Source organism: Scyliorhinus canicula, chromosome 6 (assembly GCF_902713615.1).
Source record: "Scyliorhinus canicula chromosome 6, sScyCan1.1, whole genome shotgun sequence".
Lineage (NCBI taxonomy): Eukaryota > Metazoa > Chordata > Chondrichthyes > Carcharhiniformes > Scyliorhinidae > Scyliorhinus > Scyliorhinus canicula.
In genome coordinates, this window is record NC_052151.1 from 26,050,275 (window position 1) to 26,122,363 (window position 72,089).

The following is a 72,089-nucleotide window of genomic DNA, read 5'->3' on the forward strand; positions in this document are numbered from 1 at the left end:
AAATCATGAAGCCTGGCAAACGTCACCTTCACTTCAAGTGACTGACAATGGCAGTTGTGATGTAGAGAAGTTCACACAAACAGCAGTGAGATAATGACCATGGTTGTGGGTGAAATGTTGGCGAGGAGCCCCTTGTCTCCTGGGATAGAACTTCCATCCTCCATCTGAGGGGGTAATCAGGACTGAGGTTTTGGCATCTCATTTGAAAGATGGCACCTTGACAATGCAGCACTCCCTCAGTGGCACACAAGTCCTGAAGTGGGGTTTGAACTTACAACCTTCTGTTCGTGTAGGCGAGCGTGCCACTGCTTCGCACGGCTGAGGTTCTGCCCCTCCGTTTTGATCTGTGTGGGCACCCCTGGCTTGAATGGGATGCTGCGATGGAAAGAAGGCCCTCTGTTTTGGTTAGGAATTCTCCACAAACGTCGCCAGACTGTTATAACGGAGAGGTGTCACATGTAGCTTTGTTCATCAGGTAACGCAGATTGTCATCCTTGATCTCCTTAAGATTCATAGACGTTTGCAGCACAGGAGGCCATTCGGCCCGTTGTGACCACACTGGTCAACAAAGATCTGACTACATTAATCCCAGCACTTGACCCATAGCCCTGGAGGTCGCAGCAGCACAAAGGAATATCTAAACACGTCCTAAACATTCTGAGAGTTTCTGACTGAACCCAGACTCCCACCGCCTTCTCGGTAAAAGTGTTTCTCCTAACTCTCCCCTTAGCCTTCTACCTCTTACCTTAAATCAATGACCCCTGGTTATGGACTCATCTACCAAATGGAAAAAAAAGTGCCTTTCCTATCCTAATCCTAATTCCTATCCTTTTTCCTAATGGTAAAATTCTTGGTAGTGTGGATGAGCAGAGGGATCTCGGTGTCCATGTACATAGTTCCCTGAAAGTTGCCACCCAGGTTGATAGGGTTGTGAAGAAGGCCTATGGTGTGATGGCCTTTATTGGTAGAGGGATTGAGTTCCAGAGCCATGAGGTCATGTTGCAGTTGCACAAAACTCTAGTACGGCCGCATTTGGAGTATTGCGTACAAGTTCTGGTCGCCTCATTATAGGAAGGACGTGGAAGCTTTGGAACGGGTGCAGAGGAGATTTACCAGGATGTTGCCTGGAATGGAGGGAAAATCTTATGAGGAAAGGCTGATGGACTTGAGGTTGTTTTCGTTAGAGAGAAGAAGGTTAAGAGGTGACCTAATAGAGGCATACAAAATGATCAGAGGGTTAGATAGGGTGGACAGCGAGAGCCTTCTCCCGCGGATGGAGGTGGCTAGCACGAGGGGACATAGCCTTAAATTGAGGGGTAATAGATATAGGACAGAGGTCAGAGGTGGGTTTTTTTACGCAAAGAGTGGTGAGGCCGTGGAATGCCCTACCTGCAACAGTAGTGAACTCGCCAACATTGAGGGCATTTAAAAGTTTATTGGATAAGCATATGGATGATAAGGGCATAGTGTAGGTTAGATGGCCTTTAGTTTTTTCCATGTCGGTGTAACATCGAGGGCCGAAGGGCCTGTACTGCGCTGTATCGTTCTATGTTCTATGTTCTATGCACCCCATCTATACCCCTCACAATCATATACGCCTCTATCAGAACCACCCTCAATCATTGCTCCAAGGAAAACATCTCCAGCCTATTCAATCTTTCCTCATAGCTCAGAACTCCCAGCCCAGGCAGCATCCTGGTGAATCTCCTCTGCACCTTCTCTCCAGTGCAATCACATCCTTCCTATAATGTGATGACCAGAACTGCATACAGCACTCCGCTTGTGCCCTAACCAGCATTTCATACAGTTCCAGTATGATCATCCTGCTCTTGAATTCTGTGCCTCGTCTAATAAAGGCAAGTATCCCATATGCCTTCTTAAATCACCTTATCTACCTGCCCTGCCAATAATATATTGCTCATGAGGCCAGTTATCACAGCAAGTGTTCCATAGCAAATGAACTGTAACCAGTAAAATGTTTAGTGGTTGTAAATTATTATTCATGATGGACAGTATACTGATGAGTCAGTTATTGATGCAGCGTTTAAGAGTGTCAAGTCATGTGAACTGGGTGAGACAGGACAGCATTGAAAATAGTGAGAATGGGCACAAGACTGAACTTATATGTTGGGTATGTGAACAGTGTCACGATCGGGAGATGTTAGAACTGTGGGTTCAGAAATGGGGGGCCTAAAAAGTGAAGCAGTCTGACTGTCAGCAGAATGGAAAGCTTTGCAGAGGCAAAGGGGTCCGCCCATACCTAGCTGAGTCACAGGCTCCCATTCAAACCTAACCTCATTCAGGAACGCATAGCACGATTCAGCACAGACCCATTATTCCTCAGGACATTCCTGTAGGATTAATAGAGTCGGAGGACCTAATGATAATCTAGTTGCATATGAATGACCTAGCTCCGGCCTTTTGCGTAGACGGGAATGGGCTATCAGCCAAAGAATGGGAATAGATTCGGATTTGACCACCTCAAGGAGGAAGCTGTGTGTGAAGGGCTGGGCGGAGGTTAGAGAGTAAGGGGGGGGGCGGAAAGAGAGAGCGAAGGGTGGCACGGTGGCGCAGTGGTCGGCACTGCTGCCTATAACCCTGAGGACTTGGGTTCGATCCCTGTATTGGGTCACTGGCCTTGGAGTTTGCACATTCTCCCTGTGTCTGCGTGGGTTTCACCCTCACAACCCAAAGATGTGTTGGTTAGGTGGATTTGCCTCGGTAAATTGCCCCTTAAATGAAAAAAAATAATTGGGTCCTCTAAATTTATTTATTTATTTTAAAAGAGAGCAAGAGCAAGAGAGAATTCATTTTGGGAACAAAGGCAAGCAGTGAAGAAGGTGGGCAGCCAGTGGAAGAGGTCATGACAAAGAGCCACAGAAAGAGGTGATGAACAGGCAGTCGTAAAACAGTTACAGTGAAGCATGTAAGGAGGCCAGGAAACCTGCAAGCTTAAAGTTACAAGCAGCCATGGAACGGATCATGGGAAAAGTCAGAGAGAGAGAAAGCTTTGACAAAGGATTATGAAAGATGTCCCCAGCAGAGGAAGATTGCTTCTCCAATCAAAGTGCTGCCTTTGCCTGGATGAGCAAGTGGAACATTGAGCTGAGCAGAGTTTAAACCCAAGTTTTGTTTGATGGGGATTTGTGTTAAAGTTGAATTGTATATAATCTGTTAGTGTTAGATCTGTGAAGTCTGAAAGTTAAATTGCGTTTTCTTTTCCTTTGTTTCAATAAAGTTTATTTAGAAAAATAACAACGCCCAATTTCTTATATTATCCTGGAATGAATCTATCTTTTCTGCATAGTCTTGAAACTTGTGTCTGGTTCAGTATATTAACTTTTCATAGAATTTAAAGTGCAGAAGGAGGCCATTCAGCCCATCGACTCTGCACTGGCCCTTGGAAAGAGTACCCCACACATATCCATGTCTCCACCCGTAACCCCAGCTAACCACTTGGACACGAAGGGGCAATTTAGTGTGACCAATCCACCTAACCTGCGCATCATTGGACTGTAAAGGAAACCAGAGCACCCGGAGGAAACCCACGCAGACACAGGGAGAACGTGCAAACTCCGCACAGACAGTCACTCGTGGCCGGAATTGAAGCCGAGACCCTGGAGTTGTGAGGCAGCAGTGCTAACCTCACCTGTGCCACCCTTAGTCGTCTGTAACAAATTGGGGGCTCGTAACCGGGATGGATCGAACTTAAAGGTAGTGAGTGTGTGGACTGATTGCATTCTTTCCGGCTTTGAAATATTGAATGGGAGGCTGTGTCTCAGCTTGGTAAGGGCCTATCCCTTTGCCTTTGCTGTGGGCAGTTTTCCATTCTGCTTAATTTACAAAGAATCAAAGTGAAACTCAAAGCAGACAGAAACAGAGGCCCAGGTAGCGGAAATACTCTCTTACCCCCAAAACATAACAGGCGAATTTCTCCGCCTTGCGACGTTGCAAACATGACCGTGATCAGGCATCCATCCAAAATTGAGGTCAGCGCCTGGCGCAGGTTCACGTTCCAGTCTCTCGTTGATGTCGATAACGCCCCACGCCAACGGCAGCATGCAAAACCGGCATTTGCATGCATTTTAGTGTGATTAGTGGCTTGGACACTTCATGCTCTGCCCCTCTCAGGCTGAGATCTCACGAATGTGAATTACTACATGTACAAACGGGGACTGGGTGCCATGGTTGCAGAGGAGGAACAAGAGGCTAAAAAAGCACCGAAAAACCATAAACAGTGGGGCTTACTAGGGCATGGCTGCCCAGGATGTGGGCAGTAGTGGGTAGTGACTTGGTGCCATGTCCATGCAATTGGGGTGTCCCCCTCAGGATTGGGGTGGCCTGGCTCAGACCGCCATTGCTGCAGTCTGCCTTTTAAACGCACCCCTTTGGATCTACTTGCAGACTCCTGGCTGCTCACATTGCTGAGTGCTGTGTCCTTTAAATGCTCAGATGGCCTCTGGTTCTTTGGGGACCATCCAGGCCCACCCCATGTGGACATGCTCATATGCAGCTGTATCATCAAGGACCAAGCTCAATCAGGAGCTCACGCACACACAAGCATTTACTGGCCGCCTACAAGGTCCCCCCGCCCTGCAGTTGGCCCGATCCCAACCAGTCTGCAGCCGCCACGCGAGTATCCTGACCAGCTGGATCCACACTGTCAGGACTTAGCCAGTCAGGGGGCGGAGAATGGCGGAGCAGGCCTCTGGCAATAGACCCAGGTAGGTCCCAGGTGACGCAGCGTACTCCCCAGGTAGGCCGCTTTTCTGAGCCGCACCCAATTTAGTCCCGGCATCAACAAGTCTCCCACACAGAGAATTTCGCCCAGCATTTCCCATTTTCACAGGAACAGGACTAGATCCAGGTTGGGATTCATGCACACGCATTTTAGGGAGGCAGTTGGCCAAGTCAATCATCAGCTGCCTTCCCGAAGCGGGATTTTGGTAGGCCAGAAGTGTGAACCCTGATCAAATCTGCTAACGGACTGGAAAGAACTGGTCTGAATTTGGTGGGTTCATTAGAATTGGAAAGAAAAAAAAAAGCATACAAGATGATCAGAGGATTAGATAGGGTGGGCAGTGAGAGCCTTTCTCCTTGGATGGTGATGTCCAGCACGAGGGGACATAGCTTTAAATTGAGGGGAGATAGATATAGGACAGATGTCAGAGGTAGGTTCTTTACTCAGAGAGTAGTAAGGGCGTGGAATGCCCTGCCTGCAACAGTAGTTGACTCACCAACATTAAGGGCATTTAAATGGTCATTGGATAGATATATGGGCGATAAGGGAATAGTGTAAGATGGGCTTTAGAGTGGTTTCACAGGTCAGCGCAACATAGAGGGCCGAAGGGCCTGTACTGCGCTGTAATGTTCTATGTTCTAAAACACTGGACAATCTCAGCAGGTCTGACAGCATCTGTGAAAAGAGAATGGAGCCAACTTTTCCAGTCTAGACGACTCTGTCAGCTTTGAATTTAAACAAAACGGCTGCTGAGTTAAAAGAGTGCGGGTTATCATTTTAGGATTTGTGCTGCAATGATTGATTTTACAAATTAACAAGTGAGCAGTTGTTTGATCATTCCAAGTGGTTAAATGTCTGTTTTCGTAAGAAAATAGTTGAAGAAATTTCGATGGATTAAATGGTTTTATCATCATCCAGCAGGTGATTCTTCGAGACAGGATTTACTGCCATTCGGAAGCAAGTGGACATGTTAGTGAGAGGCAGCATGGTTTAGTGAAGGGGAGGTTGTGTCTCACTAACTTGATCGTGTTTTTCAAGGAAGTGACAATGATGATTGTTGAAGGGGCAGTGGATGTTGTCTACATGGACTTCAGCAAAGCCATTGACAAGGTCCTTCATGGCAGATTGGGACAGAAGGTGAAGTCAAACAGGATCAGAGGTGAGCTGGCAAGATGGATACAGAACTGACTCAGTCACAGAAGGCAGAGAGTAGCAATGGAGGGTGCTTTCTGAATGGAGGGCTGTGACTAGTGGTGTTCCACAGGGATCAGTGCTGCGACCTTTGCTGTTTGTAGTATATATAAATGATTTGGATAAAAATGTAACTGTTTAGTAAGTTTGCGGACGACAAAGTTGGTGGAATTGTGTATAGTGATAAGGATCGTCAGAGAATACAGATCGGTTGGAGACTTGGGCAGGAGAGATGGGAGATGAAGTTTATTCAGACAAATGTGAGCTCATGCATTTTGGAAGGTCTAATACAGATCGGAAATATACAGTAAATGCCAGAATCCTTAAGAGTATTGGCAGAGGGCAGCACGGTGGGCACAGTGGTTAGCATTGCTGCCTCACGGCGCCGAAACCCAGGTTCGATCCCAGCTCTGGGTCACTGTCCGTTTGGAGTCTGCACATTTTCTAAGTGTTTTGCGTGGGCTTCACCCCCACAACCCAAAGATGTGCAGAGTAGGTGGATTAGCCACACTAAATTGCCCCTTTATGGAAAAAATGAATTATACTCTAAATTTTTTTTATTTTTTTTAAAAAGGGCATTGACCAGGCAGAGGGATCTGGGTGTACAGTGAACAGGTCATTGAAGTGGCAACGCAGGTGGAGAAGGTATCAAGAAGGCGCACGGCATGCTTGCCTTCATCGGCCGGGGGATCGAGTATAAAATTGGCAAGTCATGCTGCAGCTATATAGCAGCTAAATATCCTTATTTAGGCCACACTTGGAATATAGTGTTAATCTGGTTGCCGTGCTACCAGAAGGATGTGGAGGCATTGGAGAGGGTGCAGGGAGGTTTACCAGGATGTTGCCTGGTATGGACGGCGAGGGACAAAGTTTAGAGGAGATGTGTGAGGGAAGTTTTTTAAAAACCCACAGGGTAGTGGATGCCTGGAACTTGCTGCGGGGAAGGTAGTGGAAATAGGTACGATAGTGACGTTTAAGGGGTGCCTGGACAAATGCATGGACAGGATGGGAATAGAGGGATACAGACGCCAGCAGTGTAGAAGGCTTTAGGTTAGAAGGGCAGCATGGTCAGCACAGGCTTCGAAGGCCGAAGGGCCTGTTCCTGTGCTGTACTTTTCTTTGTTCTTGGTTTTAATATCAAATTTAGAGTGCCCAATTATTTTTTCCAATTAGGGGCCAATCCACCTTCCCTGCACATCTTTTGTGTTGTGATCCACGCAGATGCGGGGAGAATATGCAAACTCCACCACGGTCAGTGACCTGGGGCCGGGATTGAACCCGGGTCCTCAGCATTGTGAGGCAGCAGTGCTAACCATTGTTCTTTATTACAGTATTTGTTTAAAATAGTGATGTAATTAAGAGATAACTTTATTTTACATCCACATGTTTTTTTTATAAATTTATAGTTCCCATTTTCTTTCACAATTAAGGGGCAATTAGTGTGGCCAATCCACCTAACCTGCGCATCTTTGGGTTGTGGGGGTGAAACTCACACAGACACAGGGAGAATGTGCAAACTCCACACGGACAGTGACCCGGGGCCGGGATTCGAACCCGGGTCCTCAGCGACATAGGCAGCAATGCTAACCACTGTTCCACGTGCCGCCCCTTCTACATGGTATTTAAAGTTTGTCCATGATGGACACTAGGTGAGCTGGCATAGAGGAGGCAAGAGAAAAGGGCGTTGAGGGGGGGGGGGGGGGGGGGGGGGGGGGGGGGGGGGGGGGGGGGGGGGGGGGGGGGTGGGGAAGGGCTGGTACGAGTTTACACTAAGCTGACATACAGGCTATAAATGTGTCAAAGGTTTATGGGGCAAAGGGATAGGAGGCACCATGAAGGATGGGTAGGGAGCAGGAGATGGCTTGAATGGGGCATGGAGACGGTGTGGCGGAAGGGGTGGGTGAGGGGGGGGGGGGAAATTGATGGCTGTTTTTTAAATTTTAGTTTTAATCTTTTTTTTATAAATTTTGAGTACCAAACTCATTTTTTCCAATTAAGGGGCAATTTAGTGAGGCCAATCCGCCTAGCCTGCACATCTTTGGGTTGTGGGGGCGAAACCCACGCAAACACAGGGAGAATGTGCAAACTCCACACAGACAGTGACCCAGAGTTGGGACCAAACCTGGGACCTCGGCGCTGTGAGGCAGCAGTGCTAACCACTGAGCCACCGTGCTGCCCTAGTTTTAATCTTTTTTTATTGAATTCAACAAAGTACCGGCGCACAGAGGCCAGCCTTCGCCAGTCCGCTTCACACGCCCCGCAGTCCTACACTCATTCCAGGGCCAGATTCTAGTCCAGCACCACCCCACCACGGAGAATTAAAATCAGAATTGCGGGTGAGCCATTTAAAAAAAGTCAGGCAGGGGCTTGTAAAGCAGAACAAGGCCAGCAGTGCGGGTCAATTCCCGTACCAGCCTCCCCGAACAGGTGCCGGAATGGTGGCGACTGGGGCCTTTTCACAGTAACTTCATTGAAGCCGACTTGTGACAATAAGTGATTATTATTATTCAGCGAGGCAGCGATTCTCCATCATGCCCCTATTTATAAAGCTTAAATATATAGACATCCTCACTACTTCTAAAACCCTAGTGATTCCCTTTGTCATAGGGTCCTGTATACCTGTCTTAACTTACATTTGGCACTTTTTAAAAATAAAATCGATCGTGCATATTAACGTCGGTGTCACATGTTTGCTGGAGCCTCGAGAAAGGAAAGAATTTGAGCAGATAATTCTCAACAGTCCTACCAAACTGTTCGCACGAGTCTAATAGATCTTTCTGGCAGGCAGATCACAGGCTTTTCTGAAGTGAATATGTCCCGGATGTGCGATATGCAGTAAGGGACTCTATCCTTAAATGGCTATTTTCGGACCTTTACTTCCTCTGTCCTCCTGGGTCTTATTAAAGGAAACCTAAGTTAGTCATTGAAAAGTCTCCAAACCCTACCCCACCCCCTCTCCCCTCCCAGTTCCCCCACCATTATCCAGGTTTGCAGGGAGGGTCAGGAATCTGCTCAGAATCCACCCTCACTGATTGTTGAATTTAAAAAGCATCTTGTTACAGCAGCCTGCTTATCATAAATCACTGGTCGCTAGGTTTCCAGTGTTAAGAGCAACAGACTCTGCCATTATTTGCACGATTTCACCATCAACGCCGTTACCTCATACCCTCCTCTTACCATCGTCTACCTGCCCTCACAACCTGCAGTGCAGAAGGAGGCATTTGGCCCATCGAGCCTACATCAACCCTCTGAAAGAGCCCCCTACCAAGCCTACCTTATCCCCACAACCCCACCTAACCTTTTGGCACCGAGAGGGCAATTTAGCACGGCCAAACCCTCCTCTTTGGACTGTGGGAGGAAACCGGAGCAAACCCACGCAGGCACAGGGAAATTGTGCAAACTCCACGCAGACAGTCACCCATGGTCGGAATTGAACCCAGGTCGTTGGTGCAGAGAGGCAGCAGTGCCAACCACTGTGCCACCCAAGAAGCATTACTGAAGGAGTGTGGTCTTTCGGAGGCCATGTCTGTACTCTCAGCTAGAAAAACGCCCCCCCCCCCCCTCAGATATCCTGGTCAATATTTATCCCTCAACATGATTAAACAAGATGATTCTGGTTTCATTATCCGCTTTGCTGTTTTGCGGGAGCCTTCTGTGCGCAAACTGGCCAGCACATTTCCAGCCTGACAATTTCAAGAACAGAAAATGTTTCTCGGCCACAGAAGCTGCCGACCTGCTGAGTTTTTCAGCATTTTCTATTTTGGCTTCAATAGTACTTCATTGGCTGAAAGGCACTTTGTCGATCTAGGTCATGGAAGATACTGGCCGGAATTCTCCGGAATTTGGGAATCTCTGTTCCGGCCGGCAATGCCCCCCACCTGCATGGGGTGGTTCAATGGGAAATCCCATTAACAGGTTCGGGAAGAAGAGATCCCGCTGCCAGGTGAACGGCGCCGGATCAAGAAACACGCGAGCTCCGGGAGAATCCAGCCCACCATATACATTCCAGTGGGGATGGTAGCAATATGGAAATGCCTGCTGGCCAGTGATAGAGGCCTGGCTGAATGCGCCAGGGCGGCAAACTCAAATCCCACCATGACAGCTGCAGGAATTTAAATAATTCAATAATAAATCCGGGAATAAACGCTACTCCATTAATTCTGGTCATGAAAATCCATCGGATGATGCCTCCGGGACAGGAAATCTGCCATCCCTACCTGGTCCTCCAGATCCACAGCAATGCAGTCAACTCTTAGCTTCCCTCTGAACTGGCATCTCAGTTTTATCAAGCCGCTGCAGCAAGGTGGGTGTATCTACACTGGTTGGACTGCAGACTCCCCACTACTTTCTTAAGGGAAATTAGGGACCTGGCAATAAATGCTAGCCTTTTCTGCAATGCTCATGTCAAGGACAATTGTTCTTTTTATAAAATGCCTTTTACCGGCCTTTGGAATCTGTACTAATGCAGTCTGTTAATCCTCTGGACTGTTGGCCAATGCGGAACTAGACTAAGCAGAACTTTCTTAACCCCAGTAGCTTTTTCTCAGTTCTATCACCCTCCTGAAGAGTGGAGCTCTGATGTTGTTGCCTATTTGTCGTACCGATCCTCAGAGCAGTGGGCCACGTGTAACAGGAGCTCTATACATCAGGCCTACCGCCATTCAGGGACCTCACGGTGATTATTTATTCACCATGGAAGTAGCACCCGCCAGGAGTTAGATCCCAGCCAACTTTTCACCAACCTGTTGCATTTCTCAAGTCCAGGCTGGGCCGGCTGCAGTCTTGGGCCTGCTGTGCTATTGCACCGGGGTCGCCTGGTCAACCGAGGTGCCAACACTAGCCAGTATGATCTGTCCCGAGGGCCTTCGGACCAAGGGGTGGAGTCTCTGGAGAGGGGAGGCACTAAAGGGCACAGGGCTCCCCGCAGTCGTACTTCTGTTCGGCCTGCTGTACGGGCTTGAAGGACATGCCACACAAGTCTTTGACCTCTTCGTCGCTAGAGGACGTACTGTCGCTGTAGCAACTGAGCCGGTTCACCTGAGACCACTTGCGCTTCTCCCCTCCAAATTCTCTGTTGATGCGCTCGAGCTCCTCCTCAGAGCTATCGCAGTCCAGCGGGTCAAATATTGTCCGTACTTTGCAGAGGTGCTCCTGATTGTGCAGGGCTGGGAGACGAAGGCGACAGGCAGCAATTCCTTTGACTTTCTGTGAAGAGTTTAGAAAAACAAGATGCCATTTTAGGAAGTACCCTTCTCAATTAACAAAGAAGCCATTGAATCAGACAGCACTGAAGGAGGTTATTCAGCCCCTCATTCCTGTGCCAGCTAAAGAAAGATTTGGATTCGGAGCGAGGTTGCTGCGTAATGCATACAGTTAACATTCCCCAGCACACACTTCACAGATTGAGAAAGATTTTGGCCAGACAATTCTCAAGAGTCCTAACAAACATTTGCACGTATCTAATGAGATGTTTCCGTCTAGTATGATTTTGCCTCTGCTGAATAAAAGCGGAGCTGAAAATTCATTCATTAAAAACCCAAACACATCACATTGGCTCCAACGTTAACTCATTCTGTTCACCACTTTTGTGGTTATATCTGCACTAGCAATCCAAATTAATGATCCAGGGGCATGATTCAAATCCCACCATGGCAGCTGAAGAATTAAATTTAGTTAACTAAATCAGGGATACAAAGCTGGTGCCAGTCAGTCATAGTGATCACAAGGCTGTTGTAAAAATGCATCGGATTCACTTAGCGAAGGAAATCCGCCATCCTTACCCGGTCTGGCCTACTGACTCTAGAGCCGTAGAACTCTGGTTGACTCTTAACTGCCTTCTGAAATGGCCTAGCTAGACATTAGATGTCAGTGGCATGGCTCACTACCACCCATGCTCAGGGGCAGTTAGGGGGCAATGAATGCTGGACTTGACACTGACACCCACACATCCCATGCTCAATTTTTTTTTTATTGAAGAGTCAATCACATTGCTGCGGATCTGATGTCACATGTAGGCCAGATCAGGTAAGGGCGACAGATTTCCTTCCCCAAAGGCCATTAGTGAACCGGATGGGTTTTTACAACAATCTACAATGGTTCCATGGTCATCATTATTCCAGATTTTATTTTTATTGAATTTAAATTTTTCCAACCTCCATGGCGGGATTTGAACCTGGTCTTTACCCTGGGTCTCTGGATTCCTAACCCAACGGCGGAACCAGTTTGCCACTGCCTCCCTTATCTCACTCTTCACCCAGCACTCTTGCATCTTTAAAACAGCTTAGTTTAGCATCAGTGGCACACTACTCCTCGATTGTCCTCATCATCTCTCCTACTCTTTCCAAATGTGGCAACAACTCTGTGCAAGATGCTTGGCGCCATCATCAATGTTACTCAAGTGCTGTCCAGCTCAGACATGTTGCAGTATTAGCAGTTGTACACATGCATTACACCTAGTGAAAAGGTCACAAGTTGCTCATATTTGGGACAACAAGGTGCTCCTGCTCATCAGAAGATCAACAACTTACCTTTACAAAGAGCCTTTAATATAGGAAACTCTACAGGAGTGTTAGCAAACAAAACTTGACGCTGAGTCACAGGAGGAGAGATAGATATCAAGGCACGTGACCAAAAGCTTGGTCAAAGATGTGGGTTTTCACGACGTGTATTAAAAGGAGGGGAGAGCAGCAGAGAGGTTTTTAAGGAGGGAATTGTACATCTTCGGGCCGAGGCAGCAGACAGCCAGCAACGGTGGAGCGAAGGAAAGAGAAGATTCATTAGAGGCCCAAAACTGTATAGGACGCTACAAGACAGCTTGAAACATTTGCATAAATAGCACGACAGAGGTGCAAGAGACCTGCGTCATGAGTAGGAACCCAAATAATTTTAGGAGTTTGGGCCTGAACTGGAATGGGAAATCAGGAAGAGGAAAAGGTGGTGGCCATTCAGCCCCTCAACTCTGTTCTAACATTCAATTAGATCATGGCGGACCCGTCTCTTAACTCCCTTTACCCACTTTTTTGGGTTCCGCAACTGTAAACACCCTTGCCTAACAAAAGAAAACACTCATTTTTGACATTTCCAATTAAATCCCTAGCCACAATAGCTTTATTGGAGAAGGGTCTTCCAGATTTCCACTATCTTTTGGTGACTTTGTGCTTCCTTCTTCACCCCTGGATGGTACAGCTCCGAGTCGAAGGTTCTGTCCCCTGATTCTAGACTTTCCCACCAGAGGAAATATCGGCCGGAATTCTCCGTCGGTTGGGATTCTGTGATCCTGCCGGGCAGCGCACCCCCACCTGTAGGTTTTCCGGTGACGTGGGGCGGTTTCAATGGGAAATTTCATCAATAAGCGGCGCGAGTGGAGAATCCAGCCGCCAGCAAACGGCACAGCTCCGAGAAACACGCGGTTAGGGGTACCGGAGAATCCCGCCCAGTTTCTCTCTGTCGAGCTAATAAAACTCATCGGCCACCTGGAACATGTCAATTAGATCACCTCTTAATCTTCAACACTCAAAAAAGCCCAGCAAGAGAGCAAATATTAAATTACAATTCTTGACTCGTTAACGGTTGAGTGGTCCTGGTTGGCTGACAAGGAATCTGGCCTGAAATGAAGAAAGGAACCAACTGACAAACACAAAGAGTTCGACCTAAATACAGCTCCACATCGCAAATTGTTGGTGCTCAAAACGTCTTGTAATTGTTCAAATTCTTGGTCCTTTGTGTCCTCAGCAGGGGGCTGCAGAAACTGATGCCCTAGGCAGGAATTTCCAGAACACTGATATCCTAAAGGCCCATGTGGCTGTACAACCATGTTTCCCAGGCTGACTCGCTCAAACGCAAATGTCTTGGAGCTAGAGGAAGGAAGGACTCGTGGAGGAAGGACTCCGAGAGTGCACGTTACAGGGAGTGATTATCCAGAGCTGGTGTTATAGAGAAGCAGTGAAGCGGAAGAGGGGAAGCATCCCAAGGAAAAAAAGAGAAAGGGGGAGAAAAAGTACTGAGGTTTAAGTGAGAGAATTCCAGAGTTTACAATCTAGTCGGCCAAAGGCATGACCACTAATGGCACAGTGAAGAAAATCAAGGACGCGCAAGAGGCCTGAACTGGAGGACCACAAGAGATATCGGAGGGTTGTAGGGCCATATCCAATTATTCCCCCCATCCTCCCACCTCAAATATTAAATGCCTTCCCACGCAAGCCTGAGAAATAGCCAGGGACTGAGGGGTGGTGCATTTGCAACCAGCTATTAGCAGTTGCTAAGTGGAAAGAGGTATTTGCTAAATTATAAAACAACAATTGTAACCTTGGTGGGGCAGTGCCAAATAAATAGCCGATGCGAACACGGAGGTATCAATATACCAAGCAGGTAGGCACGAAATATTCATCAACTTAAAAGAACGGACACGTATTCAACTGAAATGTAACCTAATCCCCGAAACTGTAAATGGGATCTCAACGTTCCCCAGGTTACTAAAGTTCCAATTCCCTAGTTACGGTAACACCACGACAGCCCATCAGTGCCAGGTGGGGTGTAATTATCTTGCGGTTACCTGTACACCAGCCGGGGGGGGGACGTTTAAAACTAATTCAGAAATAAAAAAGAGGGGGCGGACAGGGAGGAATTTAAAAAAATAACGTTCACATTTGATGACCAAAGAGTCCAATGGAAAGTGGTTTCGCGGGTGCAGACACTGATGCGCAAGGTCAACCAGTATGTCATTGACTGCCTTCCCGCCACTTCACAAGTTATAAGGTGACTAACCCATGCCCACAGAGGAAATGTTGAAATGTGGGAATAGGAGCTCCTGCAAGTGGAAGTTCCTAAAAAACAGCGATTTGCCGCAATTAGGGAGAGTGGGGTCTGGGGTCAAAGGGCAGCCTGGGTGAAAGGAGTCACTAAAGAGAAAGCAAACTTTCCACCAAATTCATTTTAAAATATGGTTTTAGATCATTTCCCGACAGTTTTAGTCTGCGCACAGTTTCAATTTTACTGAGCATGGTTAACAATGCAGGACTGACCAGGCCTTCAATGCCTACCTTGGTCGATCAGCGCCAATTCCTGATTCTCTCCTTCAGAGTTGTCGCTGTCATCCGCATCCCTCGGCGAGTAGGATATCTATGGAAAGAAGCCGGGAAGATGAAGCACGTTACTGAAGGGTTAAAAAGGAGCAGGTGACGTGATCGCGAGCAGCTCCCACCACACCACCATGTTTGGAGGCGTGGAGTGGCAGAGATAGCACTAGGGAATCTAGGGAAGAAGGAGGGAATGTGCAGGTTTCCAGTTCTGGGTTTGGATGCATGTTCTGGCGGTTTCATTGTCCAAACCTCCACCTGCCATCAAATACATCCGCCATCAATTGCTTAAGATGTTCATCCTCATCATTTATCAGCTTCCCCATTAATTCAATGGCAACTATCTCATCTTGACCTTATTGAGTGAGCGATGCAAGTCTAAGGTCAGGAATGATCTATTATATTCCAAAAAAAGATAAATGTATCTAATATATATTATATATCTAGAGGTGCATCATGATATGTGTGATTCATCTTAAGCTGACACCATGACACCCACTACCACACACAAAGGGACACACCAACACAGACACCAGGCCATTCGGTCCCCTGAGCCTGCTCCGCCATTCAATCGGATCATAGCTAAACTGACATTCTTCACGTCCACTTTCCTGCCTTTCTCCGTAATCCTTTATTCCCTTACTGATCAAGATTCTATCTATCTCAGCCATAATTATACACATGGGGCAGGATTCTCTGATCCTGAGGCTAAGCGTTGACACCATCGTAAATGCCGCCGCATTTCCCGACGACGTCAACATAGCCTCAGGAGCAGCAATTCTGACCTCCTACAGGGATCCCAGCATGGCACTGGAGGCGGCCCACGCTTGCTTCAGCTGCAGATCCCGAGCGTCAGACGGGCACCGCGGGTCTGCCCCTGCGCAGTTGGACGGCGCGATTTCACGCTATGCCACAGTGTCTCCCTTCTCCGGCCCCGGCCCAGACGCACCATGGGTAGGGCTACAGTGGGCGGCGCGGAACAAAGGAGGCCCCCAGCCGGAGAGGCCAGCCCGCCGATTGGTAGGGCCCCCGATCACAGGCCAGGCCACAGCGAGCCCACCCCCCCCCCCCCCCCCCCCCCCCCCCCCCCCCCCCCCCCCCCCCCCCCAACAGTCCGGACCCGGATCATTCCACGCCGAAGTCCCACTGGGTAAGACCAAGTTAGAACACCGCCGGCAGAAAGCAGGCTTTTTTGTACGGCCTCTCGCCCATCCCGGGCAGAGAATCGCCGAGGGGAGGGCGTGCACCGTAGAACGGCGCTGCGCCGACCGCGCCAGCACCAATGGCACCGATTCTCCGCTCTTCGGAGAATACTGGCGTCGGGGCAGTGTGGCACAATTCCCGCCGGACGTGTTGATTCTCCAGCCCGGCCCGAGAGAATCCCGCCCATGGACTCTGCCTCCACAGCTCTCTATGGCCAGAAGTTCCAAAGACTCAACCATCAGAGAGAAGAAATTCCTCCTCATCTCAGTCATAAATTGGCAGCCCTTTATTCCGAGGTGATGCCCTCTGGTCCTAGACTGTCCCATTCAGGGAAGCATCCTCTCAGCATTTACCCTGTCAGCCCTTTAAGAATCCTATGGGCCACACGATCCCAGAAAAGCAGCTCGCCGTGGTGCAGCGTGGCTGATAAAAGCCGGGAGACCCCACACCCGGGTTCTAACCGGCTCACAACACCGCGTGAGATCCAACGCGATCTCGCGAGACATTGCGATGTAAATCCTGCCCATTGTGGACAGGATCAGTTTTTGACAAATCTACATATTACAGCAAGACAGCTAGTCTCACTCTAATGTGCGGGTTCCTGAGGTACCAGAGGCTTTGGGATTCATCCCCTTCACCTCGGAGACCTCGGGCGAATGTCGTTCATGGAATTTCACTCGTGGTGGGAGATTGGAGGCTCCCAGCTGCATGCCCTTCAGACAGGGTGGTGTGCTGGCAGTGCCAGCCTGGCACAGGGAGGTCGGGAATTGCTTCAGTGGCCTCGGAGATCAAGACGCCGTTTAAAAATGACTCCCCAACTCTCACTACACTACAGCGCGTGGAACTCCCCAACGTACAAAACAGGGCAAGATGCGGCCTCGGCCACGGGTTTCCCAATGAGGCATCTGACACAATGCAGGTTGTGTTGCGTAGCCATGTGTTTTTCGACATTGCGAGCGCCAGGAAACATGCAGCTAAGCCTGTGGGACTTTGTTCCCATTTGTTGAATTGAATATATATTTCGATGAAATCACCTCTCATTCTTCCAAATTCCAGTGCTTAGAGTCTAAACCTGTTTAACCTTTGCTCATAAGACAATCTCTCCATGCCAGGGATCAGCCCCGTGAGCCTTCTCTGATCCACCTCCAATGAGGCCATTTCTTTCCTTAAATGAAGTTCACAGTCCTTCAGATGTGGTCTCACCAGTACCCTGTACAGTTGCAGCAAGACTTCCCGACTCTGATACTCCAACCCCGGTGGAATAAGGACCAACATTCTATTGACCTTCCTGTTTACCGGCCACACCTGTGTGCGAGCTTTCTGTGTTTCATACACAAGAACCCCCAAATCCCTTTGCGTTGCAGCTTTCTGCAGTTTTTCTCCATTTAAGTAATATTCTGTTCTTTTGTTCTCTCTTCCAAGATGAACAACTTCACATTTTCCCACATTATACTTCATTTGGCAACTTTTCGCTCACCTACTTAACCCATCACTATCTCTTTGCAAACTGTTTGTATCCCTCTCACAACCTGTCTCCCCGCTTATTCCACCTGGTCAATCTGGACTAAAACATTTCCTCTTGGTCATTTAACTCTGCAGTTATTTCCCCCACCCCGTCGGGCCAGGGGTCTCACTGGCAAGGCCAGCACTTACTGCCTACACCAAGTTACCATTGAGAAGGTTGCAGTAAGTCGCCTTCATCAACCACTGCAGATCGTACATTGACCATACACCCTCGGTGCCATTCCCATTCACTCGGCTCTTTCTGAACTTTGACCCAGGAAGATACTACCTGCCCGAGTCAGGACACATGACTGACTTGGAGGGGAACCCGGAGATGAGTGCTCTTCCTATCGGTCTGCAGCCCCCATCCTTTTGGAGGTTACCGTGCTGAGACGTGCTGGAGAGCATGACACAGAATCTGCCTAGGTAGCAACAGCCTCCACCTTCCAACAATCCACTGTGTGAAGTAGCTTGAAACATTTTAACAGCACTAATGCTTTGTATTCATGGAGATCAGCCAACAGGTTATTTCAAACACTTGAGTAAAGAAGGTCGGCCTCATGCCCAGTTTAAAATTTACCTCCACTACTTGTAATGCAGCTTATCAGTATTAACCTGGATATACTTTATCTATATATAAATACCATTTAGCATAATATACTGTAATGAGGTCCTATTTTAAACATGTAATTCCTCGACCTTGAGCCATACATTGGTTACAACCATTTGTCTTACATTGATACAAACACGTTTATTATATCCATCTCGAAACATTGCATCTCTCAAAGCACTGCACACACACAGAGTAGCTTTGAATACACCGACCCAATGTGGCGTACAGAAATGAAACTATTTTGCATATCCCACAAAGAACAGTGACATAACAAACATACAAATTAGGAGCCCCTTGAGCCTGTTCCACCATTCACTACGATCATGGCTGATCAGATTGTAACCTCAACCCACATTCCTGCCCACCCCCTGATCACCCCCTTGCTACCTACCTAACCCGGGTTCGAATCCCGGCCCCGATTCACTGTCCTTGTGGAGTTTGCACATTCTCCCTGTGTCTGCGTGGGTTTCACCACCACAATCCAAAGATGTGCAGGGTAGGTGGATAAGCCATGCTAAATTGCCCCTTAATTGGAAAAAAATAATTGGGTACTCTAAATTTATTTAAAAAGCTCTGCCTTAACAACACACAAAGACATCATCTTCCACTACCTTTAGAGTGAGAGAGTTCCAGTGACTCAAAGAAAATTCTCCTTCTTAAACGAGCAGCCCCTTATTTTAAAACGGTGACCCACTAGTCCTCGATTCTCCAACAAGAATTAAAATGGATGTTGGTTGAAGGATGAATTTTGACCAAAAGTTTATCCACATCAGTGGATAAGTTTATCCACATCAGTGGCCCTGGAGTCTCCAAAAATGTATATATTAATCATAGGGAAGACAGTGCAAAGTGGGAATGCTGCTGGGTGAAGAATCCAGAGGCCCAGCCTGAATGCTCCAGGGATCAAACCACAGTAGTTGGTGGAATTTAAATAAAATGAATAAAATATGGAATTGAAAAGCTAGTCTCAGTCACGGTGACCATCCATGAATCTCACCATCACCGATTTCCGTAAAAGTCGGTCTGATCCACGAATTCCCTTTAGGGAAGGAAATCCGCTGTCCTTACTCGGCCTGGCCTACGTGTGACTCCAGATCCACAGCAATGTGGTTGCCTCTTGACTACCCTCTGAAACGGCCTGGCAAGCAACTCCAATTCAAGGGCAATCTGGGATGGGCAGCAAATGCCGGCGCGGATTATATTGCCCACATCCCATGAAGGAACAAATTGAAAAACAAATCAAACCACGACCCAAGGATCTACGGGTTGAGAACCAGACGATTCAGGTCACTTTCAGGCAGAAAGTCACAACCCTGGGTAGACGACTCCCTCGAATTGAAGGACAGGCGGCAACTGTAAAAAACCTGGGAGAACAAAATCATGGGCGAGATTCTCTGATCCTGAGGCTAAGTGTTGACTCCGGCGTAAACGCCGTCGTGTTTCTCGACGGTGTCAACATGGTCTCAGAAGCAGCGATTTTGACCCCTACAGGGGGGCCAGCACGGCACTGGAGTGACCCACGCCCCTCCAGCTGCTGATCCCGGCATCAGATGGGCACCGCTGGTCTGCGCATGCGCAGTGGGACTGGCGGCAAATATGTGCATGTGCAGTGGCTCCCTTCGCTGCGCCAGCCCCAACACAGCAGCCCCCAACCGGCGCCGCACCGACGTGAATGGTGCCAATTCTCCGCTCTCCGGAGAATCGGCGGACCGGCGTCGAGCGATTCGCGCCCGTCCCTGCGATTCTCCAACCCGGCCTGGGCTGAGAGAATCACGCTCATGTCTACTTAAAAAAAAATGCATTTTGCCCACTTATTCATTACTTGTAGAAATATTAGAGGTGGAAAAAGTAAATGGTTGCTTGAGGGGGTAGGATAAATGGATGCGGGAGATTGTGCGGTAAAACCTTCGGAATGCATCTAATCAGATTTGGTAGATTGATCTAAAGACGTCATTCTCCCAGACTGGCTCCAGGAGTCTCTGCCAGAGGAGAGTACCTTTGACCAGCTATGTGTGGGATACAGCACAAGTGTTGAACAGGATAATCTATACAAAGTCAATGGTAGCAGAGACTCACTGTGGATCACTGCTGAGCAGAGGAAGTTAATGAAAGACTAGCACCTTACAACCAATGAAGTAACTTTGGATCTTAATCACTGTTGCAATTTTGGTTAAGACATTTGCCAATTTCCCATCTGTATTTTTTTTCTCTATTCACTCACAGGATGTGGGTGTCATTGGCAAAGAGTGGATCTGGAGTCACATGTCGGCCAGAACAGATAAGGACAGCATTTTCCTTCCCTAAAGGACATTAGTGAATCAGATAGTTTTTATGACACCCAACAAGGTTTCACAGTCATTAGACTTGTAATTCCAGATGTGAATTGAATTCCAATTTCACCATCTGCCCTTGTGGGATTCGAACCACCACCACTGCCTCTGATAGCACTATGATGTTGGCTGAGGGAAAAATATTGGACAGCATAGTAGCACCGTGGTTAGCACTGTGGCTTCACAGCGCCAGGGTCACTGTCTGTGCGGAGTCTGCACGTTCTCCCCGTGTCCGTGTGGGTTTCCTCCGGGTGCTCCGGTTTCCTCCCACAAGTCCCGAAAGACGTGCTGTTATTGGACATTCTGAATTCTCCCTCTGTGTACCCGAACAGGTGCCGGAGTGTGGCGACTAGGGGATTTTCACAGTAACTTCATTGCAGTGTTAATGTAAGCCTACTTGTGGCAATTGTAGCCACCGAAGTTGGCCACTGCCCGACACAAAATGGAGAATTGAAATGCATGCAGGGAAAACAGGACAATGTAAGGAAAACAGGCAGGCTGCAGAATCTCCCTGTGTATTCTGTCTGCAAAGAAACCAGACAGCACTGAAACTAACAGTTGCGCATATTGATTGAGCGATTCCCGGTGATTCCCGGGCACAATGGACACAATCGAGAATAACAAAGATCAAGCCAGACTCTTCGGCGCCAGCAGGAGTCCCGGACAATAAGTTACAAACAGCCCCAAGAACCGCCCAGCGATCGGGAAACAGCCCCAGTATTGGGGAATTCAAACCAATCGATTGGTATGAGGTCCAATCGATTGCAAGCAGGTATAGGGTCTGCCCAGATGGGCGCAAAGCCCCTGTGACCTATAAAGGACAGATCCCAAGTATAGTTCGCTCTCTTAGCCGGCCCTCCCAGCAGAACACCTTTGCAGCAGCTCTCTAAGAACTTGAACGTGAGAAGGAGAGGCCTGGCCAACAGCTACACCGACAAGTAAGTGTCCAACCAACGCTCGCTATGAGAGTAGACACTCCTGACCCCTTAGCCCGTACCAACTGGGAAGTCTGCAGTCTCAGGACAGAACAAGAGGCCATTGTTCCCTGATCCAGTGTGTTCCCTTATCGAAGATAAGTATTGGCTTATAGTGGTAGGAATAGTTTAGTCCGTTAGTATTAGTTGCATGAGTATCGATTTACTGTGTAATAATAAATGTGTTTAATAATAACTGGTGTATTGAGTCATTGATCTGAACTTGAACTTGAACCTCGTGGCGGTATCATAAGGATACCTGGCGACTCTAGAGCCAAGGAATAAAACTGAGCCAATTGAGTGTTAAGTACACTCACCCAGAACGAGGAACACAATAGAGATTTTTAAAACAAAATATTGGTCAAGGCACCAGAGAAAATAGTGCCACACAATCATTTACATCCACCCGACAGGGCGCACCGTGGCCTCGGTTTATCATCTCATCTGAAAGACGAGTAGCAAACTCCTTCCACACTGCACTGGAGCAGTGAATCAGTCTAGAATTCTGTGCTCCAGTTCTGGAGCAGGACTTAAACCCTCAACCTTCTGAATTAAGTGACTATTTAACAGATGTGTTCAAAATGTAAGGGTTTTGATAAAGTAAACAGGGAGAAACTCTGTTTGCACTGCAAAGAGGGTTGATAACGAAAGGATTCCAGATAGGTTGCAAAAACAAAAAGCAGATGGCTAGGTGGGGAATAAAATAAATACGTGAAGTGTGATGATCTGCAACACACTGCCTGAAAGGGGGAGGCAGATTCAATATTAACTTTTAAAAGGGAATTGCACATAAATACTGTGGCTACAAGAGCAGGTCGGAGGCTTGGATATTTGCAGTTAGTAACCTACCTCCTGCCCCCCCAAACTCTGTCCAACATCTTACAAGGTACAGGTAAGGAGTGTGATGGAATACTCTCCACTTGTCTGGATGAGCGTAGCTCCAACAACACTCAAGAAGCTCAACACCATCCAGGACAAAGCAACCAGTTTGATTTCTCTCCCACAAACATTCACTCCCTCCACCACCGACGCACAATGGCAGCCGTGTGGACCATCTACACAATGCACTGCTGGAACTCATCAAGGTTCCTCAGGCAGCATCTTCCAAACCCACAACCACTACCACCTGGAAGGATAAGGGTAGAAGATATATGGGAACAGCACCACATGGAAGCTCCCCCCCACAAGCCACTCCACTCACCATCCTGACTTGGAAATATATCACCGTTCCTTCACTGTCGCTGGGTCAAAATCCTGGAGTTCCCTCTCTAACAGCACTGTGGGACAGCACATTAGCATAGTGGTTAGTACAATTGCTTCACAGCTCCAGGATCCCAAGTTTGATTCCCGGCTTGGGTCACTGTCTGTGCGGAGTCTGCACATTCTTCCCATGTGTGCGTGGGTTTCCTCCGGGTGCTCCGGTTTCCTCCCACAGTCCAAAGATGTGCAGGTTAGGTGGATTGGCCACGCTAAATTGCCCTTTGTGTCCAAAATTGCCCTTATTGTTGGGTGGGGTTGCTGGGTTATGGGGATGGGGTGGAGGTGCGGGCTTGGATGGGATGCTCTTTCCGGAAGCCGGTGCGGACTCGATGGGCCGAGTGGCCTCCTTCTGCACTGCAAATTCAATGATTCTACACCTCGGACTGCAGCGGTTCAAGAAGGCGCCTCACCAACACCAGGGGCAATTGGTGATGGGCTATAAATGCTGGCCTAGCCAGTGACGCCCACACTCCTGGAATGAATGAAACCAAAGTGGATAAGTACTAAAGAGCAAAGCTATGAGGAAAAAAGCAGGATTAATAGAATGGCTAAAGTACTAACATAGGCACAATAGACAGAATGGACTCCATCTGTGTTTTTATGGAATTCTACAAATTTCCACTGAATCATAGGTTTCCTCCTCTCATCAGCTAATTGCAATCAGCCGGCTTCGATGAGCAATAGCAAGATTCAAATCCACCAACCTCAGCACTCTTCCCCAGAGACACCCACCATAGCCGGTGATGTCACAAGGGAGGTAGAAAAAGGGGGAAACAGGGCAGCACGGTGGCTAGCACTGCTGCCTCACGGCACCGATGATCCGGGTTCACTGGGTCACTGTCCATGTGGAGTTTGCACATTCTCCCCGTGTCCGAGTGGGTCTCACCCCCACAACCCAAAAAGGTGTGCAAGGTAGGTGGATTGGCCACGCTAAATTGCCCCATAATTGGGGAAAAAAGGATTGGGTACTCTACATTAAAGAAAAGGGAGAAACTATTCCTTCAGACAAGGCAACCCAGAAGATGGACCCTTAAAATTAGAGCTAACTGTTCAGGAGTGAAATCAGGAAGTGCATTTTCACACAAAGGGTGGTGAAAATTTGGAACACTCCCTCAAAGCTGTAAATGTTGGGGCATCAGATACATTTTCGGGACTGAAGGGGATAGCCCATTGCTGTTCCAATGTCCACCACTTCATAGCACAGAAACATTGAAAATAGGAGGAGTAAGCCATTCTGCTCTTCGAGGTTGCTGCGCCATTCAACATGATCATGGCTGATCCTCTATCTCAACATCATACACCCAACGCACCCCTCGACACCTTTAGAGTTTAGAAATCTATTTATTATCTTCTTAAATATATTCAGCAATTTGGCCTCCACAGCCATCTGAGAGAGAGAATTCCACAGGTTCGCCACAATCAAGATGTTTCTCCTCATCTCAGTCCGAAATAGTCCACCCAGTGTCCTGAGATAGTGACCCCTTGTTCTAGAACTCATCCCAGTACCATGTTAGTACTTTAAAAAGAGCCACACCCCAGCCAGAGTAAAGACCATCCCTGTATCCAATCTGCCCAGCCCCATAAGAAATGCATACGTTTCCATTAGATCCCCTCTCATTCTTCTAAATTCCAGCAAGTACAGGCCCAGTTGACCCAATCTCTCCTCATACGACAATGCTGCCATCCCAGGAATTAGTCTTCACTGCACTCCCTCTATGACGAGTACATTCTTTCTTAGAGGAGACGACCAAAACTTCACAGAATTCTCCAGTTGTGGTCTCATCTGGGCAGCTCAGATATGACATCCTTACTCCTATACTCAAGTCGTCTTGCAATAAAGGCCAACATACCATTTGCCATCTTAACTGTTTGCTGCACCTACAAGCATTGCTTTCAGTGATTTTCCCATTTCAACCCCATTTTTCCACCCTCAACTACACGACTGTCCAAAAGTCTATCCACCTCAGTCTTAAATATATTCAACAACTGAACACTTAATGGTCCTCCAGGTGAAAAAATTGCTCATCTCAGTCCTAAATGTCCACCTTCTGATGCCGCGATTATGAGGAAACCAGCATTGCTTTCAGTGATTTTCCCATTTCAACCCCATTTTTCCACCCTCAACTACACGACTGTCCAAAAGTCTATCCACCTCAGTCTTAAATATATTCAACAACTGAACACTTAATGGTCCTCCAGGTGAAAAAATTGCTCATCTCAGTCCTAAATGTCCACCTTCTGATGCCGCGATTATGAGGAAACCGGCCCTGGGTCACTGTTCATGTGCAGTTTGCACATTCTCCCAGTGTTTGCATGGGTTTCGCCCCCACAACCCAAAGATGTGCAGGGTAAGTGGATTTGCCATGTTAAATTGCCCCTTAATTGGAAAGAAAATGAATTGGGTACTCTAAATTTATTTTTTAAAAAGCTTTCAAAATTCCAAAGAATATGGGTCCAATCCAGTCCATCATCGGACAACCCTGTCATCCATGGAATAAGTGTATTGAACATTGAAGGATGTCCTTCTTAGCTTTCAGGGACCATGCACACGGTGCAGTAGTTGTGGAGCTTATACTCCAATGCCGTTGCAACAAAGGACAACATATTATTTGCCTTCCTAATTGCTGTGCAGTGTCTGCATGTTAACTTCCTAAGATTGTTATACAAGGACACAGAAATCCTTCTAAATATCAACATCAAATAGTCTCCACTTTTGTAAAAAAAAATACTTTCAGTTGCCAGTTATGGCCTACTTGGTACCATGTTTGAGTCAGAGGATTAGAGCCTCAAAGTTAGACTGACACTCTATTGCAGTACTGAGGGAATGCTGCATTCTAAGGGTGCCATCTTTTTGATTATTTGTCAAATTGAGGCCCCCTCAAATGATTACAGAAGATAACCAACTAATATTTATCCCTCAGTCAACATTGGGGAAAAAACATAATGGCGACACAGTGGTTAGCACGGCTGCCTCACAGCGCCAGTGTCCCAGGTTCAATTCCAGCCATTAGCCATTAGGGGATAGGGTGGAGGTGTTAACCTTGGGTAAGGTGCTCTTTCCAGGAGCCGGTGCAGACTCGATGGGCTGAATGGCCTCCTTCTGCACTGTAAATTCTATGATAGGTGACTGGAGTTTTCATGCTCTCCTCACGACTGCGTGGTTTTTCTGGGTGCTCTGATTTCCTCCTACAGTCCAAAGTGTGCAGTTTAGGTGGATTGGCCATGCTAAATTGCCCCTTAGCGTCCAAAAAGGTGGGGTCTCTGGATTATGGGGATAGGGTGGGGGCTTGAGCCTAGATAGGGAGGGTCCTCTTTCAGAGGGCCAGTGCAGACGAGGGACCGAGTGTCCTCTTTCTCTACTGTATGGATTCTATGATTTCCTCCATTATAACAAAGACCACACTGTTACACTGTGGGATGTCTTGTGGTAATTAATACCATAGTAATTAATCTCGCAGTGCCCCACATTATACTCCATCTGTCACCACTTTGCCCAATCAATTCATCTGTCTATATATTCCTTTGCAGTCTCTTCACACCCTTCTCATTGCTTACTTTCCTACCCCCGCCCCCCTATCATCAGCAAACTTGGATAAGTTACACTACAGGCTCTCACAATTCTAAATATAAAAGAAATTCCTCCACAATTCTTAATCTGACAGTGCAGAAGACGGAAAAGGAAGACACAGAAATAAGAGATACCGTCACTTATAACCCCAAGGTTCCCCTTTGTTTGGGGCCTGATTGGCTGGCGCATTTTAATTCATGCTCGGAGTGTGGCTGCAAGGCCAGCATTGAACACTCACCCCTAGAATAGGGTGACTTGCTCAGCAACTATAGAGAGCAGTTATGAATCATACTGGTGTGAAACTGGACCCACACATGAACCACATCGGGTAAGGAAGGCAAGTTTCCCGCCCCAAAAAAATACATTAGTGTATAAATTTAATTTTAATGCAACAATCTGACAGCTTCATGCTCACTTTTAATAATCCCAGCCTTTTGCTTTTTTTTTTTAAATTCCCAGATCTTTAAATTCTCAAATGGCCTTAGTAGAGTTGAACGCGTACTTACTGGAGTATGGAGTCTCCAGCTTTAAATTACTAGTCCAGTAACATCACCACATTGAAACGCTCCTCCTAGATCTAATGAGGAAAGGTCACGAGGATTACTGGAGAGTTCACAAAACAATCCCGGATACAGTCCGCTTCCTATACAGGTCCGATGTAAATCTGCTGTGCGAGAGGGAGAAAGCCGCTCTTCAGGGCTCCTGTCAATCGGCCGCATCTTGCTCTGCAGCAGCGCGGGCGACACAAAAGCCCCTTTATTCTTCTCAAATCGCAGGTCAGGTGAAGTCCGACCAACTCCTGCCACGAACGGGAGGAGAGTGGCCTATTCGCATCGTCTTCTTGATGTCCAACCTTAATCCTGCATTTTGTTTGGTGCTGGAACGGCAGCGAGACAATAGGCGGTCATGGAAGCGGCCATGTCCCAGAATGCACAGCGGGCGTGCAAGCCCTCTATCCTAGCTGGAGACTGGACATTTAATAGGGGGACTCCACTGCCGCGGGGAACGCTGGGACGTTCCACCTCCATGAACAGCTCTCTATTTCGCCTTATTTACAAACGGGAGATAACGCACAGAAATCCCGTAACCCACTTGCAAACACACTGACAAATATTCACACATGCACTAAAAATAAATAAACAGAAACAGACAACAAAAGGAGGGACCGAGAGGATTCAATTTTTAAAACCGCAGAAGAATGCATCCAACTATCAATCATGGAAATCTAAAATATAAACAAGAATTGCGGGAAGCACTTAGTGGAGGATCAAGGGGCATCTGTGGCGAGATCAGTGTTAAAAATTTCCTGTCACGATTGGAAACCCATTCTGGCAAAAGGTCATTGGAAAAGTTATCTTGCTACTGAGGCCTCCTCTTCCGCTTTTATGCATTGGGAATAAAACGTCACCGAATGCCAGTCAGATAGTGAAAGAGAACGGCAGTTTTCCCTCCTTAATCCAGCACTATATTTTTTTTAAAATAATTTTTATTCAAATTTTTACATAATATGAACAACAAAAAGACAGAATGTTTTTTTTTACGAAGAACAGTCCCCCCTCCACCCCCACGCATGCACAGCGGAAGAGATAAACTAACACCTATCATTCCCCCAAACATCTGCCCGTCCCTTCAATAGACAGGACAGAACCCCCCCCCCCCCCCCATACACAGAAGAGGAAATGAATTAATGCCCGACATTGGCACAGAACAACTATGCCCGTGTCTTTAGTACAAAACATCCCCCCCCCCCCCCCCCCCCCCCCCCCCGCTGCTGCTGGCCTGTTTCTATCGTTCTGCCAGGAAGTCCAGGAATGGCTGCCACCTCCTGAAAAACCCCTGCACTGATCCCCTTAGGGCAAATTTCACCTTCTCTAGCTTGAGAAACCATGTCGTTGACCCAGGCCTCCACGCTTGGGGGCCTCGCGTCCTTCCCCTGAAGAAGAATCCTCCGCCGGGCTACCAGGGACGCAAAGGCCAGAACACCGGCCTCTTTCACCTCCTGCACTCCCGGCTCCTCCGCAACCCCAAATACTGCGAGCCCCCAGCCCGGATTGACCCTGGATCCTACCACCCTCGACAACGTCCCTGCCACGCCCTTCCAAAATTCCCCCAATGCTGGACATGCCCAGAACATATGGGCATGATTTGCTGGGCTCCCAGAGCACCTAATACACCTGTCCTCACTCCCAAAGAACCGGCTGATCCTCGCCCCGGTCAGGTGAGCCCTGTGCTGCACCTTAAACTGTATGAGGCCAAGCCTCGCACAAGAGGAGGAGTTCACCCTCCCCAGGGCATCCGCCCACGTCCCCTCCTCAATCTCCTCACCCAGCTCCTCCTCCCATTTACATGTGAGCCCTGTGCAGCCCCTTAAACTGAATCCAGCACTACTCTTACCATATCATCATAAAGTCATACATCACAGAACAGGGCCATTTGGCGCATTGTGTTTGTGCTGGTACTTACTATCCAATTAACACCATTCACCCGCTCTCTCTCCCCCCCCCCCCCCCCCCCCGGGCAATATTTTAATTTCAAGTGTGCATCCAAATGTAGCACTATTACTGCTACACTGACCAAAACCAGCTCAAATTAGGAGCTAACCCTTGACTAACCTGAGCCAGCGGGTCACAATCAAGTTATTAAACTGCAGGATGACATAGACTGAGACCCGAGTATTGATGGGTATATGAGATTTAGGAAGGGCAGAAAAAGGTGGAAGGTGGCTCTTAATTAATGATGGCATGAGAACAATAGAGAGGGATGACTTAAATTCAGGAAGCCAGGCTGTAGAAGTAGTTTGGGTAGAGATGAGAAATAATAAAGGCAATAAATCACTTGTGGGTGTGAGGTACGAACCCCCTAAGAGTAACTGTACAGTAGGCAGAGTGTAAAGGGAGAGATAATGGGAGCTTGTCAGAAAGGGGAGGCATTAATCATGGAGGATTTTAATCTACATAGACAGGAAAAGGCAAACGTAGCCTCGATGAGAAGTTCATAGAATGTTTTCAGGATAGTTTCAGCATGTTCAGTAGCCAACCAGAGAGCAGGCTATACTAAGCTGGATATTGTGCATGGAGATAGGATTAATTGATGACCAGGAGATCTTGCGGCACAGGTTGCACCCTTACTGCTGGACCACAAACTTCAGGTTAGAGTCCAACGCCAGGACTTGTTGGCCATGGAAGGAGCATTCAACATGGTTCATTGGGCTGATAATCAGCTTGGAAATCCTTCCAACACTTCACTTCCCCTAATATTCTCCAAAGGGATAAAAAAATAGTATATGCATGTGAAGATACACAAACAACAATTGACGACCATAGAGTTAAGGCACTCCTAGGTAGCAACGATTGTAATATGATTGAATTTTACATTCAGTTTGAGGGAGAGAGAAATTGGTCAAATACTAGTATTTTAAACTTAAATAAGGATGATTAAGAGGTCATGAAAGCAGAGCTGGCTGAAGTGAACTGGCAAATTAGGTTGAGGGTCAATGGCAGAAATTGAAAGGGTTATTTTAGATACATAGAATAGATAAAATCCAACAAGAAAAAAAAACAAGGGGAGGACCCACCATCGGTAGTTAACAAAAAAGTTATATCAAACCTAAAGAAGAAACATAATTGGGCAAAGGTGGGTGGCAGGTCAGAAGATTGGACAGAATATACAAAGCAGCAAAGAATGACTAAAAGATTGAGTAGGGAGGAAAAATTAGAGTACGAGATAAATCTATTTGGAAACATAAAAATAGAAAATAAGAGTCTCTATAGATATTTTAAAAATAAAAGAGTTAACAAAGTGACCATTTGTCCTATAGAAAGCGAATCCGGAGAATTAATAAAGGGAAAATAAGGTGATGGCAGATAAATTACATCAATCTTCACTATAAAGGATGCAAGTAACATCACATCCCTGAAATAACTGGGAATCAGGAAATGGAAAATTACACTCACTAGGGAAGTGGTACTGAGCAAATGGTTGGCGCTGAGGGCCAACAGGTCCCCAGTACTGATGGGCCTAATCCTCGGTTCTTAAAAGCAGCTAGTGAGATAGCTGATGCATTGGTTTTAATTTTCCAAAGTTCTCTAGATTCAGCGAAGGTTGCATTAGATCAGAAAATAGTAAATGTAACTCCTTCATTCAAAAAGGTACCATATCAAAGGAAAATAAAACCTCGGTGTACAGAGTAGCATATTGACATGGATAGAAGATTAGTTAGCTAATATGAAACAGAGTAGGCATAAATGGGTCATTTTCTATTGGCTACAAAGAGATGTAGACAGGTTAAGTGAGTGGGCAAAGATCTGGCAAATGGAGTATAAAGAAACACATTAACTACATGGTGAGAGATTGCAGAGCTCTTGAGATACAGAGGGATCTGGGTGTCCGAGTGCATGATTCACTAAAGGTTAGTATACAGTCACAGCAAGTAATTGGGAAAGCTAGTAGAATGTTACCTTGTATTGGGAGGGGACTTCAACACAACAATAGGGAGATGTTGCTTCAGTTAAACAGGGCATTGATAAGACCACATCTGAAGTACCACGTACTGGTCTCCTTACGAAAAGAAAGATGTAAATGCATTGGAAGCAGAGAAGGTTCACTCGACTAATATCTGAAATGGGCAGGTTGTTTTAGGAGAAAACATTGGACAGGCTGAAATTGTGTCCGCTGGAGTTCAGTGACTTGATTGAAACAGAAACCCCAAGGGATCTCGACAGGGTGAATGTGGAGAGGATGTTTTACCTTGTAGGGTAATTTAGAACTAGGGGTCACTATTTAATACTAAGGAGTCTCCCAATAAAAGTAGAGATGAAGAGAAATCTTTTCTCTCACAGGGTTGAGTATCTTTGAATCATAGAACCATAGAATTTACAGTGCAGAAGGAGGTTATTTGGCCCATTGAGTCTGCACAGGCCCCTGGAAAGAGCACCTTACTTAAGCCCACACCTCCACCCTATCCCAGTAATCCCACCTATCCTTTTGGCTACTAAAGGGGCAATTTAGCACGGCCAATCCACCAAATCGTTGGACTGAGAGAGGAAACAAGGGCACCCAGACGAAACCCACGCAGACACAGGGAGAAAGTGCAAACTCCACACAGACAGTCAACCAAGGCCGGAATTGAACCTGGGACCCTGGAGCTGTGAGGCAGCAGTGCTAAACACTGTGCCACCATGCCTTTGAAACTCTCTTCTCCAAAATGCAGTGGAAGCAGAGTCTTTGAATATTTTTATCGGCAGAGCTAGATAGCTTCTTGTTTAACAAGGGGGTGACAGGTTGTCGGGGGTAGGCAGGAACATGGGGCTGCGGCTACAGCCGTGATCTTATTGAATTGTACAGAGCAGGCTCGAGGAACTGGGTGGCCTACGCCAGTTCTTAGTTTGTACGTTCATATGTAATAAAAATGACCTCTCACTGTCCTCACACATATCTGCTTTCAGGCTTTTAAGAATCATGAGGGAATGTGAATATATGATAGCGATGGCCTGTGGATTTAGTGTATAGTTACCCTGTTGGTACCATGATGTTCACAGCCTGTTAACAAGACACATTCTTACACTGACACACTATCCTGATTGCAGTTGATCTAACACAGTCAACCTTGATCATCCTGCCATCCTCCAATCCCAGCCAGTGCAAATATTACACTTCACACTCCCTCAGACAATCCCAATCCCTGTTACTGTGAAAGAGGCATGATTTGTGAAATCAATTAAGGTGCATTTCGGTGTACACAGGGGAGCTATTCACAGCAAATGGCTTTGGAGGAATGGCAAGACGAGGCCTCTTCCTTGGCCCAGACATGTGCCAGGAAGAACTCTAACAAGTGATAGCTGAATGTAATACCAGATCTGTATTCACAGTATGTGGCACGCAACATCAACAACTTGCATTTACATAATTCTCTTAACATCAAGAAACATTCCAAGATGACCAAAAACGAAATTAGACACGGAGCCACTTAAGGAAATATTAGATAATGGTGATTTTACAAAACATCTTGAAGAGGAGAAACAAGAGTCGAAGAGACAAAAATAGCCCTTAAAGGACATTTAAGAGCAGCAAACTTCAAAGGGGATTCTTTCATTCCACTACATCCTCCAATTTCAAAGTTATTGATTCCCTTCAATTCTCTCGAATCAGGCCAAATCCTGCGTGTTAACAGAAAATAGTCTGTTCCCTAGCATCTGGCCTTGCCAATCTAGCTGCTTCACACACTGGGTTAACTTGGCATCTGGCCTTCCCTCCCTCAGTGAAGAAACCAGCCAGCTTAGTTGAGCCTGGAAACTTAACTTCAGAAGATTTTTTGTTTTTAAAAAAACATATTTTCTCATTATTTTTCTCTGCACAACAAAACTGCTTTCTCGGCTAAGCAGCTATCGTCTCCGGCTACACTGCCATCTGCAGCAGGGCTGATCAATCATTTGCAGGTCATGAAAAGCACCAACCATTGTGATATACATGACCTAGTCATTTATTTAATTGTTCTTTGTGGGAGCGTGTTGTTGTACACACACTGCCTGCCCATGTTTCCAACATTACAACAGTCACTAGACTTCAAAAAGCTACTTAGTTGGCTGTAAAGCACTTTGGGACATGCAGAGGTCACAATCAGGTGCTATACAAATGCAAGTCATCGTTATGAACAAAATGGATTGAATATCCACATCCATTTACATTCGCAGGGAGGCATCACACACAACATAAGGAATGGGCATTTGGAGGACGGCATGGTGGCACAGTGGTTAGCACTGCTGCCTCATAGCGTCGAAGACCTGGGTTCGATCCCGGCCCTGGGTCACTGTGTGGAGTTTGCACATTCTCCCCGTGTCTGCGTGGGTTTCACCCCCACAATCCAAAAGATGTGCAGGGTAGGTGGATTGGCCATGCTAAATTGCCCCTCAATTGGAAAATAATAATTGAGTACTTTACATTTTTTTTTAAAAGAAATGGACATTTGGAATGTCAGGCACAACCTGTATTTATAAAGCTCCTTTAATATATAAGAGCATCCTCAGGATTACAATCGAACAAAGTTTGATGCTGTGCCACATATTAGAGTTGATCAAAAGCTTAATTAAAACAAAAATACTTTGAGGAGCGTCTTGAAGTGAGGGAAGAGAGACAGGAATTTAGGACGAGAATTCCAGAGTGCAGGAGCTAGGAAGTAGAAGGCACACCCAACTAATGTGGAGCAATTTAAAAAACAAAAAGAATTGGTGCAGGAGACCAGAATTGGAGGTGTAGAGACTGGGTCCTTAGGTATGTTCAAGGCCAAGACAGACAGATTTTTAATCAGTAAGGGAATGAAAGGTTATGGGACCAAGGCGGGAAAGCAGAGCAGATCCGATGGGCCAAATGGCCTACTCCTATGTCTTATGGAAACCTGGGTGGGTTGTGGAGCTGGAGGAGGTTACAGGAGGTAGGGAGGTGTGAGGCAACTACAGAGGGGTTTAAAAACAAGGACGGGCGTTTGAAAATTGTCTTTAGTCTGTGGGATTCCCCCCCACCCCCAGAGAGCAGTGCAGGCAGGGTCATAAACATTTTTTAAGGTTAAGTTAGATAGATTATTCATTGATTTGGTGGGAGCAAGGGGGGGGGGGGGGGGGTGGTTACACAAGACAGTAGAGTTGAGGGCGCAATCAGATCAACCATGATCGTATAAAATGGGGGGGGGGGAGTAGGATCTCAGGGAGCCAAATGAGTGCTCCTAATTCATCTGGTCGTACATATGAGGTGTTGCTTAATAGGAACTGATACAGATCAATAAAATAACGGGTAATGAGTAAATTGGAGGATATGGACAAAGGCATCAGAGAGCTGGTAACGCTCAATGATTTATGACCCAGTCTGTCCCTTCAGAATCGAGGGGTAAAATCTGCATGGAAGGAGGGGGATTTTAAATTTCCAAGGCTGGACACAATCTCCAATTGTGCCCCTTGTCACTTAAATCTGAAGAGGCTGAACAGAATTCCTTCATGCTACAAATATGCTGGTGGGCCCCAATTGTCAGAACAAGGCGTTATTAGTTGCTGCTGCATCAATGTAGAATGCAGGCAATCATCTAAGTAAACTGTGAATTCAGATCTAATTCAACCAGCAACGATCACATAAGGGCACACTGCCTTGACTAAAGCAACATGACACTCCAAAAGGCTCAGTCCATCAACTAACCTCCGCAGACTTTATCAACTTTGCTGAGGGTTGATGATGAGTCAGTGTGATATTATTTTCTACAGTTTATAGTAATTGCAGAGTTAGAGAGATCCAAGGTGCACAGCAACAACTTGCCACGGCTCCTTTGGCAGCATCATCCAAACCATTGACTTCTGGCACTCAAAAAGGATGAGGGTGACAGCCACTTCATATTTAGAAATATAGGGCGCGATTTAACCAAAAACAGATTTCATTCTGGGCAGGATTAGAGTGGTGTTCCCGCCGCTCCTAGTGCCAAGAATGACCCTGCTATTAAATGGCACTCTTTCTTTCGGGTCTCAGTGGGGAGAAACTCACTGAGACCACTGTCTGTCGCACTTCCTGCATTGAGGAGCTCTGCTCACTATTTTTAAATGGTGCCCCGATCTCTCAACCCCCCTGACACGATGCCCAGACACCCCCCCCCCCCCCCCCCCAACTTTCCTGCTGAGGGGTCCTCGAGCCTAATGCACACCAGCTCATATGGGCAGGGCACCCTTCGGCCCAATTCCTGGCATAGGCAAAGTGCCACCTTGGCACCACCAGCCTGGCACTGCCATCTGGGCAACCAGGCAATGCCAGGCTGGCGCCCAGGTGGCATTGTCAGGGTGCCCAGGTGGCATTGTCAGGGTGCCATCCTGCCCAGATACCAACCATCCAGGGGCCTTCAATCACCTGGAGACCCCTCCCCCCCCTCTCTCAAGTGCCGTTCCACCTGGTCCCAGTTTGTGGCGCCTGGCTGGGGTCTGCTCAGCAAGGCCGAAAGTTCACGGGAGCAGTTTGATCTGGGGCCAACAGAGTTGAGGGAGCTTTAATCTCACTTAATTCTGCAATTGTGGGCAGGATCCAGATCACAGCACCCGGTGAGATCTTGCGAGGTGTAACGACTATCAGGAATCCCGGAAGGGGCCTATCGCGGGATCTACCAGCCACGTCCCGTTCCGATTCTATTAGGACACGGCCGGTAAATCGCGCGCATAATTGTTGGGTTACAATTCTTCTCATGATAGAGCTGTGGGTCTACCTACATCACACTGATTGCAACAGCAAGGCAGCATCTCAATACCACCTTCTCAAGGGTAATTAAGCACGGGCAATAAATAAATACTGGTCATGCCACAATGCCCACATTAAAAAACAGAGATAAAAGCAATATCACCTCCTTTATTCTGGAGATGGTGGGATATTCACAAGCACAATTCCTTGCACAGTCCATTTACAATTAGACACACATAGAGATGGCAGAAAATGGTAGTAAACGCTGGGAGGTTGGGGACATTGACAGGTGGTGAAATTACACTTTGAATGATTGTAATAATCTTTATTGTCACAAGTAGGCTTACATTGACACTGCACTGAAGTTACTGTGAAAACCCCCCAGTAGCCACATTCCGGCGCCTGTTCGGGTACACGGAGGGAGAATTCAGAATGTCCAATTCACCTAACAAGCACATCTTTGGGGACTTGTGGGAGGAAACCGGAGCACCCGGAGGAAACCCACGCAGACACTGGGAGAACGTGCAGACTCCACACAGACAGTGACCCAAGTGCTAACCACTGTGCTACCGTGTTGCCATTAGAAGGGCATTGCCCATTTTACCCCACATAACTAGCCCACTTGGAAAGCACACCATGGTCAGATTACCAAGTCTGGTTGAACCTAATACAGGAGATTTTGTCATGGCCCTCCCGCCTCCAATCACGTTCTCCCCCCTCCTCAAGCCCCATTATCCGATATGTCCAACCTCTGGGAATGCCCCCTTCCCAAAATAACTAGAATGCAAAAAGAGGCGGTGAGGAATCATCCAATTAGACAACCTTTCTCATCTCCAATTTTTTTTTAAAAGCAAATAAAATTATTCAAAAAAAGATTTTTTTTTTTTAAAAACCACAAATCTTGTTTCATGCTCCTGTGAATTATCTCCCGGGTTAATCTTTATTTTCCAGAGACTCCAGGACAATCCCGGAGGGTTGGCAACTCCTGACGTTTTGAATGGACAAAATGCACAGGTTTGTGTCCATTTAACTTTATCACACTAAAACGGACTGTCAGATGGCTTGCAGTCCATGCAATGACCCAATAATGAGCAAAGGAAGGTAGTCCCATGACCGTCCTTCAGCAGCCACCTCATCTAACCCCCGTCAACAAATCAATCTAATTCTTGCCCTCTCATGTGTTCAATGTGTCAATGCTATTCGCCTCAATACACCTTGTGGTAGCAAGTTAACTATCTAAATCAACCTGCCAATGCCACAAAGTCCTTATTATCGACATTATCTAAGGGTTATCGGACTGATCCATTTGGGCCACAGTTTCGACAAACACACTCCATAGCCTACAGCTGATCTCCACTCTCTGCTATCCAGCGCCATGACAGACCTCATCCAGCATCAGAAGGAATAGCAGCAGCACAGGCCGACTCAAGGGGCTGTTTAGCACACTGGGCTAAATCACTGGCTTTGAAAGCAGACCAAGCAGGCCAGCAGCACGGTTCGATTCCCGTAACAGCCTCCCCGAACAGGCGCCGGAATGTGGCGACTAGGGGCTTTTCACAGTAACTTCATTTGAAGCCTACTTGTGACAATAAGCGATTTTCATTTCATTTCAAGTGCCAGTCCTTTTCCTTCCCCCCCCCTCTTTTTTTTAGCAGAGGCAGTGGCAGAATGATTTTGTCACTGGACAAGTAATCCAGAAACCCAGGGTAATACTCTGGGGATCTGGGTTCGAATCCCACCACGGCAGATGGTGAAGTTTGAACCCAATAAAATCTGGATTGAAAGTCTAATGATGACCATGAAGCCATTGTCATGAAAACCCGTCGGGTTCACTGATGTCCTTTGGGGGTGGAAATCTGTCACCCCTTACCCGGTCTGGCCTACATGTGACTCCTGTCCCACACAAATGTGGTCGACTCTTAAATGCCCTCTGACACGGCCCAGCAACATCACTCAGTTCAAGGGCAATTAGGAATGAGCAGCAAATGCTGGTCCACATCCCAGGAATGAATTTTTAAAAAATCATCATTTTGTGCCTCCTGGCAGAAATGGAAAACTACTTTTGAAGGGGCAGGGAGGGGCGGAAGAGACAGGTGGCGACTGGGTAAACAGGCCAACTCACCCAGCCACTCTGTAGCACAGCAAGTGGGTACATGTTACATCTGGGCTGACTAACCAGCCAATCCCTCTGCCTCAATGCATTCAGCAGCTTCCAAAGAGGTCAACAACTTCCCTGCATGTAAAGCAACTTCTACCTCTCCAGTGACCCTCAGCTCACTCCTTCACTTCTCCACGAGTCCCTTGTAACCCACTAGAATGGACCACTGGCACCGAGAAATCTTTAGCTGAGAGCTGTAAATGAGGCATGTGCGAGGGGCACAGAAAGGGAAATGAGATGAAACAATCCTTATCCACAAAATAGTAAGCAATTTGGCATTTTATCAAATTGTGTGAACATATGCACAGACACACAGCTGAAATGTGTAATATCTATAGATAAGATAATGCTAATTTATCAAATTAAGCTGGGGGTCAATTTTTAAGAATTTTTAAAGTTTGATTTTTTTAAAGTGTCAAATTTCTTCAAAAAAAAAAGTCTGGTTTAATTGATAATTAACTAGTATTAAACATATGGCGATCCACCAAGATAATCGAATCATTAACTAACTCTTAATAATTAGTAGTTTCAGAGAGAGAGAGAGAGAGCCAATGCCCATAAAACTGCCTTCTTTCCTCGCCTGTCACATGGCCCATTCACAAACTGACAAGGTTATTGGCAAAACAATGAAAGTTGCAAAACAAAAACCCGGCTCACCTTAACTTGAAAAGGCTGGATCTCATTCAGCGTCTGGGCTCGGAGTTTTTTGGTTAGAACCTTCAGCATGGTGCAGATCAAACAAGCAGAAACCCCCACCCTCCCCACACACACAGACACCAATTGTTTCCAAAATTCGAAACATTAAATAAAAACAAGGGTTGGATGAAGGTGTGTGTGTGTGATATCAGTCAGTTGAGGCAAGGACAGGAGGGGGGCGCCCGCCACCGCCCCCCACACACACACACACACACACGAGAGATGCCAATAACTGCTCGCAAACTTGTTGATTCTGCAGACGCTGCCCCAAAGCAGCCTCCAGCCTTCTTCCTGACCCGTCTGCTTTTGAGTCGCTCCTGGGGTATTAACGATGCAATGGGAGGAGGATTGTGTGTTGGGGACGGGGGGGCTGGATGGGATAAGAACGATCCGCAGCTTAACGATAACCGAAATCCTCTGCTTATAGATCCCAGGACCTGAATACACACATATGTGCATATACACACACTCACTCATTCCTCGCACAGGCTGCTGGAGCTTTTCATGATGTTTCAATGGGGGAGGGTCGATGAGGAAGCAAGTCTGCGCAGAAAGCGTGGATGTTAGGAAGTTACCACCTCTCCTTCGCCAACGACCTGAAACCTGACGAATAAATCAGACCCCCGAATCTTTCCCTCCTCTCCCAAGTGACCGACCAAAAGAGAAGATATATCAGTTATGCGGAAAGGGGGAGGAGGGGGAAAGGGCTCTGGTCAGCCCTCAGGGGGCGGAGTTAATCCTGAAAGAAGCTCGCTCTGTCTCCTTGTACTATTCACACCCCCTGTTGGTAATTGTGACACATTAGCTGTCTGGGGCTGTGCACAAGTTAAAGGCTTGTGTTTAAGGTCCCGATCGGCAGCATTGCCAGTTTGTATGAATGATGCCTGTGACTAGCAATTCTTGTGAAAGATATGCTGCCGGATAGCGGTCTTTATTTAAGTATATTTCTCTGTATGTATACACAGATTTGTTAAATGGTATATTGCTTTAAAAGGAAGATGAATGGGGTTGAGAAGGGGGGGGGGGGGGCAGAGGGATTCATCATTCAAAGAGCGAGCATAGGCAAAATGGGCCGAATGAAACATAGAAAATCGGAGCAGGAGGAGGCCATTGGGCCCTTTGAGCCTGCTCCGCCATTCATTACGATCATCCAACTCAGGGGGTTGGTTTAGCTCACAGGGCCTGGTTTAGCTCACTGGGCTAAATTGCTGGCTTTTGAAGCAGGCCAGCAGTACGGTTCGATTCCCGTACCAGCCTCCCCGAACAGGCGCCGGAATGTGGCGACTAGGGGCTTTTCACAGTAACTTGATTGAAGCCTACTCATGACAATAAGCGATTTTCTTTTCATTTAATTTCAAAACCCTGATCCCGCCTTCCACACCCCCATATCCTTTGACCCCCCCCCCCCCTTCCTCAAATGCTGTGTCGAATTCCTCCTTGAAAACATATAGGGCGGGATTCTCCCTTTTGGGGACTAAGTCCCCATGCCCACCGGAAAATAGGCGAGAATAGCTCCGGGCTTTTTCCTCGAAAGTCCGGGGGTGATTCCCCGTTTTCCAGGGGGCTAGCAGGGCCCCGGCATGCGTCGCACAGCTCTGGCTCTGCAGTCGCGCATGCACACAGCAGTCGCAAGCGGGTCTGCGCATGCGCGCTGCGGCCCACTTTGGCGCGGGCCCACGTGGAGGATCAGAGAATCCCGCCCACAATGTTTTGGCCTCAACTACTTTCTGTGGCAGTGAATTCCACAGGCTCACCACTCTCTGGGTGAAGAAACTTCTCCCCATCTCTGTCCGAAATGGTCCACCCTGCATCCTCAGACTGTGATTCCTGGATGCCCCCTCTATCATGACCATCCTTCCTGCATCTGCCCTGTCTAGTCTTGTTAGAATTTTATAGGTTCCTGTGAGATTCCCCCCCACCATTCTTCTGAATCGCAGTGAATGTAATCCGCGAATGGCCCCCTTCAATGCTGTAAAGTTTGATTTGCACACACAAATTCAGACCAGATCTAGCAGCTCTAAACTGCACCTGCAAGAGTTGCTGCAGTCCATCTGTAACAACAACATTCAACCACAGCCTCTAAACTTCATGATGCTTTGGCAAATCCCTCAGTCTATCATTACCGTCAAGTGAAGGAGCTAGTACAGGGGGGCAGAAGAGCACACAAGAAATAGGAGCAGGAGGAGGCCATTCAGCCCCTCAAACCTGCTCTGCCATGGAATAAGGTCATGGCTGCCTCCCACCATGGCCTTCACCCCACTTTCCTGCCTGTCCTCCAAAATTCTTGACTCCCTTGTCAATCAAAAATCTCTCCGACTCAGCCTAGAATATGTTCAATGACCCAGCCTCTGCTGTTCTCTGGGATAGAGAATTTCGAAGAATAATGACCCTCAGAGGAAAAGTTCTTCCTCATCGGTGGCACAGTGGTTAGCACTGCTATCTCACAGAGATAGGGACCCAGGTTCGATTCCGATCTTGGATGACTGTCAGTGTGGAGTTTGCATGTTCTCCCTGTGCCTGCGTGGGTTTCCTCCGGTTGCTCCAGTTTCCTCCCACAGGCCAAAGATGTGCAGGTTAGGTGGGGATAAAGAGATAAGATGGTGGAATGGACCTAGGTAGGGTGCTCTTTCAGAGGGTTGGATGCAGACTCGATGGGCCAAATGGCCCTCTTCTGCACTGTAGGGATTCTATTCTATGGATCTCTGTATTTATTGGGAGATCCCTCATTTGAAAATTTTCTTGATTCCTCACGTTGAAAAACATCCTCAGAGCCACCCTGACAAGCCCCTCAGGATCTTATATGTTTATTTTTTTTTTTTTAATTTTAAAATAGAATTTACAGTGCAGAAGGAGGCCATTCGGCCCATCGAGTCTGCACTGGCTCTTGGAAAGAGCACCCTACCCAAGGTCAATACCTCCACTCTATGCCCATAACCCAGTAACCCCACCCAACACTAAGGGCAATTTTGGACAATTACGGCAATTTATCATGGCCAATCCACCTAACCTGCACATCTTTGGACTGTGGGAGGAAACCGGAGCACCCGGAGGAAACCCACGCACACACGGGGAGGATGTGCAGACTCCGTACAGACAGTGACCCAAGCCGGAATCGAACCTGGGACCCTGGAGCTGTGAAGCAATTGTGCTATCCACAATGCTACCGTGCTGCTCAATAAGATCACCTCTCAGTCTTCCAAACTCCAATGGGAATAGGCCCAACTTGCTCAACCTTTCCTCATTAGATAACCCCTTCATCCCAGGAATCAGTGGTTGTGCGTACACCACATGGAAAGCAGCGGTTCAAGAAGGCAGCTCATCACCGTCTTCTCAAGGGGAATTTTAGTTATTTATTTTTTTATTTGTTCATGGGCAGGCTGGGCCAGCATTTCCCTAATTGAAATGAAAATGCATATCACTTATTGTCACAAGCAGACTTCAAATGAAGTTACTGTGAAAAGCCCCTAGTCGCCACATTCCGGTGCCTGTTCGGGGAGGCCGGTACGTGAATTGAACCGTGCTGCTGGCCTGCCTTGGTCTGCTTTCAAAGCCAGCGATTTAGCCCTGTGCTAAACCAGCCCCTCCTAATTGCTAATTGCCCTTTAGGGGGCGGTTAAGGGTCGCATGTAGGCCAGACCAGGTAAGGACGGCAGATATCCTTCTCTTAAGGACAGTAGTGAATCAAATGAGTTTCTTACGACAATCATCATTAGATTTTTAATTCCAGATTTTTAAAAATTGAATTCAAATTTCACCATCTGCAGTGGCGGGATATGAACCTGGGTCCCCAGAGCATTGCACTGGGTCACTGGTTTACTAGTTTAGTGACAATACCCCTACGCCATTGCCTTCCCATAATTTGGGATGGGCAATACAAGCTGGCCTCATCAGCGAAGCCCACATCCCATGAATGAATTTTAAAAACGTCATGAACATTCTCTGAACAACAATAATACCCTCTCTGAAGTAACGAGGACAAAATTGTACACAGACTCTAGATGCAGTCTCAGGCACTGTACAGCTACAGCAACACAGCTACTTTTATATTCCATTCCCTTTGCAATAAACACCAACATTCTAATTGCCTTCTGAATCACTGCTGTCCTTGCAAACTAATGTTTTGTAATTTGTGGTGGCTGCCAAGAGCAGCACCAAGGGACGCCTAAATCCTGAGTCCAAAGATGTGCAGGTTAGGTGAATTAGCCATGCTAAATTGCCTCTTAGTGGGGCTGGTTTAGCACACTGGGCTAAATCGCTGGCTTTTAAAGCAGACCAAGGCAGGCCTGCAGCACGGTTCAATTCCTGTACCAGCCTCCCCAAACAGGCGCCGGAACGTGGCAACTAGGGGCTTTTCACAGTAACTTCATTGAAGCCTACTCGTGACAATAAGCGATTTTCATTTTCATTTCATTTCAAGATGTGTAGGTTAGGTTACAGGATTCCATAGAATTCCCACATCTAATGATAATCTTTATTATTGTCACAAGAAGGCTTACATTAACACTGCAATGAAGTTACTGTGAAAAGCCCCTGTAGTGCAGAAGGAGGCAATTGAGCCCATCAAGTCTGCACCGACCCTCTGAAAGAGCACCCACCGAGGCTCACTTACCTTCTATCCCCATAACCCCCACCTAATCTGCACATTTTTGAGCACTTAGGGCAATTTAGCACGGCCAATCCACCTAACCTGCACAGCTTTGGACTGTGGGAGGAAACCAGAGCACCCGGAGGAAACCCACGCAGACACGGGGAGAACGTGCAGACTCCACACAGACAACCAAGGCCAGAATTGAACCCGGTCCCTGGCGCTATGATGCAGCAGTGCTAACCACTGTACTACCATGCCATTATAGGGATTCACCAGGGCAGTGGACCTAGGTAAAGTGCTCTTTCAGAGGGTCAGCGCAGACTCAATGGGCCGAATGGCCTCCTTCTGCTGTGTTGGGGTTCTATGATAAATATTCTATTTATAACTGGTACATTTCTAACAGATTCCTATTTCCCTATATTATATTACATTATGTTGAGGCTCAATAGATTCTCTTTCCTTCGTATTTTTGACAAAGGAAATTATTTGACTTCAAGTGGTCTTAACCGATGTACCTAAGTATTGAGTTTCACGTTGTACACATAAATGGATCTGAATTCCAAAATTGGTCACTCTGTAATTATCTTGATTTAAAAAACACAAGTGCTCAGACTCTGCAATCAATTTGAACCTTACTGCAGATGAACCAGTAACCACATGAATGTCAACCAGTCAGATCCATGTGCAATGGGATGGAACCCACCATCAAATCTTTCATGTGATGAGCCAAGACATGCAGTGCAGGGCTGCATCGAGGCTTAAGGAATAGACTCAGAGTAGGAGAGAAGGCAGAGTAAGTCAGAGTAATAAGATGCCACAAAGTTTGAATTTTAAAGGGCTGAAGATGATAGAATCATAGAATTTACAGTGCAGAAGGAGGCCATTCGGCCCATCGAGTCTGCACCGGCTCTTGGAAAGAGCACCCTACCCAAGGTCAACAACTCCACCCTATCCCCATAACCCCATAACCCAGTAACCCCACACAACACTAAGGGCAATTTTGGACTCTAAGGGCAATTTATCATGGCCATTCCACCTAACCTGCACATCTTTGGACTGTGGGAGGAAACCGGAGCACCTGGAGGAAACCCACGCACACACGGGGAGGATGTGCAGACTCCGCACAGACAGTGACCCATGCCGGAATCGAACCTGGGACCCTGGAGCTGTGAAGCGATTGTGCTATCCACAATGCTACCGTGCTGCCCATCACCGTATCAAGCCTGTTACAACACCATGAGCTTGTGCACAGCCAATTCCTGCCCCACTTGACCCAAAGTCACAACACAAGTAAATTAATCAATAACTCTTAGACAAATACCCAAACTTTTTGTCCCTTGGCTGCCCTTGGCTGTCCAATAATTACAGTCACCAGGTTTGTAAATGTAAACACAATTACGTTTTATTAACGACAGGAACTGTAGTGAAATATGCTGCAAATACAACTGGTTAACTCTCATCTATTTCCTAACTCTCTTCTTTAACTTGCCCCCCACCCCACACTCTACACACACACAAGACAAACAAACACAGAGGGGAAGAAGAGGGTTAAAAAAAACACACAAGTAAAAGGAAAAAAGAGTCTTTGTTTCAGATGGTGGTTTGTAGCATCTTGCTCCTCTTCAAACTTTGATTTCAGTTCAAGATTTTAGTGCAGATGCATTCAGGTCTCTGTAGTTTCAGACATGCAGCACTCACAGCCCTTCTGGAGAGAGAGAGAGAGAGAGTCCTGGTCTTTATTCACCGCCTGTAATGGTATTCCTATAGATTCATTCATTTAGTTTCTCTGCCGTTCCAGTAATACAGCGCTCACATCCTTTCTGGAGAAAACACGGAGGAGAGAGAGTCAGAGAGCCCTTGGCCGTGTCCTTCCAGGACTCGAACTGAGCTCTTTTGAGTCTTTGAAAATCATTCCACTCAGACAGGATCCAATCACTAGCTGTTCCGGGTAGAATACGCCCTTCTGACCAATTCATTGGCCACCAGCCAATCAATCCAACCAAGTCCCAGCCCACCTCTCTCTCTGGTGAAAAGTCTGAAGCTCCTGTTCAAACTAGCAGAGACTTACAGAATGTTCTGTCCTGTAATTTCTGAATTTCTCATTCTCTCTGCTGCTTGACTTGAAGACACATGTTCATTAATCATCCATGGATCAACATGATAACAGCTAAATAAAAGAAAGGGGAAACAAGGGAATAAACAGGGAAGCCACTTGTGAGCCAAAAAGGTTTTTAGCCTATCACACAGATGAGTAATTACATATCCAACCAGCCTGCCCTTGCAAAACTCAAAACATAGGACAGGATTCTCCGGGCCGAGTGCCCGCCGAGTCCCGCCGGCGTCGTTTGCGTATGTTCCTACCCGCCGAGACCTCGGCGTTCTGGCTGTGGGCGGCCTTCCTGGTGGAGGTGCGGGGGAGCCGGCTCCGAGGGGGGCCTGCACGGTGGTCAGGCCTGTGATCAGGGGCAACCAATCGGCGGGCGCCCTCATTCCGGGGGATGCCTATGTTCTTCCACGCCAGAGGGCTCCACCATGTTGCCCGAAAGCCGGCACGGAGACGACCGTGGCGCGCATGCACGGACCCGCGCCGGCCATGTTGGGCCGGCTTTCGGCACCGGAGCAGCGCCCAGCACTCCGGCGCTGGGCTAGCTCCCAAGGAAGAGGAGAATGACTGGGCATGGAGGCCCGTTGACATCAGCATCGCTCGCGCAGGTTTTGACACCGGCGTCAACATTTGGCCGGGATTTCAGAGAATCCCGGCTCCAGTGTCCATCAGCGTCCAGCAACCCAACGGTACTGCGATTCATATATCACATTTCCTCACTTGAGTCCCTTATATTTGAACACTACAGGTATAATGCCATTGTCACCTGGAGACTTACCCACGCAGAGTTCACAGTCTTGGTGACTGAAGCAAGCTCATCCCCTTATTTTTGATCAATAAGGGGATCAGGGGTTATGGGGAGAAGGCAGGAGAATGGGGATGAGAAAAATATCAGCTATGTTTGAATGGCAGAGCAGACTCGATGGGCTGAGTGGCCTAATTCAGCTCCTATGTCTCATGGTCTTAACCGGAATTAATGCTGTAGAAATGGTCCAATGGTGTCATCACACAGTGTGGATTCCTTTTTATAAAATTTAAAGTGCCCAATTCTTTTCTTTTTTCCACTTAGCGTGGCCAGTTCGCCTGCACATCTATTGGTTGTGGGGGGGGTGAGACCCACGCGAACACGGGAAGAATGTGCAAACTCCACACGGACAGTGACCCAGGTCGGGATCGAAGCCATGTCCTCGATGCTATGACGCTACCCCTCACAGTGTGGATTCCTGATTCAGGAGTTTGTTATAGTGCTCTGGCCAGCAAGAGAGAGTCTCGGGCCTGTTTGTTAGGAACTGTCTGCCAACTGCTGAGGGGATGGCTATCGTACCATTGGGCTATGGGGTCATGGATAGATCGGAGAGCTTCATGCAGAATCTTCAGGCTGTGCTTACCACAGCTTTCTGAAGATCTGTAGCTCCCCCTCCATTCATTCTTCATCTCTCTCTGTCCTGCACCATGTTTTGCTTGTTGGTATCTGGCTTTTCTGGGGATTTTTCTAGTCAGGTATTTACGATCTGTGAGCATTATGCACATCATTTAGTAGCATGGCTATATTTTGATTGGAACCATCGTGGTGTTCCAAATTTTAGGTGTCGTGCAATGAGTGACATCCCCAGACCTCTTCCAAGAATCTATGTTATCTGCTGGAATGCCAGCCAGCTCTGGGCCAATATTTGTTCCAGTTCCTCTGTCTCTTTGCTGCTTCATTTCGGATAGTTGCATCTTTGTAGGTTGATTCTCTGTCACAATATCATCAGGAGTAGGAGCAGAAGTAGACCATTTGACTAACTGAGCCTGCCCTGCCATGTAATAAGATCGTGGCTGATCTGATAGTGGCCTGAACTCCGTTTACCTGCCAGGTTCCCATAACTCGTGACTCCCTTGTCAATTTAAAAATTAAACTCAGCGTTGAATGTACTGAATGACCCACTGCTCTCCGACAGAGAGAATTGCAAAGACTAACTCTGAGAAATTCCTCCTAATTTCCATCTTAATTGGCTGATCTCTTATTTTGAAAAGTTCCAGGCTCCCTCATGAGGAGAAACACCCTCTCTAGTACCTGCACTGACAAACCGCCTCAGAATCTTATATGTCACAATATCATCAGGAGTGGGAGCAGAAGTAGACCACCTCCCATAAGATCCCCTCCCATTCTTCAAAACCCTAGTGAATATAGGTCCAACCTGCTCAATCTTTCCTCATATTAACCGCTTCCCCCCTTCCCAAACATTCCAGGAATCAGCCGAGTGATCCATCTCTTAATTGCTTCTAATGCAGATATATCTAAGCTTAAGAAAGGAGACCAAATCTGACAACAGTACTGTAGCGTGTTAGGTATCATCTTCAAGGATACGATGCTCCTGACAAACCAATGGTCTGAGCAACATCGAAGGCAGCGGATGGAGTGTACGTCCTTGACATCTCTTTGTTGTACCAATATGTGCCAATATTCAGATCTGGAATGCCTCCATGTTGTTTTCTGTCTATCAACGTGTTGGAAGATTGTGTATGCGATGGTACGGTCAAACGTGCTGCATTTAGCGTGAAGGAGTATGTTTTTTTTCCTTTTTAAAAATTTAGATTACCCAATTATTTTTTCCAATTAAGGGGCAATTTAGTGTGGCCAATCCACCTACTCTGCACATTTTTGGATTGTAGGGGGTGAAACCCACGCAGACACAGGGAGAATGTGCAAACTCCACATGGACAGTGACCCAGAGCCAGGATCGAACCTGGGATCTCGGTGCCGTGAGGCAGCTGTGCTAACCTCTGCGCCCCCGTGCTGCCCTGTGAAGGAGTATGTTGTTGGCGTTTACTCTACCAATTCCTCGATATCCCAATATTCCGCTCCATGTATTACAGCCTGTGCCAATTAAAATCACAAAGGATGCTGAGATTGTCCTGGTGTGGTATACCCCTTGCGGAGATTGTTCTGGGGTTCCTCCTCCTCCTCGTCTGTGTGTGTATTGTTGTTGGTATATTGCTGCTAACGAGTGTTGCATACTGGGTTCTGGAAGGACTTATTTCAAGTACCATGAGTCAGTCATTCATGCCCTTGTGGTGTGAGTTGACCTTACGGGTCAAGTGGCAATGCCCCGGGCTGACCGTTGAGGCTGCTGCTTCAACTTGCCAATCCAGGAAATGTGTCGCTTGTGCCCACCCTCTCAAGAGGCGGTTCCTCTGCAAACCTTGTTAACATTCTACCTGTTCATTGTTCTGGCTATGAGGGTTGTTCTCCGCTTTGATTTTGTATTAGTGTCTAGAGGTGTTCTGACATTTCTTCAGCTTGAATTTTCTTCCAGCCAGGAGAGAGAGAGATGGACAGAGGTGGTGAAGGGACGGCAGGCTGCGTGTAGGGTTGCTCTTTCTCATCTCCCCTTTACTGGGAGAATAGCTCTGCACCTCAAAACAGCTGCACTCTCACCATAGCTCCAACTCCATATACACCTATAAAATTCTAACAGGACTAGACAGGGTCGATGCAGGAAGGATGTTCCTGATGGTCGGAGTGTCCAGAACCAGGGGTCACAGTCTGAGGATACAGGGTAGACCATTTAGGACAGAGATGAGGAGAAATCTCTTCACCAGAGAGTGGAGAGCCTGTGGATTCGCTACCACAGGACATAGTTGAGGCCAAAACATCGTTGATGCCACCTAACCAAATTTGTTCTAACTGTGGTAGTGAACAGGATTGCCGGCTGTTTCCCTGATCCCGCAGAGCAAACCCCATACAGGACGCAGCCATGTCACCGCACAGACCAACTCCATGATTCGGGCACTGAACAGGCTGACGGACGCAGCGGAGTACAGGAGGGATATCCTGAGGGGGTCAGAGGGTCAGCCACAGGGCAGCCAGTGACCACCACCATCAGCTCGCAGACCACCATGCAGTGCCGCAAGAAACTCAATGACCTCCATTGGGTCGCACGGGTGAGTTGGCATCGGCCTCCAGGCACCGGTCCTGCCTGCCATCCCAGACAACCCCCTCCCCAATGACCCTGCACCTGGCATTGCCCCTCCCCCTCAGCACAATACCGTGGCCATGCCCCACCACACCTTGGCACCCACCAGCACACCTCACCCATGCCCAGCACACCTCACCCATGCCTGCCCCCTGCAAAGGCCCTGCCCCACCCATTATCATGAAGCGTTAGGCTGTCCTCCCTCTGTGCCCCCGCAGGAGAAGTTGGCCCACAACAGACGGGAAAGGGCCCAGACGGGCGGTAGGGTGCCGAACCTCAAGGTCCTCAACCCCTATGAGGAATGGGCCCTGGAGGTTGCGGGGGTGGCCGAGGACAGATAAATGTCCGACGTTGTGCTTGGCCTATGCTGCAGGGGTGAGTATCCACCGGCCCCCACCCAGGTGACCTGGCGCACGTGAGTTGTTCATGCCAGACTGAGGATCCTTCCCTCTCACTGACCACAATTCCATTCTCCCGCAGGATCTCCAGCTGGCGGGGCCCATCCCGGTGCCCCTCTCTCCGCCTCCCAAGAGAACATCTCGGAGGAGAGCTCTGAGGAGGCCATCATCGATGCGTCACAGCTCTCATCCCCACCCTCCACCAGCGCAGAGACACACACCTCGGTGGGTGAAAGTAGTGGTCAGGATTCTGGGCCACAATCTGGTGAGCAGCACACAATTGCTGATGCACATCTGGTGGAGGCAGGGGCACCCACGTGAGACAGCAGATGTGGTCTGCTGGATCCCAGGACCCAGTTGGATCCCAGCCTGATGCTGAGCCTCTGGAACACAGTTACCCAGGGTTGGTGCAGTTGATAGGGTGCGGCTGTGAGAGTCAGAGGGGGATGTCAGCCACGCGTAGCCATTTGGAGGAGCCACAAAGGCTAAGGGCACAGGAGATGTCGCCGGCAATGAGTGGCACCGAGGCCAACACTGCTAGGGTGGCGACCGCAGTGGAGAGCATGGTGCACCATGCCAGCACCATGGGTGGTGATGTCCATGGGGCAGCTCAGCCAGTGATTGCCATGGCTGAGGGCCTGAACATCATGCAGGTGGACCTTTCGAGGTGCTGTGGAGACTGTCCCATTCTCAGGCGGGAATTGCCAATGTGCTCCGGTGCATGCCTCAGACACTGTGGGACATGACCTAGTCTCAGGTGGACCTTCCAGGGGCGCGGCAGAGCATGTCCCAGCCTCAGGTGAGAATTTATGAAGCACTCCAGAGCATGTCCCTGTCACTGAGAACTGTGATGATATGCAAACATGCAACCAATGGATAATCAGAATAGGGCACAACCAATGGGAAATCAGGACACCCAGAGGTGGCATCACCACAAGGGGGCATGACACGAACACTATAAAAGGGACAAGGCACACACACCCTGTCTCTTCCACAGACAGACACAGAGAGAGTTAGACAGGGTTGATCAGACCCCAGCACGTGGCTTAGAGCAAGCTGGTACAGTTAGACTGAGTTACTACAGTTAGATTAGCAGCGTGTCAAACTCATTTAAGAACTGTGTTAATAGTTCAATAAACACGTTGAACTCATTTCATAGTCCGGAGCATCCTTTTGTAAAGCCTATATCCAGTAGCAGTTTATGTTACACAAAGTAACATAACACAACATGGTACAGGAGTGACTGTTCTCTCTACATAGTTCAATTCAGCAAGGTCAACGACAACCAGCTTCTGAATCCAGGCACGATGGACAAGATTCAGGCTCCTTATCAACTCAAGACCACCGGTAATCTGAGTGTTAACTGGAATTCATCCAAGCAAAAGTTCCAGCTATATGTGGAAGCATCCGACCTAAATGGCACGACCGATGAGCGCAAGATAGCTCTTCTACTCACCACTGCGGGTGACCATGCGATAGAGATCTTCAACTCCTTTCAATTTTCTGAAGGGCAGGACAAAACAAAATACCAAACCATCCTGGACAAATTTGACAGCCACTGCGATGTGGATACCAACATAATATTCGAGCGCTACACCTTCAAGCAAAGGATGCAAGGTAAAGATGAATCCTTCAATAGTATCTGACTAACCTTAGACTGCTCGTGCAATCCTGCAACTTCGGTAACATAACTGACTCCATGATCAGAGACCAAATCGTTTTTGGAGTCCACTCTGATCCTCCACGAGAGCAATTGTTGAAAATCAACCATATGACCTTAAAAGTCGCTACTGAAATGTGTACTGTGTATGAGCATTCCAAAAAATCGCTACTCACAATACAAAACGGCTGAGAGTGAAAAACAAGCCTCCCACGAGGTGGAGAGTGTTCAGGCCATCTCCCGGATGCAGCGCCTCAATATCTCCGACAGCAGCCATTTTGCGCGCTATTCCCTGGGCCCGACGCATGTGCAATGCGACCAGGATTACGAAGCGGCCGAAAACCGCACTCAGGGCCGGCTCAAGGTACCGGCAACTCGGGCAGTCGCCCGGGGCGCCATGTGCTAGGGGGCGCCATCAAGGAGTGCGGGTCCCACGCATGCGCAGTTGGGCCGGTGCAACCAGCGCATGCGCAGTGGCCGCCCTCCCTCAGGCCACCCCGCACAAACATGGCGGATGGATCCAGGCTCGCCGGTGGTCACTCGACGCCCCCCCCCCCCCTCGGCCCCCCCCCCACCTCGGGCCCACCCCCTCGGGCCCCCCCCCCTCGGCACCCCTCCGCCCCCCCCCTCGGGCCCCCTCTGCACCCCCCCTCCGGCCCCCCGCCTCCCCCCCCTCCCGCCCCCCCCCACCTCCCCCCCTCCGCCCCCCCCCCCCCGCTCCGCCCCCCCCGGCCGGCCCCGCCCCCGCCCCCCCCGGCCCCCCCCCCCCGGCCCCCGGCCCCGGCCCCCGGCCCCGCCCCCCAGCCCCGCCCCCCCCCCGCCCCCCCCCCCCCCCCGGCCCCGAAGGGCGCCGAAGTTCAGCTTGCCCGGGGCGCCAGCAACCCTAGGGCCGGCGCTGACCGCACTGCACTTGCACTGCACTGCACGGCCGAGAACCGTTGCATGCGCAACGACGCACTGAACGCGACAGCATGACGTGCGCAAACTGCAGCACCGCCCACTTTTTAAAAAACTGCCCTGCAAGAGGAAAACACTGTTTAAACTGTGGGAAACTCAACCACTATGCAGCCCTGTGCAGATCTGCATCACCAGTCAGGAGTCAGCGCTCGCAATTCCGACAGCGTCGCCTTCGAAGTGTGCAACACCGAACGTATGACTCTGCTCCAGGCAGTGCTACGGATCCAGATGATGAATACCTGGACACCACATATCAAGTGGGCATCATCACGAAGTGCGAATACGTCACACCCCAAAAGGGGCAGCACGGTAACACAGTGGGTAGCACTGTTGCCTCACAACTCCAGGGTCCCAGGTTCAATTCCCGGCTTGGGTCACTGTCAGAGTATATCAGTACATGGGTGGCACGGTAGCACAGTGGTTAACACTTTTGCTTCACAGTGCCAGGGACTCGAGTTCGATTCCCGGCTTGGGTCACTCTCTGTGTGGAGTCTGCATATTCTCCTCGTGTCTGCGTGGGTTTCCTCCGGGTGGTCCGGTTTCCCCCTATTAGCCCCGAAAGACGTGCTGTCAGGTGAATTGGACATTCTGAATTCTCCCTCTGTGTACCCGAACAGGCGCCGGAATGTGGCAACTAGGGGATTTTCACAGTAACTTCATTGCAGTGTTAATGTCAGCCTACTTGTGAAAAATATTAAAGATTATTATTATTTATTATGTGCAGGGTAGGTGGATTGGCCACGCTAAATTGCCCCTTAATTGGAAAAAAAAATGAAGATAGATCAGAGAGATTGGGCGAGGGAGTGGGCCCAGGTAGGGTGCTTTACCGGAGGGTCAGAGCAGACCCAATGGGCTGAACAGTCACCTTCTGCACTGTAAGGTTCTATGATTCTATGGAAGTTGGGACTGTTCTCTTTGTAGACGAGAAGGCTAAGAGGACATTTGACAGATGTGTTTGACAGAGTGGATAGGGAGAGACTGTTCCCGCTGACAAAAAAATCAAGAACGAGAGAGCACGGATTGAAAGCGATTTACAAAAGAAGCAAAGGCGACGTGAGAGAAACCTTTCCACACAGCAAGTGGTCGGCGTCTGGAATGTATGGCCTACAAGTGTGGCAGGTTCAATCGAGGCTTTGAAGAGTGAATTGGACCATTAACTGAAAAGGAAGGATGTAGGGTGACGGGGAGAGGCACTCTCAAATTGTTCCGTCGGAGAGCCAGTGTGGAGGGGAAGGGCCGAATGGCCTCCATCAGTGCTGTAACCATTCTGTGACAAGTTTCTTACAATTGTAAGATCATCCAGCACAACGGGAGGCCATTCGCCCTGTCACATCTGTGCTGGCTTTTTGAAAAAGCCATGCAATTAATCCTCTTCCTCCAGTACCGTCCCCTTTAATGAGACTAAAGTTTCACCATAGCGAATGCCAAAGTGAGTCATGATTGTGCTTTTTGTGATCCTGGTTTGGTAAATCGCCAGAATACTTAGAGATCCTCGGAGCAATGGCAAAAGGAAAGATGTGCCCGAGCGACTGAGTTGATGAATACAGCCGGGGAAAATGAGGTCAGATTTCCCGAGCGGTTTTCCGGATCACCCTCTCTCTCTTCAGCAGAAGCCCCAAAGAGGTTCTCCAGAATTTCAGCTGGAGGCCAGAGGGGTCTTCTTCACGATGGTCCAGTAGTTTCACGATCATTATTTCTGAGACTGGTGAACCTTCTGAAAACTGTGCAGAGATGCGAGATTGAGTGAGGAGAGGGCGGCTTACAATCCAAAATGGATCAACTCAGAGTTCACATTCACCTCGGTGCCAGAAAGCCTAGGCCTGCGCACGAGGAATAGATAATAATAATAATCTTTTATTGTCACAAGTATGAAGTTACTGTGAAAGGCCCCTAGTCGTCACATTCCGGCGCCTGTTCGGGTAAGCCGGTGCGGGAATTGAACCCGTGCTGCTGGCCTTGTTCCAAGTGGGTGAGGAGCTAAAGGACCGCTCACACATATAGAACTTCACCGCAAGGAAAAAAAGAGGGAAGAGTTGGAATTCCGTTGAAAGAAGTGGGTTTACATTGTCAGCAACAAAACTTCCTGACAGGATCAACCCGTGACTGCACCCTCCTCTGGTCGTGCAAGTGCATTACACCACAGTGCTTCCAGAAAGGTCAGCTGCAGCACCACCTCCTGGTCTTATCAGCTCATTGCATCACACCATGACCCGAGGCCTTAACTACAACCTTACAGTCCAAACATCGGGTGCTGGCCTCCTATACCAGCCAGGGCCCTCCTCACCTGTACCCCATCACTGTCACAGACCTTACAAGATGTGTTTTCACAGCATCCGAGCCCTTACAACAACGAATGGCCTTTGTTTTGTGTTTTTAGCGTAACAGGACATCCGAAGGTGCTTCACAGGAGCAACCATCAAGAAAAAATTGACAACGAGGAATAAAAGGTGATAGTATGTCAGGTGAGGAAGGTTTTTTTAAAGAGCATCCATGAGACTTAGAGGGGATTGGGGGTGGGGGGGGGGGGGGGGGGGGGGCGGGGGGTGGTGGAATCCAGAACTTGATTCCCTTGGTGGAGAATTCTAGAACCAGGGTCATAGATTCAAGGTAAGAGGCAGAAGGTGTAGAGGAGACATGAGGAATTAACTCCTTTACGCAGAGACCCTCACCGTCCAGGGCGTCGTGTTTAGCAACTTCCGACTCTACGTCCTCCCCAACCTCTGCGCTGCCCTGTCTAAACTTCCAACGCCATCTCCGAAGCTTAACTTTAAAATTCGGCGGACCCCTACCCTCCCCTCACCGTATGCGGCCCCACGACCCTTAAGGTCGATCCACCTTCCTTGTTTGCAAACTTCACCTCGGATTGCAAACCCGTCGCCACCAGGAGCAGACGGTACAGCGCCCAGGACAGGACCTTCATCAGGTCAGAGGTCCAGCGACACCTGCGGGAAGGTATTATCGAGGCCAGCAATAGCCCCTGGAGAGCTCAAGTGGTAGTAGTAAAAACTGGGGAGAAACACAAGATGGTCATCGACTGCAGTTAGACCATCAATTGGTACACGCAGCTCAACGCGCACCCCCTCCCACACATATCTGATATGGTCAATCAGATTGCACAGTAACGGGTCTTTTCCACATTGGACCTGAAATCTGCCCACCACCAGCTCCCCATCCGCAAAGCGGACTGCCAATACACTGCGTTCGAAGCAGATGGCTGCCTCTATCACTTCCTTAGGGTTCCCTTCGGAGTCACTAACGGGGTCTTGGTCTTCCAGCGTGAGATGGACCGAATGATTGACTGGTACGGACTGCGGGCCACCTTCCCGTACCTAGATAATGTCACCATCTGCGGCCACGATCAGCAGGACCACGACGCTAACCTTCGCAAATTTCTCCACACCGCCAAACTCCTTAATCTCACGTACAATAAGGAGAAGTGCGTGTTCCGCACCAACCGTTTAGCCATCCTTGGCTATGTTGTGGAAAACGGAGTTCTAGGGCCCGACCCCGACCCCGACCGCATGCGCCCCAACCGCATGCGCCCCCTCATGGAATTCCTCCTCCCCCACTGCCCAAAGGCCCTGAAACGATGCCTGGGGTTTTTTCTCCTATTATGTCCAGTGGGTCCCTAACTATGCGGACAAGGCCGGCCCACTCATTCACTCCACAGTTTTTCTCCTGACGGCTGAGGCCCGCCAGGCCTTCAACCGCATCAAGGCCGACATCGCCGAGACCACGATGCACATGGTCGACGAGTCCCTCCCTTTCCAGGTCGAGAGCGATGCATCGGACGTAGCTCTGGCCACCACCCTCAACCAGGCGGGCAGGCCCGTGGCATTCTTTCCCCGCACCCTCCATGCCTCCGAAATCCGGCACTCCTCTGTCGAAAAGGAGGCCCAAGCCATCGTGGAAGCTGTGAGACATTGGAGGCATTACCTGGCCGGCAGGATATTCACTCTCCTCACTGACCAACGGTCGGTTGGCTTTATGTTTAATAATACACAGCGGGGCAAGATCAAAATTGATAAAATCTTGAGTTGGAGGATCGAGCTCTCCACCTACAATTACGAGATTTTGTATCGCCCCGGTAAGCTCAACGAACCCCCGATGCCCTACCCCAAGGTACATATGCCAGCGCACAAGTGGACCAACTCCGGGCCTACACGATGGTCTCTGTCACCCAGGGGTCACCCAATTCTTCCACTTCATAAAGGCCCGCAACCTGCCCTACTCCATTGCGGAGGTCAGGGCTGTCACCAGAGACTGCCAGGTCTGTGCTGAGTGCAAACCTCACTTCTACCGGCCAGATCGAGCGCACCCAGTGAAGGCCTCCCGCCCTTTGAACGCCTCAGCATGGACTTTAAAGGGCCCCTCCCCTCCACCGACCGAAACACGTACTTCCTGAACGTGGTCGATGAGTACTCCCAATTTCCCTTCGCCATCCCATGCCCCGATATGACTTCTGCCACGGTCATTAAAGCACTCAACACCATCTTCGCCCTGCGCCGGAATGTGGCGACTAGGGGCTTTTCACAGTAACTTCATTGCAGTGTTAATGTAAGCCTACTTGTGACACTAAAGATTATTATTATTTCTAAGAGCAAAGCTGACCACTCCTTTCACATCAATGTGTGGCATTGTTGATAAAGATTACACACATCTAGAAGCTACTATCCTAAGGCTCCTTACAATGGCAACTCACACTATCAGTAAAACCACAATGCGATAAAGGCCCATTATCTTATGGGACACAATATGTCGATGAAGCAATTTGACCAACGTGATCGTTCCCAACTCTAGTCTTTCAAGGATAAATTCAGAAAAACATTTCTTAGAAATTGAATAGACAACCTAATTATAATAGGGGGACTCTGCTGCCCTAATATGGGATAATGATTTGTGGTGCGCTATTATTGAGCAAATGACCATCCTCCATGCCACCTTTTCATTGTACAGCACCAGAAATTCATTGTAAATATCTCTGTGTAATTTGAATTATCAGACTTCATTAGGGGAGAGTGTGCTGGTGGCCACCTTCACATGAGATACACCCTGATAAGTCTCACACTCTCGGGGATCAAGGTAATATACGTCGATGTTTGATGGATATCCAGATTCTCTCTTCAATTCCCCTGTCCCCTGGGATCATTGGGTAACCCGAGGGAGGAGGTGGTAATGGGGCCCGTGCCGGTGACTCCTGAAGGGGGGGTGCCGGAACACCGCATTACATCGGTCTCCCCCCTCCCCCCCCCCCCCCCCCCCCCCCCCCGCCTCTTGTCCCTGGCACATCTGGTGGGCAGCGGGCAGAAAAAGGCAGCACCACACCACCTGGGACAACCAAGCAGCAACCCATCCAGGCCCAGGCGCCCCAGAAGATGCCCGCCAACAGGGAACCAGGGCGCAGGACGAAAATCACAGCAGGCCGCCTCCACTCCTGCTGTGCCGTTTGGGGATCCACCTCGGTGCAGTGTTAGGGCCCGTAAGGCCAGAAAGTTAGACACTAGTTAAGTTGGCACGGGTACAGGGCACAGTTTAGTTACAGGGGCAGGGGCACAAACCTGTGTATATTTGTTCACATTAAACACCTGTTGACACTGTTCCAACCTGCCTCGGTGCTCTGTCAGTTGTGTGTGAGGGGTGGGCTGGTCTGGTCTGGCCAGAAGGGGATGCAGTGGGAGGGAATGGGCGGACAGTGTGGGTGGGCTGGGATCCCCTCAACGACTGTCCCCACCACCGCCAACCCAGGGATCCGATGGGACCGTGTCATGGAATGTCCAGCTTGTATTCAGCGATCACCCAGGGGGATGATGGGAAGTGCTGTCATGGGCAGGAGCCAGGCGTTGTCAGATGATGCGGAGCACCAGGGCCCATCATAGGGGGACATGCATCCCATTGATCAACCCCACTCTCCATCCTGCGTGCCTCCTGTTCCTCTGCTGCACGCTCCTCCTCCTCCAGTAGCTCCACTCATACAGCCGTAGGGCATCCCCCTGGGCTGCAGCGGAAGGCCACCATTGCTGGATGAATTCCAATATCCATTGTCTGCAGGGGGTGAAAGGCCTACATGTCAGCATGGTGCATACCCGCTGCCCAACCAGTCCAACAGGTTACGTGGTGGTCCCGGTTGGCCTGTGTGCTCTCCATGTTCACCGCTCCCCCCCCCCCCCCAAACCTGCATCCCTGGCCTCGTCGATGACCGGCACTGAGAGGACTCTGGCCCTGGCCCCGATCCCAGCTGCCAGGGGTACCATTGTCTGCCGCAGCCCTTGCCAGCGGTACACTCCGCGGCTCCCGTCCGGTGCCCCCAGAGGGGCTACTGTGGGCGTTGCCCTTGTGTGGGCTGCATGATGCCCCACCGGAGGATAGCGGCCCGGGGTGGGGGGTTTTGGTATGGTGGAGGTTGGGGTGCAGGGGTGGTGGGGTGGAGGGTAGGAGTTAGGGTGTGGGGGTGGGGGCACCCATATGTCCAGTGTCCCTCTGTAGAACCAGGGGCCAAGGTGGGTGGTCAGTGGGGTGCGCAGCAAGATGGCTGCCTTGCAGGCCACGCCAATGGCGGCCTGTGCCTGTCCCTTGGTGGGGGGGGGGGGGTCACCCCAGCCACACAGACTGTTCCCCTGTCAACCTCTCCCCCCGGCTCTAGCAGGGCACCCCCCAAACCCCAGCCAGCCCAGCGAGTGTCCAGCGCACGCTCGCGCCTCTCCGTGTCCCACCTCCTCTCTCTCTCCTCCTCATCAACCCTGTCAACCTCCCCCGCCGGCTCTAGCAGGGCACCCCCCAAACCCCAGCCAGCCCAGCGAGTGTCCAGCCCACGGTCGCGCCTCTCCGTGTCCCACCTCCTCTCTCCTCCTCATCAACCCTGTCAACCTCTCCCCCCCGGCTCTAGCAGGGCACCCCCAAACCCCAGCCAGCCCAGCGAGTGTCCAGCCCACGCTCGCGCCTCTCCGTGTCCCACCTCCTCTCTCTCTCCTCCTCATCAGCCACAACGCCGGTTTCACAATTTTTGAAAGCACAAGTGAACCACGGTGTCGGAGAATACCGAGTCGGGCCCGCTAATGATATGCCACCGGTGTTTACTCTACATGTGTTCTGGAACGCATTGACGCCGTTGCCGAGACAACGGAGAATTGCGATTTTGTGTGAAATCGACGCCCGCTGTGATTTTGGCGCGGATCCGATTCTCCGCACAATCGCCAACGGAGAATTCCTCTCAGATCTTTCACCAGCTCGCTGCCATATTTAACACAGAGTTGAGCTGTCTGACTCTATATCCTCTCCATTACCAAGGATGTCTAATTCCACCTCTGCAATTATTAACCATCTCTGCCTCAGTTGCAGCCCAACTGCTGCTGAACCCTTCGAACTGGAATCAACTATTCCAATGCTATCCTGGCCTGTCTCCTACCTTGTACCCTCTTCACATCATCCCGATTCTGCTGCCATTTTCCTAACTCGCACCAAGACACAGTCCCCATTCCCATGTTCACTGACTGCATTGGCTTCCAGTCTGGCAATGTCACAAATTAAAAATTCCTACCCTCGTTTACTGTTCCTTCCATGGCTTTCACCTGCTATGGGTAACTCTTCCAAGACTAAAATCCCCACGATTTCTGCGTTCCTTCAGTCCTGGCCTCTTGCGCATCCCCGATTTTAATTGCTCCAACATTGGCAGCCGTGCCTTCAGCTGCTAAGACCCTAAGTTCTGAAATATCCTAAGTTCTGAAATACCCTCCTGACACCTCTATATCTCACTCTCTTTTGAAAAAAATGAAATGAAAATCGCTCATTGTCACAAGTAGGCTTCAATGAAGTTACTGTGAAAAGCCCCTAGTCGCCACATTCCGGCACCTGTTCGGGGAGGCTGGTACGGGAATTGAACCGTGCTGCTGGCCTGCCTTGGTCTGCTTTAAAAGCCAGCGATTTAGCCCAGTGTGCTAAACCAGCCCCTATAATAATAACCTTTTAATGAAATGAAATGAAAATGAAAATCGCTTATTGTCACGAGTAGGCTTCAATGAAGTTACTGTGAAAAGCCCCTAGTCGCCACATTCCGGCTCCTGTCCGGGGAGGCTGGTACGGGAATCGAAGCGTGCTGCTGGCCTGCCTTGGTCTGCTTTCAAAGCCAGCGATTTAGCCGAGTGAGCTAAACCAGCCCCTATTGTCACAAGTATGAAGTTACTGTGAAAAGCCCCTAGTCGCAACATTGCAGCGCCTGTTCTGGTAAACTGGTACGGGAATTGAACCCGCGCTGCTGGTCTTGTTCTGCATCACAAGCCAGCTGTCTAGCCCACTGAGCTAAACCAGCCCCGTGTTTTCTGATGTCCCTCAAAATCTACCTCTTTGACCAGGTTTCTTGTCACCTGTTCTCATATCTCCTGATTTTGCTGTGTTCATTTTTGGTTGATTACATTCCTGTGAAGCACTGAGAATCATATAATCCCCACTGGGCAGAAGGAGGCCATTCGGCCCATCGGGTTTGCACCTCGGCCCGCTCTCCCACCCTATTCCTGTAACCCTGTAACCCCATCTAACCTGCACATCTTTGAACACTAAGGGACAATTTATCATGGCCAATTCACCTAACCTGCACATATTTAGACTGTGGGAGGAAACCGGAGCACCCGGAGGAAACTCACGCAGACACGGGAAGAATATGCAAACTCCACATAAACAGTCACCCAAGGCCAGGATCAATCCCGGGTCCCTGGCGCTGTGAGGCAGCAGTGCTAACCACTTTGCCACCGTGCCATCCGCATGTTATATAGGGACATAGGAGGAGGCCATTTGATAAGGTCATGGCTGATCTGCATGTGGTCTGCACTCCAATTTTCCCGCTGCTCCTCATTACCCTTGACTCCCTGGTCTATCAAAAACCTATCTAACTCAGCCGTGAATATATTGGGTTCCCGCGACATGGAGAGAAACCCAACACTCTATATTCAAAGTGTTATCTTTATTGCTATTATTTTTTAAACTGGGCTTTCCCTGCAAACAAAGAAAATTGAGACGGCTGCTACAAGTCACCTGATCACGGAGTTGGCCCTCTGTCTGGGAGTTGTCCCCAGCAGTTTCAAGAGCAAGATCATTCTTCATTCAGCTTCTGGAATTTCACACCTCATTGTTAACAACCAACAAAATCAGAGGAAGTGCAGAAGAACTAGCTCCCCCATCCTGAACCATCCCAAAAGAGAAAGATAGAAAAGATAGAAAGACTCGAAACGTTAGCTCTTTTCTCTCCCTCCAGATGCTGCCAGACCGGCTGAGATTTTCCAGCACTTTCCCTTTGGTCTCAGATTCCAGCATCCGCTGTAATTTGCTTTTACAGAAATTTGTTACACTGGAAGTCATGTTAATAACCAATTTGCCTCTGTCTCCTGAGGAGGAACACGGAATCCTAGCCAGGGGTCCAGAAACTAATTGTTAAGCTGCAATCAATCATTAATAGACCACATCACATGTGCACACTTCACATTGACAGTCATCCATATCTGGAATTGAATCCATTCCCTGGTGCTGTGAGGCAGCAGTGCTAACCACTGGGTCACCATGCCGCCACACACTCTGACTTTGGACTGGTATTCATTTTTTCTGTGGTCTTGATACTGTAAAGCTCCTTTCCTCTATAATGTGTGTATGTGCAAGTGTATGTGCGTGTGTGTGCGCGCGCATGTGTGCGTGTGCACATGTGCATGTGTGTGTGCACCTATGCTTGTGTGTGTGTGTGTGTGTGTGTGTGTGTGTGCGCGTGCAGAGTGGGAAGTTGCTAACACCCCTTTTTGCAGGTTTTGGATGAGAAAAATAAACTAACCATCTGAGTTCATCCTAATTTGGGTTTGCTGTGGATTATTAGTAAAATTGGATCACAAAATGCGAGGGATTGGGAAAACACACCACTGCCTATACTTTTTAAAAAACAATTCAAAATATCTTCTGCTAATGGACCGGTGTTCAGTGGAAATCAGTGTAAGTTGTCCACCTCGCCTCTATCCATAGAAATAGACTAAATAACTCAGCCTCCACTACTTTCTGGGGAAGCAAATTCCACAGGCTTATGACCCTCTGAGAGAAAACATTTCTCCTAATCTCCATCTTCTTAAACTGTGTCCCTGACTTCTTCCCTCACAAGAGAAAAAATCCTCTGGGTGTCCACCCTATCAAGTCCCCTCAGGACATTAAAAATTTCAATAAAATTACTTCTTCTAAACTCCAGTGGGTACAGGCCCAGCCTGTTCAATCTTTCTTCCTAAGAAAAGCCCTTCATCCCAGGAATGAGACCTTCTCCGTGCTGCTTCCAATGCATTTATATCCGTTTCCAAATAAGGAGACCAAAACTACACAGTATTCCAGATGTGTTTTCGCCAATTCCTTTTTCAGCTGCAATAAAACCCTTCCCTACTTTTATATTCCATTGCCCTTGCAATAAACACTAACACTCCATCTGGAAAAGGAGCCTGAGAAAGGAATACCAGTGTTCCAGAGTCCAAAGATCATTCCTACCTCCCGGAAACACCTGCCAAGTGTGCGGGGGAAGATGTGGTCCTGGGATTCCTGAAGAAGAAGAAGATGGTTGTAAATAGTAGTAACTAGTGTTGCTACATTACAGATGCTCTGTAAATGAGGCCAGATGTTCAGTCCACCCACTCCAGATGTGGTGCTTCCTCGGTTGCAAGGGAAGCGAGGGTGGAGAAAGCAGAAGCTCTAAGCACAGTCTTTCAATCCAATATGGGAGTGGTTACAGGGAACTGAAGGATTGCAAATGTTACATCCCTGTTCAAAAAACGAGGCGGGATAAACCTGGTCTTCTTCAGAGATCACTCGCTAACGAGTATGATTGTCCACCTAAGAAACTCCATGTTACTGGTAATGGGTTCTGTTGGTTCTTGCGTGGCTGATGAGCCCAGTCCCAAAGCTGCATCTTCAACCGTACACTTGGCAGGTGTTTCTGGGAGGTGGGATCGGTCCTTGGACTTCAGATCACTGGTATTCCTTCCTCAGGCTTCTTTTCCGGCCTTCCTCAAAGAATTGTGGCCCTTCAATCAGGAGGTTCCTCCAAGTAGATCTCCTCTGAGCAAGGGTCTCCTGGGCGCTGACTTTGATGGCGCATTTGGTGTCTTTGAAGCATCTCCTTTGTCCTCTTCTTGTTCAGGAGCCTTCCTTGTGCTAGGCAAAGAAGATTTCCTTTGGCAATCAGAACTCTGACATCCTAAGCCAGGGGTGGGCAAACTACGGCCCGCGGGCCGCATGCGGCCCGCCAAAGGTCTTTATGCGGCCCACCAAGTCATTAAAAAAAAAAAAAATGTTTTAAATTTTTTTTTTAATTTTTAATTTTTTTTAAGGTTAATGGGGGGGGGGGGGGGGCTGTTGGGTTACTTACTGGTATAGGGTGGATATGTTGGCTTGAGTAGGGTGATCATTGCTCGTCACAACGTCGAGGGCCGAAGGGCCTGTTCTGTGCTGTACTGTTCTATGTTCTATATGAGGCGCCCAGAATCATAACCGGGTGAAGTAATTATTTTACTTAATATACTATGCGGCCCTTTAAAATTGTGAATTTCTGAATGTGGCCCTTGCACGGAAAAGTTTGCCCACCCCTGTCCTAAACACATGGCCAGCCAAGCAAGTTGGTTTCGGATGATCATGGCCTCGATGCTGATGTTCTTGGCTCCTTCAAGGACACCAATGTTACTACACCTGTCCTCCCATCTGATGTGAAGAATCAATCTCAGATAGCATTGTTGGTACCTCTCCAGGGTCTTGAGGTGGCATCCGCATATAGTCCAAGTTTATGAGCAATACAGAAGAATTGGGAGGATGATTGCCTTGTACACAAGGATCTTGATGTCTGCTTGATCAGTTTGGTTTGATTTGATTTATTGTCACATGTACTGAAGTACAGCAAAAAGTATTTCTCTGCGGCCGAGGGAACGTACACAGTACGTACAAAGTAGACAAAAGAATAATCAACAGAGAACATTGACAAATGGTACATCGACAAACAGTGATTAGTTACAGTGCGGAACAAGGGGCCAAACAAAGCAAATACATGAGCAAGAGCAGCATAGGGCGCCGTGAATAGTGTTCTTACAGGGAAAAGATTAGTCCAAGGGGGAGTCGTTGAGGAGTCTTGTAGCTGTGGGGAAGAAGCTGTTCCTAAGTCTGGATGTGCAGGTTTTCAGACTCCTGTACCTTCTGCCTGATGGAAGGGTCTGGAAGAAGGCAATGTCTGGGTGGGAGGGGTGTCAGCACGGATGCCGTGGTCATGAAAGACTCTTGTCCTTAGGCGTCCGAAGAAGGTGCTCAAGGATTGGATGTGATGTTGGATCTCCACATTGACGCCATCCTTAGAGGACAGCTTGCTCCCCAGTTATGGGAAATGTTCAATGTTTGGTAGGATTTCTTAATTGATCCTGAGTCTTCTTAAGGTTGACGCCAAGACCGATTCTGTGGTATGCTTCTGCAAAGGTGTCAAGCATGGCTTGGGGATTCTCTTCTGGGAGAGTGGAGATGGCGATGTCATCCCCATACTGAAGTTCCACGAGCGATATCAGCGTTGTTTTATTCTTGGATTTCAACTGGTTGATGTTGAAAGGTTTTCCGTCCATCCTGTAGTCAATGTTCACTCCACTCGGAAGTTTTCTCTTGACAAGTTGAAAGATGTTGGCATTGAAGATGGAAGAAAGGGTGGGGTGATGACACATCCCTGCTTGACTCCACCCTTTACCTCAGTTAGGATTGTCACTGACACCTTGTTAAGGAAGAATCAGAGGATGTTGATGAATTTCTCTCGACAGCCAGCCTTTGACAGGGTTTTCCATAGCATTTCCCGATTGACCAAATCAAAAGGCCTTGTAGATTGGTTGATGTTGCTCCTGGCATTTTCCTTGAAGTTTCCGAGCAGTGAAAATCATTCCCGCTGTTCCACGGTTGGGTCGGAAGCCACAATGGTTTTCTGGAAGGATTCCTTCAGAGACTGGGAGAAGGTGGCTAGCGAGGATTCAGGCGCTGATCTTCCCGGCGATGGAGAGTAGAGAAATTCCTCGGTAGTTCCCACAGTCCACTTTGTCTCCTTTCTTTAAGATGACGGCATCCCTGAGGCCGGCAGGAATTTCTTCTCTGTCACAGATTTTCAGCAACAGTTTGTGGAGATGATAGGCGATCTCTTCTCCTTCACGTTTGAAAATCTACACTGGTGTCCCATCCTCTCCTGCAGCTTTTCCATTCTTCATGGGTTTAATGGTGGCTTTGAATTCATCCACACTTGGTGGCTGTCCAAGGTCACCTTTGATGGGGAGTTGGGTGAATTTCCTCAAACATGTGCTTATCTATGGTTGTGTTTTCTCCTCTGTTTTCTCTGTCTCTCAAGAGGATTTAGTCCTTACTCTGCACCGGTTTGAGGCCTACGATACTGGGTCTATATATTGCCTTGATGGCACTGAGGAAGCACTGGGTGTCATGCTTGTCAGCAAAGAGTTGCAGCTCCTTAACCTTCTCAGTCCACCATTGGTTCTTGAGTTGCCTAGTTTTTCTTTGTTCCTCCACCTTGTATAATTGTTGAGCTCTCTTCTTTGCCTTGCCAGTTATGTCATGGAGAGCGTTCCCCTCTTCGTGTCAATGAGGACTTGGATGGTGTGGTCATTCTCATCGAACCAGTCTTGGTGTTTCTGGTCTTGGAGCTGATGGTCTCTTCACAGTTTGAGATGATGGCTGTCATCAGCTCTTTCCAGTTTTCATCCACACCATTAGAATGGACACTTTGGAGATTTTGGGGAAGACATTGTTGGAGGTTCACTACCTTGCTTGGCACTTGAAGTCACTCAATGTTGATCTTTTTTCTGAGCTGTTTCTCCATCTTCTGCTGCTTCTGACAGAGTTTGATGGACATAGAGGAGTGGATGAGCTGATGGTCTGTCCAGCAATCATCTGTACTGGTGATCACTTTGGTGATGGGGCATCCTTTTGGTCTAGAGATCGGACGATCACAAAGTCAATCATGTGCCAGTGTATTGGTCATGGATATCTCCAGGACGTCTTGAACTTGTCATTTTGGCAAAAGAGTGTGTTAGTGATGACAAGCTAATGTTCCGCACATTTGGCGAGCAGGAGGACCCCGTTGGAGTTGCAATTCCTAACTCCTTCCTTTCCGATGGTTCCTTTCCAGATTTGAGAGTCCTTTCCTGGCGTGGAAGTCCTCAAGGAGGATGATCTTATCATCCTTAGGAATTTTGGAAAGTATGGTGTCCAGGGTGGAGTAGACACCTTCTTTAGACTCATCGTTAGCATCAAAGGGTTGGGGCAGAGGCACTCATGCTCTTTGCCTGCTAGTTCTTGGTAAGTTGTAGATGGAGGATCATCCAGCTAGTGTCATATTTTTCTTTTCGGTTTAGTAATTGGAGAAGACTCAGGTACAGAACGATTGCTTATTGGCCAACACATTGGGAAAGCACAACCTCAGTGAAGGCACTCCGGAGCTGACTCTACCCAACTAAGAAATCAAGTAACCTTTATACATTGCAGGTCACTTAGACAAAGACATTGGCCGGGATTCTCCGACCCCCCGCCGGGTTGGAGAATCCCCGGGGCAATGTGCCCCGCCGCCCCGACGCCGGATGCCCTATTCTCCGGCCCCGCTTTTAGGGCGGCGGTGGGATTCCCGCCACGCTGGTCGGGGGACGTTGACAGTGGCCCCTGGCGATTCTCCGGGCCCCGATGGGCTGAACAGCTGTCCAGTTTTGGCCAGTCCCGCCGGCGTGAATTACTCACCTCATGCGTGGCGGGACCTGGCAAGTGAATGTGCGGGGCCAGTCCTCGGGGGGGGGGGCACATCGGGATCCAATCCGGGGGGGGGGGGCGGGGGCCCACGGTGGCCTGGCCCGCGATCGGGGCCTACAAATCTGCAGGCGGGCTTGTTCCGTGGGGGGAATTCTTTCCTCCCCGCTGGGCCCCTCTGCCATATTTCCCGGGGGCCGGCACGGAGAAGAGAACCAGAGAACCCCCGCGCATGCGTGGAAATACGCCGCCAGTCTGCGCATGCGTGGAAATACGCCGCCAGTCTGCGTATGCGTGGTAATACGCCACCAGTCTGCGCATGCGTGGAAATACGCCGGCCGGTCCACGCATGCGCGAGATCACGCCGCCCGTTCCGAGCATGAGTGAGCTCGCGCCTTCCCTTCGCCGCTGGCTGGAGCGGCTCCAACCCCTCCGGCGTCCACCTAGCCCCCGAAAGTTCGGAGAATTCCTTACCTTCGGGGGCAGTTGACGCCGGAGTGGTTGGCTCCAACTTTCCCGCCGGCTTGGGGACTTAGCCCCCAGAAGGGAGAATCCCGGCTATTGTTTACATTTGAGTACGGTTTGGTTCAAACTTTACATTAAACAAGTTGAACATGTGCACGCACACAGAGTAATATCTACCCTTATATTTCTGTGGCTCTTTCTCCAGTCTCTTTCCTTGATGTTAGAACCGTTAGATGTGTCTGGTCAATAGGTTAAAGTAGGAAACATACTGTTGGCCCTTATCCTGGCTTCTCCCAGATGGTGTTTCAAAGGTCAAGTTGCTAAGGTCACTGAGAACCAGTTAGACTGAAAACATGCTATTGACCCTTATCCTGATTTCTTGAGAGTTGCGCTACAAAAGCATTCAGTTAGCTTCGTTTGTATCCTTTTGCCACATCAGCATATCGATGTCAATCATCTGTGCGGAATTATCCTCTACTGTTCTAATATATTATACTGCACTATATAAGTTCCAAAAGTCATGAAGATTATTGTCTGCCCTGATAAATTGCTGTAAGTAAACCCTATTCATTAGTCTCCCTTCTACAAGGCCCTTGTTGATGCTGACAGGGAGTTCCGAGAGTGGGTTGACGAATTTGTTCTTGATGGCGAAACCAATTCCGTACATTCTGGGCTGACCCTCAGGCTTTCCTCTCCAGGGGAAGGTGTAACCACCACCATCCTCTCTCAGCTGACCGTCGACAACTCTTTGGGTCTACTGCAGGGCAACAACATCAATGTTGAAGTGTCAGGGTTCATGGCAACAAGGACAGTTTTCTATTCCAGTTGATAGTTTTGATCATTATCCATGAGGATTCGTATCTTCTGCGTGATCCCCCGTTGAGGGCTTTTTAAATTGCGCTTTGTCTGGTTCCTCTCTCCCATGGATCAGCATGGATTAGTTGAAGGAAAATTGTGTCTGATTTGAGTTTTTTGATGAAGTAATAGAGACAGTTACTGAAGGTACTGCAGTGGATGTCATACAGTATATATGGGCTTTCAAAATGCAATTCGCATACCAACACAACCAGCCCACATCAGACGCCATTTCCCTGGCCATACACTCATCCCCAGAGCATCTCGACAACAAGGACTCCTACATCAGACTCCTATTTATTGACTACAGCTCCACCTTCAACACCATAATCCCAGCCAAGCTCATATCAAAGCTCCAAAACCTACAACTTGTCTCCTCACTCTGCAACTGGATCCTCGACTTTCTGACCCACAGACCACAATCAGTAAGAATGAACAACAATACCTCCTCCACAATAGGCCTCAATACCGGGGCCCCGCAAGGCTGCATACTTAGCCCCCTACTCTACTCCCTGTACACACACGACTGCGTGGCAAAACTTGGTTCCAACTCCATCTATAAGTTTGCTGATGGTACGACCATAGTGGGCCGGATCTCGAATAACAACGAGTCCGAATACAGGAGGGAGATAGAGAACCTAGTGGAGTGGTGTAACGACAACAATCTATCCCTCAATGCCAGCAAAACTAAACAGCTGGTCATTGACTTCAGGAATTAAAGTACTGTACACATCCCTGTCAGCATCAACGGGGTCAAAATGGAGACGGTTAGCAGTTTCAAATTCCTAGGGGTACACATCTCCAAAAGTCTGTCCTGGTCCAAGAAAGCACAACAGCGCCTATACATCCTCAGGAAACTAAGGACATTCAGCATTCCACATTAACTCTTACCAAATTTTACAGATGCACCATAGAACGCATCCTATCAGGCTGCATCACAGCCTGGTATGGCAACTGCTCGGCCCAGGACCGCAAGAAACTTCAGAGAGTCGTGAACAGAGCCCAGTCCATCACACGAACCTGCCTCCCATCCATTGACTCTGTCTACACTTCCAGCTGCCTGGGGAAAGTGGGCAGCATAATCAAAGACCCCTCCCACCCGGCTTACTCACTTTTCCAACTTCTTCCATCGGGCAGGAGATACAAGAGTCTGAGAACACGCACAAACTCAAAAACAGCTTCTTCCCCGCTGTTACCAGACTCCTAAATGACCCTCTTATGGACTAACCTCATTATCACTACACCCTGTATGCTTCACCCGATACTGGTGTTATGTAGTTACATTGTATATCTTGTGTTGCCCTATTATGTATTTTCTTTTATTTCCTTTTCTTTTCATGTACTGAATGATCTGTTGAGCTGCCCGCAGAAAAATACTTTTCACTCTACCTCGGTACACGTGATAATAAACAAATCCAATCCAATCCAATAGAAAAGTACCACATAGCAGTCTTATTTGGAATTAAAGGGCATCCCTGTGGTAACTTAGGAACATAATTATTCAAGGGATAAGAGGAAGGGAATATTGCTGACCAGGTACTTTTCTGGTGAAGGGAAGCAAGGTTGCTCCGAGAGGACATTCAGAAAGAATATTCCAAATGGTGGGGGAGTCCAGAACTAGGGGTCATGGTTTGTGGCTAAGAGGTAAACATTTTAGGACTGAAGTGAGGAGAAATGTCTTCACCCAGAGAGTGGTGAATCTACGGATGTCACTTCCTCAGAAAGTAGTTCAGGCCAAAATGTTGTGTAATTTCGAGGAGTTAAATATAGCTCTTGGGGCTAAAGGGGTCAAGGGGCATGGGGGGGGGGGGGGAGGTGTTATCAGGTTTTAGAACATAGAACATGCAGTGCAGAAGGAGGCCATTCGGCCCATCGAGTCTCCACCGACCCACATTAAGCCCTCACTTCCACCCTATCCCCGTAACCCAATAACTCCTAACCTTTATGGACACTAAGGGCAATTTATCATGGCCAATCCACCTAACCTGCACGTCTTTGGACTGTGGGAGGAAACCGGAGCAGCCGGAGGAAACCCACACAGACACGGGGAGAACGTGCAGACTCCACACAGACAGTGACCCAGCGGGGAATTGAACCTGGGACCCTGGCGCTGTGAAGCCACAGTGCCAACCACTTGTGCTACCGTGCTGCCCTTGATGATCATAATGAATAGCGGAGAAGATTCGAAGGGCCAAATGGCCTCCGCCTGCTCCTATTTTCTATCTATGTTTCTACGTATCTCGCCATTATGCACTAGATATATGATTGCACCTAGTATACTTCCAACTTCAATCATAAACTCCTCCCTCTCACCTTATCATGGTTTTTCACCATGACCTTCTGACGAACACTAAACTCTCTCGGTTTTATGCCTTGTGTACCATGGCTCATCTTCACTTTGTCTTGCTTTCCTTTTCATTTACTAGTGACATCAGGTTTAAGCAAAGCAAGGGAGGTGGTGGCATAGTGGTATTGTCATTGGACGAGTAAACCCGAAGCCCAGGGTAATCCTCTGAGGACCTGGGTTCGAGACCCACTGTAGATGGTGGAATTGGAATTCAATAAAAAGCTGGAATTAAAAGTCTAATGATGACCATGAAACCATTGTTGATTGTCGTTAAAAACCCATCTTGTTCACTACTGTCCTCCAGGGGAGGAAATCTGCCATCCTTACCTGGTCTGGCCTACATGTGACTCCAGACCCACAGCAATGTGGTTGACCAGGGACCTAACTAGTGAGTTTCTTACCAGTTGTGCAAAATGCTTGTACTCTCCTGAGATTGCAGACACGCTTGCAGCAAAGAAAGGAAGCTTTGAATCTCCGACTTACATTTTTACTGTGGGCAATGGAATCTTATCTTCACCCCTCTTACTGTCATCTTACTTGTGCTGTTTTCCTTGCTCTTGATCTTCCTGCTCGATAACAACACCTTCTGCTCCCACATTTATCAAATGTGAATTTGACGCCAACCTCAAACTGATGCCTGGCTGTAGCCCGGAGCTTCACCAGGATCTGGAATATTATTCCTGCTTGCCATCTCGATGTGACCAACTTTCTCACTGACTGGAAATGAGAGCATTTAAACTGTTGGTGGTTACTATGGTAATGGTAGAATCTAAACTTCTGACTCTGAAACTTTGAAGTTGGTTGACATGGCCTGGATCTCATTGAAATCCAGTGGACCTCCCGTGCAGACTCAAGGCCTCCCTAGCAACTTGTAACTATCTCTTTCTGTCATTTCCATGGCAGTGGGCTCAATACGCAGCACGGGCATTGTGGATAGCACAATCGCTTCACAGCTCCAGGGTCCCAGGTTCAATTCCGGCTTGGGTCACTGTCTGTGCGGAGTCTGCACATCCTCCCCGTGTGTGCGTGGGTTTCCTCCGGGTGCTCCGGTTTCCTCCCACAGTCCAAAGATGTGCAGGTTAGGTGGATTGGTCAATGAAAAATTGCCCTTAGTGTCCAAAATTACCCTTAGTGTTGGGTGGGGTTACTGGGTTATGGGGTTACTGGGTTATGGGGATAGAGTGGAGTTGTTGACCTTCGGTAGGGAGCTCTTTCCAAGAGCCGGAGCAGACTCGATGGGCTGAATGGCCTCCTTCTGCACTGTAAATTCTATGAAATACAGGTCTCCTATCCTGTCAATATATTTGCCCAAAAGCTTAGCCAGGATTTTATAGTACTTTATGCCTCTACGAACCTGCCTCTAAGGTTGATTTCTAAGTTTGTGCATTGCCCAGAAGTAACGAGAGAGTTTCTTTAATTCGAGAATGTAACTTGCAATAGTCTCACTCACCAATTGCTTTCTCTCACTCAATGCAACTCTCAGAATT

The 72,089-nt window shown here is 48.5% G+C and overlaps 1 pseudogene; it reads right to left on the bottom strand.

The window, feature by feature from the left end:
• Positions 1–10,554: 10,554 nt before the first annotated feature.
• LOC119967043 lies at positions 10,555–39,187 on the bottom strand (annotated as a pseudogene).
• Between the last annotated feature and the right edge of the window lie 32,902 nt (positions 39,188–72,089).